This window comes from Emys orbicularis, chromosome 9 (assembly GCF_028017835.1).
Source record: "Emys orbicularis isolate rEmyOrb1 chromosome 9, rEmyOrb1.hap1, whole genome shotgun sequence".
Lineage (NCBI taxonomy): Eukaryota > Metazoa > Chordata > Testudines > Emydidae > Emys > Emys orbicularis.
The window spans coordinates 69148142-69220230 of NC_088691.1; the positions used below are offsets into that span (position 1 = coordinate 69148142).

Here is a 72089-nt window from a genome sequence, read left to right on the forward strand (position 1 = left end):
GTCGACTTCAGCTACGCTATTCTCATAGCTGAAGTTGCGTTTCCTAGATCGATCCCCCACCCCAGTGTGGACCAAGCCTTAGATTCTTGATTCTAATACCTATTTTAACATTACAGGTGAACCAGACTGATTCCAGCTATATATTTGTCAGTGTTCAATCGAGACATGGGGACTTTGGGAAGAGCTGGCACTTGGTCTGCTGGCATAATGCAAACAACCCACTAAAAGTCTTTTTTACTTTTCTCTGTTCACCACTGGGTTCTTGCTAGGACAAAACTCCTAGAAGTCTAAAGGGAAAACTAGTGTTATATTCACAGCATACAGACAGAATTTGGATAAAAACATAAATACTCTGGCTGGAAGGTCACAGTGTAACACTACTTTATTTCTTAGCATTCAGAATGATAAAAACACAAGAACCCCAAAACAGAGAGGAAACAGGCTAAGTCAGCAAGGCCTCACTCACCCAACCTTGCTCTTTCCAGACTGACTGCCTGGACGCTTTGCTACACAGCTCATAGCCTGCAAGTAGGGGCAGGAAAACACCCCATTTTTAAAGTAATAGCTTGCAATTCCAACACAGTCCTCAAGATGTCCTTAAAAGTGGTGTGAGGGGCTCTGAAGCCCCTAGTGAGTCCAAGTGAGTCTCAAAGACATGACTGTGGTGTTATTTCATGAACTCAGTTGTGCTCCCTTCTCTGGTCCTTTGATATCTTTGGTTTAAAAACAAACAGCATTTTAAAGTACTGTTCAGGGCTCAGTTTGCAGTTTTTATTATTTATTTGTATCATGGTACCACCTAGGAGCCCCAGTCATGGACTAGGACCCCATTGTGCTAGGTGTTGTACAAACACAGAATAAAAAATGGTCACTGCCCCCAGGAGCTTGCAAACTAAGTATAAGACAAGCAGAAAGCAGGTCGCTTTTTATGCCTCTCTAGTTATGTGTGTGCTTTTTTCCCTCTGCAAGAGGTGAGTTTATTGTACTCATGTGTGAACCTGAAAAGGTTCATGGGTTTGGGTTTGTTCAGACAAACATCGAAGAATTCAGATTGTGGTCAGGAGCAGTAAAGTCTGCAAAATCCGATCTGGAAATGCCTGAGAATAGCCTGTCTCATGAGATTCCTGGCACTTCTGGCCAGGACCAGAAACAGAAAATACTATGAAAACAGCTTTTCTCATGACACTTTGGTGCCTGCATTTCTGGAACCATGAAGTGTAGAGGCACCTTGGCTATTTGATGGCTATTAATTTTACCTCCAGTGGAATAGCACTTAATTTCTTCTGACACTTTCTGCATACGAGGTGCAAAAACTGTCACTAAACCAAGATCTTATGGCTGGAAAAGGCTGAGAATAAGACACATCTAAAGAATATACTACTTAATTATAATAACTTTATAAGCATAATTTTGGGAGAATTTTCTGTATCAACTCACTTTTCTCAAGAATCTATTTTCTTTTCCTTTCTCAAATGCTGCTCAAAACTCTATTTTATGCTCAGGCATTAACCCTATCCTGCAATAAATGATATTTCCCCTTTTATGTGAACTATGGGATTCAGGAGAAGTCTCAATCAGTACTCATGCATGTGGCATCTGTTGTGGTATACAGTAATATGCATCATTTTCCATAGTGTTGATTTTTATTACAATGTGAATTAAGCGTATGATTGGTGTTTGAAATTTAATCGTGATTAGCCTTTGTGGGATTATTCCTCTATAATTTTTTTAAATGGTTATTTTAAAGGGGTCAGATAGCCAATGTTAGCACCATATGGTGCCATGGGGTAAAATTCTGGCTGCACTAAAGTAGTTTTGCCATTGACTTCAATGGGGCCAGGATTTTACCCTGACTTTTAGCTACTCCTAAATTCCCCAGTTAATTGGAACTAAGACTACAGAAGACGTGCATTCAGGTAGAGGAGAGGGGGCGGGGGAGAGGAGGGGATAGCAGCCTGAGCCAATCTAACCACCCCATTAATCAATCCAGAAACTGTTTCCAGACCTTGTTGCATGTTCTTATTTTTTAACCTCTGTTTCTTTCCCCTGTTGGTGTGACACAAAACACACAGAGTGAGAAGTATAACGTGACAGTGGAATTGACTGCACAGCGCAGTCAAGTGCACAAAATAAACTGGAGGCAAAAGCCAGATATTTTACAATAATCTTAGGTGTTAACCTTAATAATTGTAGGTGTTACTTGCAATCAGACTTAGCGACAGTTCTTCAGACAAGTAGGTGTTTTGCTTTGCTTTCTTTTGTGATGGCATCCTTTCTAAAACGAGGAGTACTGGAGAAGTTTGTGCAATGCCCCTGCAGCTTAGCTCCCACGAAGGGAAAATCCCAGCTGTAGCCTTCACCTGGTAGAGGGTGGCAACACTCTCATTGACTGTCAGATATGGGGACTGAGAGTTCATCAGTATAAATTATCAACCCTAAAAGTGCCATTGGCTAACTGGGCAGAGAAGCATTTAGGATAGGGCAGCTTTTGGCCTGATAGCAGGAAATGACTCTCACATTTGGGTGGATCAGATTCAGAAGTTTTGGATGGCAGCTGATCTAGTTGAAGGTAAACTCTGAATGAAAACCCCTGCAGAGTCATCAAAGTGGGGCAGTGCCAGCAGACTACTTAGCTCCTGGGTTCTCTGTGTATCATGGATTCATTTAAAACAGGCTACCGCTTTTGGGGTAACCTGCACACTGCCTTCCAGGAAAAGACCTGGGAATTGCAGCCATTGCCTCAACCACTAGAAGGAAAAATGAATCTACCATGTCTTCAGGAAACTAGGTGCTGTTGAGGCAAAAGTCAAATCTTTAAAGATGGATTAAAATGTGTTGGTCTGGAGGAAAAAAGAAAGTGACTGGTGTAGCTATGATTGTGAGCCCAGAGATTGCTGAGATTGTCATCAAGATTGAAAGAAGAGGAGACCAATTGATAGTAGCATGGTTGATGATAGGATAGACCTATGGATCAGAAGGAGAGCTTTAGAAATGAGCTGGCAGAGTCGGTGGTTATGGTTAAAAGTAACATCTGGTTAGTGGTCAGTGATGATTTAAACAGCCATGTTGGTGAAGGGAGTCCAGGAGGAGTGGTGGGTTAATTTGGCTTCAGTAAAAGAAATGCAGAGGGAGAGGATTGGGTGAGTGGTGTTTGTTTAATGGGTTTTCAATGGTGAACATGTGGTTTGAGAAAAGAGAATCCCACATGGTAAGACACTACAGTGGAAAAAGTAGAGGCCAGATGGACTATATTTTGATGAGATGTATGAAAATGGTGAAAGACATAAGGTTATACTGAGTGAATATGTGGCAGAATAACATAAGGTATTAATAGCTAAAATCCATCCTGAGAAAATAGGAACAAAAATGAAATTGAGGAAGAAATTGTTTTGGTAATTATGTAAGGGGGGAGGGAAAGGAAGAGTTCTGCCAAAAAGTAAAGAAAGGCTTTCATACCTTGCTGACAACAGTTAAGTCAGTGGAGGAAGAATGGAGGAAGTTTAAAGAATGTTTCATTAAGGCTGTGGAGACAACATTCAGAACAAGTGGGAAAATGGAGTGCTTTCAGAGAACAAGCTGGTGGGGGAAGTCTGCTGTCCAAGAGAAGTTAAAAAGAACAAATTATTGAAAGAGTTTGAGGAAGCAGGTCCCGATAATGAAAAATGCATACGAACAGGCAAAAGAAGTGGTTACTAAGTTAAGAGGAATTATACAAAAAGCTGGAGGAAAATGATGGCAGGAAATTGGGTTTTGGATTGTCAAAAAAAGGAACAAGGAAACACAAGATATGGAAAAAAATCTTTGTGTGAAGGATGGGAATTATGTGGTGACTAACCCTAAAGAAGTGGTAGATATGGAAAAAAATATTTCCAAAGGCTGTTAAATGAGAAGAGAAAGTTGTGAGTGCAAGCACTGCTGATAATCATAGGGAAGTCTCAAAAGGTATCAATCTCTGCAGAGGAGGTAGAAGAAGCACTGAATATGAAGAATGGTAAACAAGCTGGTGAAGATGAGAACTATTGATGTGATCAAGGCAGTTGGAGGTACTGGATGAAGCAACTTCATAGATCACTATGTGGTTTGATGGGATCAAGCGAGGATACCAAATGACTGGAGAACAGGATTGATTTGTGCCTCTTTGGAAGGATAAGTGTGAATGCAAATGATCCCAACACCAAATAGGGGCATCAAGACAGCCTCTTAAGCCCTTGAAGAGTTTTTTGGAGTCACGGTTGAGGTGCAAGGTGTAGGAAAATACTGAAGACAAGAAACATGGTTTTAGGAAGGGAAGGAGTACTACAGATGCAATACTTGCAATGAGATAGAAATTTGACAGAATGATAAATGGAGGGTGTAACTGTGATGTAGCATTTATTGAGCTTGAGAAAGCATATGACATGGTGCTGTGGAAGCTGGTGTTTGGAATATCGAGATGGATGGGAGGGGGACTGCAAGCAGTGGAGACAACAGAGGAGCTTTATTGAGGGCAAGAGCTAAGGTGGTAACAACACATGGAATTTCGGAGAGTTTTGAGGTGACGGTGGGATTGAGACAGCATGCTGAGTCCACTTCCCCTCTACCTTTGTTATGGAGTTAATTAGTAGGAGACCCAAGCTTGTGGGGAGATGGAGAAAATTAATATACATTGATGATATAGTCCTTTTGTCTGACAGCAAAGAGAAATTGGTAAATGTGGTCTTACAGTGGGAATCTGTGTTTGAAGCCCATGTTTGATGGTAACTGCAAAGAAAACTCAACTTATGCAAGCAGAGAAGGTGGAAGACAAACTGTTGACTGAAGTTTCAGGAGAGAAACTGAATCAGAAGAAATAATTTGTGTACTTGGAGTACACTGAGTGCCCTCGGAAGAGAGATCTGGAGAACTGAAAAGAAGAACCCAACGTTCATGGGTGGCAGTGAAAAAAGGTAGCAGGAGTGCTGTGGGATTGGCAATTAAGTAACAAACTGAAAAGAAAAGTGTATGCTACATGTGTCTGTCCCTGCCTGCTCTATGATTTGGAAATGGTGGGTCTTACAGAGGTGGAAGAAAAGAAGATACAACAGTGGAAAATAATATACACTGAGGAGAATGGCAGGAGAGACAGAGTGAGAACAGAAGAAATTAGGGGGAAGATGATAGGCTGGAGAGTGCATGTTTTAGGTGGGCTGGACATGTGATAAGAACGACCAGCAAAGAAAGCATGGGAGGAAGAGGTCAGCAAGAAAGGATGTGGAAACTGAGGATACAATGGAAACACCCTGAAGAGAACAGGACTGAAACTCCAAGACTTCTGAACCCATGCGTGGCCCGGGAGGAGTGGCAAAGAACCATGGGCACCTCTGACCCCATGTAAACACGAAAAGGAGTCAAGAACTGACGTGATGGTATCCTTTTAATATCCCCTAAATATTACCACTGTTTTTAAAGAGGCCTCTAAATATAGAGCAGACCTCTCACAATGAATGTGTTAGGCACAGTGAGCTATCACTCTCCTCACAGTTGCATATGCCTCTGACTGATTTCATTGCATGTTGGTGACTGACAAACTCCCCGTTTTTTGGCTTTTTCCTGCTTTGTACTTCAGTCTGCCTGTCTTGTGGAAGTTTTCCATTATCCTGTTCTCAATATCCTGATGAATTTCTTCACTTTTGAACTGTACAAATCCTGTTCTCTTGCTTGACTTGGCTCCACTGAGCCCTAAATGTAACAGATCAATAATCTCACACCTACAAGTTCTTATGAACAAAACAAACCCGTAGGAAGATGTCTACTGAACAAAAACCTATTGTGACATATTACTGTGACACTCGCCTTTCAACATACTGCTCTCCCCACCCAATGCCTCCCACCGCACCCCTCACCTTGCTCTCCTTTGTCTAATTTAGGTCTCGATGCTGTAAATAGTTCCACCCAAGCACACCCCTGTGGGTTTTTTTTTAAAGTTTAGACCCTCGATTGTAAGGCTCTGATTTGTCTTTCTGAGTTGTTTGTAAAGCACCTTGCATTCCTATGGAACCACAGTAGTAATAATCAGGGGCAGTCCTAGACTAGCTGCTAGCAACTGGCGCCCTAGGAGAACCATGCAATCGACGCCTCCCACCCCCAAACCCCAAGGGCAGATCTATGCTGAGGTTTTTGGTAAACTGGGAAACATTTTGCCCCTTTTTTCCTTTTAATGTTTTTAAGTGTTTTTTTTTAACAGAAGCTTAATTATTCGGTTTGTCCGTCCGTCCGTCTGTCCAACCAATGTTTCTGAGATCAGATAAAATAGAGACACGAAATTTTCAGACACGAAATTTTCAGAATAGATTTGTACATGACAGCTAGATGATATTTCAGTCCGATTTCAAATAAAAATGCGTTAAAAATGTTAATTATAATTTTTATTATTACAAATCCAAAATCATCCATTATGCTATCCTGCTTTAGCTGCCATTCCCACCACATCCAGTATAGAAAGAAATAAGAAAACTCTTCAATGAACTTTAACCTGTATTTACAAAACACTCCAAATAAAAAACACTCTGTGCTCTTAAAACATGACTTTTCTTGCTTTAAGTTTTGAAAATTCAGTCACTAGTTCTTTTAGATCCAGTTTTCCAGCTATTTCATGCTCTATTGACATTATGGCAAGTCCAACAAGTCTCTCTTGCACCATCGTTGAACGCAGATATGTTTTTAACAATTTTAACTTTGAGAAGCTACGTTCCCCACTAGCTACAGAAACTGGCAAAGTTAAAAGAATGCGTAGAGCTATAAAAATGTTTGGAAATCTGTCTGTGAGTTTATTTTCACAAACAAACTTCAATACTTCTTCAGGAGTGGAATGTTTCTTAAGTCATCTTGAAAAAGCCTGAAGTTCACTACACAAATCTGTAGCATCAATGTCTTTTGAATTTTCATGAGTCAATGCCAACTCCAGTTTCATACAAAATTCTCTCATCTGTTTTGCTGTTTTCTTTTGCAAGCTGTGGATATCCTATAGAAAGACAAATACTGACTCTAGCTGCTGCATCTGTTGAAATCTTTCATCAACCGAGTGAATAGCAGTATCAAGGACTGCAAAGTAGAAATTCACTTTGAACCTTTGTTTTGGGTTCTGAATGGGTGTGTCTCGTCCTTCAGACGAACACTGCTGTTTCTTTTGCCGAATTCGAACTGGCTCTGGTTCAAATTCTGTCAGAAAGTCTATTTCTTCAGTAAGCTCAAGAGAATCTACCAGTGTTCTTTCGAACCCTTCATCACTTCTGAATTCCTCCAGAATATGTGTAGTTTGCTGCAGTTTTTACATAACAGAATGTATGTTCAAGTTCTTTTCCTGAAGCTGCTTACTAGTGAGGTTAATCTCAAAAAGGATATTACACTACAAATGAGTGAAGTCAAAAATTTGAACTTGGAAAGGCCATTCGCAAGAGCTTCTGCATCTGAATGTGCCGTATTGCCAGATGATCCAGTAAAGGTAGTATCATCAGAAATTTCAATTAGGGCATCATAAATGTTTCCAAGTTCATAGTGAAGAGGCTTCAAAGCATCAATGCGACTCTCCCATCTTGTCTGACTTAGGCCTTGGCTACACTTGCAGATGTAGAGCGCTGGGAGTTAAACCAGCCTTCGGAGACTGCAGCAGGGAAAATGCTGCTGTGTGTTTACACTGTCAGCTGCAAGCGCACTGGCGTGGCCACATTAGCAGCTCTTGCAATGCCACAATGAGCAGTGCATTGTGGTAGCTATCCCAGTGTGCAAGTGGCTGCAGCGTGCTTTTCAAATGGGGGGTGTGGAGTGTGACAGGGAGTGTGTTGTATGTATGTGGGAGGAGAGACTGTGTTTTGGGGGGCTGAGAGTGTGTCAGCATGCTGTCTTGTAAGTTCAGACAGCAGCAGACTCCCCTTCCCCCCACCTCTCTCTCTGACATACACTCACAGCAACAGCATTCCACAATAATGGTTTGCTTTGTCCCGGAGCAGATAAGCATGCCGGCTGTCAGAAACGGAGCTTTGAAAGGGGATATCCGCATGCCTGTAGCCGAGTTCAAAACAATGACAAGAGTGGCCACTTGATTTCAGGGAATTATGGGACGTTTCCGGAGGCCAATCACAGCGTAGTAATGCAACACATCGTCCACACTGACACCCGGGCATTTCAGCCAGGGCGCAGCAAGCTTTATGCTTCTCATGGAGGTGGATTACCAGGAGCGCTCCAGCTGCAGAGTCCAGGCACTCTGAGTGCCTTGCCAGTGTGGACACCTCAGGAGTTACGGCGCCCGGGGCTGATTTAATGCACTCTTAACTTGCATGTGTAGCCAAGCCCTAGGTGGTTTCACAGTTAGAGAATTCACATGGCGAGTCAGACTCTCCCAACAGCGTGTTGAGCCTGAGAAAAACCCATAAACATGTTGCACCAGATCAAAGAAACTGCTTGCCTCCAAACAGCATCTAGCATCATCATTGACAACCAAATTCAGAGAATGCGCACTGCAAGGAACAAAAAAGGCCCTAGGATTGATTTCCATCATTCTCCTTTGCACACCATTGTCTTTACCCTTCATATTACTCCCATTATCATAGCCTTGGCCACATAAGTTTTCAACAGATAATGACATTGTTTCAAGCTCTTGTAGAATAGTTTCAGTCATAAATGCTCCAGTCATCTCCTTCAGTGGTATGAAACCCAAAAAATGTTCCTTTATGAGCACTTCAAAATTATCTTCATCTGCAGACTTTTCCATATTCACAAAAGGAATGATCATCGTCATTTGGTCAACATGACTTACATCTGGTCCAGTATTATTGAAAAGTATTTTGCAGAATGGGCAGCTTCTACAATTTTCTTTTTAATGGCATTTGCTAGGATTTGAATCAGTTCATTCTGCATATTTTTTCCTAAGTAATGAACCTCTGTTTCATGATTAGTTATTTTACATAGATGCTCCTTCATGACTGGATCAAACAAAGCTAGGTATTCAACAAATTTTAAAAAGTTTCCATTACCTGGAGTGTATAATTTTTCATTTCTACCGCGGCCGCGGAATGCTAAATTTTGCCCACCGAGAACTCTCACTAAAGCAATCAGACACTCTAATATTTGTTGCCAATATTCTTCTTTTTCCTTGACCACAAGTAAATTTTCTTCATTGATAGTTTTTCCTTTTTTGAATTGTAATTCAAGTTCTTTCCAATTTTGAAAACATTCCAAATGTTCTGTACTTCTTTCATGTGAAGAGAGAATTGAAGATATGTTTTTCCAGTCCTTCGAACCATTTTCAGTAAGTGACGTACCAATTGCTTGATTTCTAAACAACTTGCAGCAAAAGCAAAACACAGAGTCCTTCGACACTGAATATTGTAACCAGTTTCGATGAATTTCTTCCCCATTAATGAGTTTCCTCTTGTAATGCTGAGCAGAGAATTTTGTTTTATTTCCATAATTAGGGAAGGGAAATTCATGAACTTGTTTGGGTCCATGTTCCACGAGTATTTGCCACACGCTGTCATCACATCTGGGCCATGAAGCTGGGTCCTCATACTGTAACTTGTTTGTAACTTCCTCATCCTTTCTTCCTTCCTACTTCATTTACTTCAATTTCTGCATATGTCTCTGAAGGTGAATAAATTTTCTCCACTTCCATATCAGTCTGATGCTGTGAGCTGCCTTCATCTAGAAGTAAGTTTCCATCATCTTGAGTTTCCAAACTGCTTTTTTGTGGATGTGAGATACCCTCATCTCGAAGTAATATACCTTCATCTTGATGTTCCAAACTGCTTCCATGAGGATGTGAGCTAACCTCTTCTCCAAGTAAAGTTCCTTCATCTGGATGCTGTGAACTGTTTCCATCTTTATTTGGATTAAAGAGAAGATATTTCAGGAAGGATCCCTGCTGTTTTGCTTGGTCCTTTTCTTTCTCAGCCTTTCGTTTACGATACTCAGCTCCTGAGGGTTTTCTTCTTCCTCTTTTTGCCATGGGGCATTTGAATATTGTTATGTACTAACTGTGCTCCCGACTGCAAGCATTATAGCATTAAGGATGGCTGACACACCACATGGTTGGCTATTTAAACCACATTGCAGCCATCCCAACATGTCTTTTCACTGCTTAAAGGTTCAGTGATTAGTAACATACACTCACTTACCTATTAAAACAGTTAGTTACAGCATTTACATGGAAACAAAATGACCTTTTTCGACTTTATAACCCGACACCGGTTGTTTGGAAAGTAATCCCCTTCCTCATGGTTACCCGCTTGGAGTGTAACATCATCACTTTCGTAGTCTATTAAGCATTAACACTGTTACTTTTCTTTTATGGACCTTATTTATTACATGTGGACCAGTTATAACACAGAAAAGTTCATAATTATATAGCCCGATAATAATGCTAAGGTTTAATAATGCTTAAAGATACTCACATTTTGGATTTATAATGCTGAAATACGTTATTCTTTATTCTTTGGCACCAAGAAACACAATTTTACACAGCATTCACTCGATTCTTAACCATCTACCTGCAACGTGTGTTAAAATGACCATTTGACATGTATCAACTCGCGATATCTCCACTCTACATGAATTTCCAGCTATGCGACCTTGATGTATATTCGAGTTAGGTGTCACTAGCATTGCAGCTCTTGCCACTGGCGGATGTGTTTAATTGTGGCTGAGTTATTGCTTATCAAAATTGTGGAGTGGATCATCTTGACCCTACATCACAAATTGAAACAAAATTTTGCTCAAATATTATTTATTTTTGCAGTAAATAAAAGATTTGACATATTAATAAATTCTCAGAAATGTAGAGAAATAAATTATAATTCATATTTCCTCCGTACGCGCACAAGAGTTGAAATAATGACATCTTGGTTATTTTATTTGTATTTTTTTCATCTTTTTTGTTTTTTTTTCCATTTTATTATTTTTTTATTTGATTTTTTCCCTCGAACTTGGTGCCCCATTTAACTTGGCATCCCAGGCAACCGCCTAGTTCGCCTATATGGATGGGCTGCCCCGGTAATAATGAAGTTGTGATCATTCTACTCTCAGACTGTAGAGATTGCCCATGCTGCCATCAAATGTACTAACAAAATATCAAAACTTCCAAACCATTTAAGGTAATGAAAATGTGCTCCCCAAAAGTGTGTGAATCATAAAACAGCTGCATTACACACTAGCCCCCTTCAGCACCGAGCAGCAGCATCTCCTGGCTGATTTCAGAATATCAAAGCTATCAGCATAAAAATTATACCTGTAATTGAGCAGCTTTGACACTTACATCATGTAGACATGGGGTGCACAGAGCAGGTACATGTTGACAGGATTGCTACCCATGTCTCCAGCGGAGACTGCTGCCTAAACATAGCACCTTAGACTGCTCGGCCATCCTGACCTGCCCACGGCTTGATGTGATTGCTAATGCACAGCTTCTGGGCATGATCCTGCAAATCCTTACTTATTTGAGTAATCCTTATACATATAATCCCATTGAAGGCAGTGGGACCACTCACATGAGCAGACTACTCAAATGGTTAAGGGGTTGTGTGATTGGCCCCAGGGTTAATCATTCAGCAGATGAAAAAGAGTGAAATTAGTTCTTTGAAGACCATTCAGAAAATACAAAACACTTAAAAATTAAGTACGTTTAATAAATAGCTTCATAACAAAGGAAACCAATACACAAATAGAACAGATAGAGAAGCAATCAGTTACAAGGACTCACTCTTGTCCTTGGACCAAAGAAACATGTTTAATAGTTCCCAATTAGGTAAGGGAAAACTATACGTTTTAAAAGTCAGAGATTGAAATCAAATTTAAATTTTCAGAACAGAATGTGATCAATACTCTTATTAATCCCACCTACCTCAAATTCTCTTCTCTATTGAATAAAAAATATTGCAATCATGAGTGACAATCTCAATTTCTTCTGGAAATACATTTTCATTCTTCAGTGTTTTTAATTTGCCAAAGGGAAAATGAGACACTCAGCTAACAAGTTCCTTTAAAGGAAACTCTGCCTGTTGGACTTTGGGGGAAACATTTCAATACAATCTTTGGAGTGGACCAGAACACAGAGATCTGGATTCTATTCCCAGCTCTGCCACTGGCCAGTTGCTTCACTGCTTTGTGTCTCAATTTCCCCATCTGTAACTTGGAGGTAATGATACTGAGCTGCTTTGTAAACTGCTTTGAAATCTATAGATGACAAGTTCTATATGAAAGCTAGGTGATGGTATGATTATTATGGGGAATTAGATGCATGCATTTTACTATTGCAGCAAACAAGAGTTTCATACCCCAGGGGCAAATCCTTATCTCCTTATTCATATGTATGATTGACTTCAATAGAGCTAGTCACGCAAGTAAAATAAATGGGGCTCTGTCAGTCTCCATGAACAGGAATGAAAATCTGCCCCTTTTGCTTTTTAAAGCTATGATTAAGTAGTTACTGTGCGTAAAGTAGCAATAGGTCATCAGTGATATAGGGACTCCCGGATCTTAATTCTTCACGTGCATGGGATGCACTTGCTCACTTTACAAAGCCAAAAGATAAAGTCAAAATGAAAAGAAGGCATTGTTTTGGATATGGGAAAGCCTAACAAATCAGAATCTGCTATTGGCTTGTCACCATTTATTTAAATTAAAAGTTTTTATACTTGAGTAAAAAACCGCTACAAGCAATGTTTTGGATCCTATGGGGAGAAGTGGGGATAACTCCACTCACCTGTATCTGTTCTCCCCTCAGAACATACACACTGAACTCATAACCCCATGCAACCTTTTGTATATGTATGTCTACACTTCTGTTGAAATGTTCCTTGGTTCCATGTTCCTTGGAGTCTGCCATGGTCTTCTCAGTTACAATAGAGATGGGCACACCCTGAAAAATGGGTTCAAGAGCCAAATTTCTGCATACTTCTGAGATGTTTGGATTTGGGATTTTGCTTTTGGCCTAGCTCTAGTTGCAGTGAAGCTCCTTACTGGCTGTTATTCTCCGAGTCAGTACTTGCATTGCTGGCTTGTTCTGTAATTTGTTTTTAGTAATTGGTGACTGGCTTGTTTTCCTGAAAGCTAACAGTGACAACAGTTGCCCTGATACAAAGTGAATTATTTAGGAGGAACAGATTGGAATATGTACTGTACTTTCTTCAGGGACTACTACAGACACTCACTCTGAAAAACAGAGGATTCCAGAACTGGGCAGCTGGAGTCATGTATCTCCCTCTTGTGGCCTGGTGGGATAAATCTCTCTGTAACATGGATGCAGGATGGTTGTCTGGGAGTTCACTGATAGATGAAACTTGAAAAATAAAGTAGTTTACATTTTAAAAATGGTTCTTTACCCTACATCCCCAAATCATTCCTTCTTTATTTAGCTTTCCCTTTTTAAAAGAAGCAAATAAAATCCCCAATTTGAAAAAAACAACAACCATGCTCAGATTTCTCAAACCAAAACACTGAATTAAAACCCCCTTAAGTTTGGGTAGGTTTGAATCTGGATCAGAACTTTGTGAGTATCCCTATATCTATAGTGCACCAAAACCACAGATTCAAATAATTCTTGATTTTAATTAAAATTGGACCTGGATCTCAACTTTATATCCATCTATGTACCAATACCAAAGAGAGACAACTCCTATTCACGCCCATACAGCACTATTTAACTATTCCCCCCATTCCCCATGTGCAATAGTCACTGAAACAAGGAGAGATTATTATAGTGCAAAGGTGAAACTGACTAGATAGAAAATGTCAAATATTCAAAAAAATGCTTGTACTGTACATGCAAGATAAAGTGTTCATATATTACCGAGAGGGGCACTAATATGAAACCCTTTATGTGACATCTTCATGTTTAGTACTAAGCTGTGCTCAGTTAGTGTAGTGAATGTGACAAGTATGTGTATGTGTAATGTAGTGTATGTGACAATTTTTATATTCTCAGCACAAATAACACAATTTGCATAATTTCATCAAGACTCTGATAGAAATACAGAATGTTTCCTTTTCCTTTTTGCTTTCCTTTGTGTCCTCTAAAGTTTATTGCTATGCTTTTTGGATTTCCAAGTATTTAACAATATTTACTATGACCATCTGTTTTTTGTTTTTGTTTTAATTTATTTTTACTCAGAATTTCTCTTTATCCCTATTTCTCCTTTTCAGACCTTGACAGCGGTCTTCAAAAATGGTTCTTTCTGCTTTTGGAGAAGAGGCTGTGATCAACTCTGACCTTCTCACGCTTCTTACAATGGTTATTCTGCTGTAAGTGAGAATCTCTTTTCAGAACTCCGTCATACTTCAGGATAACGAAAGCCACTGGTTCCATTTCTTTATCAGAAGAGCCACTCCATCAATTGAGGACACATTTTTAACTTGATTCTCTTTGAAATTGGCAAAAAAATTCTCTATATTGACCAGTAAGCAACATTCTTTTTTTCAAGATACCTTAAACCAGGGGTCGGCAAGGTTCGGCACGCGGCTCGCCCGGGAAAGCACCCTAGCGGGCCGGGCCAGTTTATTTACCTGCTGACGCGGCAGGTTCGGCCGATCGTGGCCCCCACTCGCCGCGGTTCGCCGTCCCGGGCCAATGGGGGCGGCGGGAAGCGGCGCGGGCCGAGGGATGTGCTGGCTGCGGCTTCCCGCCGCCCCCGTTGGCCCGGGACGGCGAACCGCGGCCAGTGGGGGCCGCGATCGGCCGAACCTGCCGCGTCAGCAGGTAAATAAACTGGTCCGGCCCGCTAGGGTGCTTACCCTGGCGAGCCGCGTGCCGAACCTTGCTGACCCCTGCCTTAAACGTTTCATTTGTTTTGATACATTTGAAATACGGCTCTGATGATGTTGGTTTTATATTTCCTGTTCCAGGAATTTTTCTTGTGGATCATGTCACTTCTCAGGACCTTTCTAAACCCAGATTAGCTTTTGTTATTCACAATAGAGATACCATTGTTTTTTATCTTGTTGTAGAGTTATGTACTTGGGGCCTAATAGCATAGATGTCTATTGAAGTCAAAAGAGAGCCTCTCCTTGATTTCAATGTGTTTGAATCTGGCTTGTAGAGATCCAGAAATGTGAAAGATTCATTTTAATGTGCAATCAGCTACCTGAATGACTGCTTAATAATGTAGTCTTTATTTACATGATCACAAGTTGTGCTGTATAGATGTATCTCTATATCACATGGGGGTATTTGAGAAATAATTTTGTATTAGTAAAGGCTGTATCATAATGCTTGTGGGAATGGGGCAGAGTTGAGTATGAACATGGTATATATTAACAAAGTCTTCTATATATTAAATTCCAAAGTAATAGAGAGATTCCACACAATATATAAATATTTATCTAATCAAATAGGATGTTTCAGGGAAAAGAACTACAGATGTGCAAATAACCAAGTTGGTTTTTTTCTTTGTTCCATGGCTGGCGGGGGGTGTGGGGGAAGGGGAGTGGGGAAACGGGACGGAATTCATTTTGGGACAACACAAAATAAACATTTTTTAAAATGTTTGCAAACCAAAAATCGCTTGACCCCAAAACAAATGTTTTATTTCATTTGAGGTTTTTACCTTTAAAAAAAAATCGGAGAAAAATTCAAAATGAAAAATTGTTTCAAATAAAATGTTTTTTTTCAAAAATATCAAACACAAATATTTCATCATTTTCAGATTTTTTTTTCAACCCCAAAATTTGGTGAATTCAACATGGATTTGCAAAATGTTTTCATTGACCTGAATCTGCATTTTTGGCAAAAATGTTTTAACCAAAAAAAATTTTCCGGCTCTAAAAAGAACACATTAGCCTTTGATATTTTCAGACACATTTATTTTAAAGGTAGATGTAGACTATTATTGTTGGGAAAGTGAGAAGCTTGCAGACCTTAAAGATGCTTGCATGTGCACGTGTCAGTGTGTGCGTGTGTCTCTGTGTGTGTGTGTGTATATCTTAGACCTAAAGATCCTGTCATCCCCCAAAAGATTTGGGTTGGATATTCTGAGTTACGGGGTTGTTGCTGAATGCCTTGTACACTCCATGCTCCCACTGAAGAAACCACATAACCTAAAACTCTAACTGTGATGCTAATAGGATTTGTAGGATCCGGCCCTGGTACAGTATTCAGGTAGTTTATATATTTATATTTTGATTGTGAAAGTCAACGCCACTTCAGTGTAAGCAAGACCTGATTTCTTTATTTGCTTGGCACAAAGAAATACAGAACATGTAATCTGATGACATCTATGTTTTCCCTCACATTTGAAACCAATTTTATTTTAAGACAACTGGATTAAGAACAGCAAGCTGCAACAAATTGCTCTTGCTGTAGCAAGCTTCCCAGGCATATTCCAATAAGCAAAGCCCACATATTTCACAGAGCAAATCTTAGCATTGTTGTTATAAAAAGCCAGGTTGACTCTACTGTATTAATGAGTGCTGACTCAAAGTTTACAGTCTTGCCAGAACTGAGGGCATTTGACTGAAATCTTAATTTCCACACTTGTAGTTTGGGAACCAAATATTTTCACTATGGGTAATGTCAGGAAAATGTCACTTTTCTTCTGTTTTGAAATTCTTTGGTATGCAATGAACAGCATCTCTCCAAATTCCCCCTCTCATTTAATCCACCATTCTGACTCTTGTGCTACAGAGCAACGGATGGTGTTTACTGACCTCCTGCACTTCTAATCCCTTCTCTTGGAGATTGAAATGGCTTTTCCTGATGTCACCATGTGAAGGCTCAGAGTACATGCCTCTCTGAAGTCTGTAGGGTGACCCCAAGCACTAACAGATGAGAAGGCAGTGACTTTCACTTATGAGAGCCTGTTTCAGTATCAGGAGTATCTGAGGATTTGTTACAATAGTCCCTTCATACTGTTTGATTATATTAAACAATTAGGGTCCAATTCCGAATGCCTTTCACATCCAAATCACAAGAAGCACAGGATCTGGCCAACTCTGTGCAGAATGGGAGACTATTTTCCTGCCATTGCATTGTAGCCTGTGCATTTAGTAGTAAGACTTGAGCCATTTCTCCTATTTCCCTCTATTTTTCCAAATGATATGCTAAAGCTGAAAAAAGTGATGGGCTTAATCCATAAATTATTGGGTCTATGGCCTGGATTTTTCAGAAGGTCAGATAAGATTATCATAATGGTACTTCCTGGCTTTTAAATCTATGGATTCAAAATCATGTCAGCTATTACTTACATAGAGGCATTGCACTTTTCCATACACAAGAGCAAGTATATGCTTTTTATCTGACTTTATTAAGTTTATTTTGTTCTTTCCTGTTAACATTTCAGTGTCTTTGGGGGAGAGAGAGCATCCTGTTTGTCTCCATTGTGACCATCTGTTCTGAAGTTAACATACAATGGTTGCATGGACTAGACAACAGAATTCTGAGAGATTTGAAGGTAGAATACACAAAGAAAAAAGTGCAATAGTTGCACGTGGAAAATGCACCACAGGCATCAAAGTAATTATGAAATCAGAAATAATATAAAAATAATCTATGAGTTTCCCCCAAATGTTCAGGCTTCTATAGAACAACTAAGAAATATAGTGTTATATTTTGGTGTTTCTATTGTATAATCCAAATGAGCTCCTCAAACCCCAGAGAACCTATAAAGCAAAATATCTTGGTGCATTTTAAAATCAAGAATCCTAACTAAAATACTTAGTTTTCCACGTAGAATAGATACTTTCCTAATTTGCAAAACTTTTAACAAGAGGGCAGGGGGGTCATCCTGACCTATCGCCTCCAGAGATCAAAATGGCTTTGAACTCTCCCTGCTCCTTTAATTTCTGCAGCGTGTTGGCAGATGTATCACAAGGCCCTGATTTAAGTATGTTCTATTAGAACAACACTGATGGAAGATTTAGTGAATTTGTTGTAATTACTATACTGGCAATTCACTCATGTTGCCAGAAAGAAGGCAACGTTTCATCATGATTCTGGTGAAGGGTCTCTTTAGCGTTGTCTCTAATTGGGTTGTCACAGTTAGGATGGAGAAATCAGCTCATAACCTCAGCTGCTCAGGAAACACGTTTCATTTCCTGAACAATTTTCAAGTGATTGTCCCTTGTATAAAGGGCAAATCATTATTTCATATAGACAGCAGAATAAAGGGATGAAGAAGGGACAAATTCTCCTCTGGAATCTTTAGATAATACAGTGTTCATAAAACTTACCAAATATACTCGTGGCAACTGAGGTTTCAGTTACTCCTGCTACCTTTCTAGCTGCAGGATGCTCACTTAGGTGCATAGGACTCCTGCCTGTGAAAGCATAGCAGGATTGGGTTCTAATTTAGTGGAAGAATATTGTGTACGTTTTAAATTAGAGGAGCCAATTTAAGATAAAGCTACATATAATACTTCCTTTGGGTAGGAGATACAGCACCTGACTTTGAAACAAAAATGGTAGCCCTTTTCCATTCTGTTACTTCAAAAATATAACTAATGTGTGCATTTGAATTAAATGTTCCTTTTTCTTACCCATGTAATCAAAATATTTTAATAAAAGTGTTGTCATTTATGAGCTCCTCTTAAAAAAGGGATGGATAAATCTTTTCAATTATTTTTGGGCTTACAGAACTAATTTAAATGTGTGATTGGATGGACAGGTACCTTAGAATGATATGTTGGCCACACACTGTCATCAAGGAAAAGGATGAAGATTCTCAAAGGTCTGTTGGGAAGAATGAAAATAAATTTAGTCTCATCCTGGGAGCATCCTTGGCTGAGAACAGAGGCAAGGTCTCAGGCTCTTCTGGATGGCTGAGTATGTAGCCCAGCTAAAAGGTCTCAGATGTCCCTCACTTAGAATGAAAGTCAAGTTCAAACTGCGTGAGGTGAAACATACACAATTTTAGAACAAGAGTGAGGTAAAATATCCAGTGAGTTGGGATTAGGGCTGGTGGAAAGTTTTCAAATTCCAGAATTTGGATGATATTTCACTACCTGAAAAAAAAATCTGGAAAAAAAATGGATAGAAATTTTAATGAAAAAATGTTTCATGGTGGTTCCCCCCCCCCACTTTGATCAGCTGTGGAGTTGATTGACAAAAGGGGAAAATTACAAAAATTCACAATTTCCTCCAGCTTTTTTTGAGACCAGCTCTAGTTAGGCTCTTAAGTAAGAAAATAGCTAATGTAACCCAAAAGTATTTAGTTATGCCATTATTTTTACTAGCGTGTTGGTGGCTTTCAGATCTTTGCTTTTTTTTTCATTTGTCTAACTCTATCCCCTACCGCTATTAATGGACTAGTGAAAAAGATCCATCCATTGATAGTGTTAGGCAGAGTTAGAGAAGGAATAGTCTGTCATCATTGTCTTCTAAGCTTGATATTTGATCGTGAAAGAGGAGCCCATGGAGACAACACCTTTTAGCGCTTGGTAACTTAAAATATATAAAATAAAGTTCAAATTGGTGGCAAACAAAACTTATTTTATTCTCATAAAAAGATCCACAATATATTGTATTTTGTGATGGCCTGATTAGATAGGAATTGGGGGTTGGCACAATTTTATCCATCACTACCCCAATGTTATCCCAAATTGGAGTGCTTTTAGGTTTTTCTTGGATGAGTTGAAAATTTAGAGCATGCTTTTTGAGCTTAGGAGAAGTCTGTGCTATCAGGTAGAAGACTCCCTCCTTCCCATCCACCACCACAAACTAGACTGGCAAAAGTGAGTGCTCTCAGAAAGGGCTAATAGACACAAAAGGAAAATTCTATCATCAGACTCAAGGGGAACGCTGATTTTCTGTCACATGTTACTGGGTGGTGATATTACGCATAGTCTTCCAAGTTCTTTTCCTTAGTGTGCGAGCAAATGTTCAGTCTTGACGTATGCTATGTTAATTTTGGATTATGCAAGGTGCCATGTAGCGGCAACAATCTTTGGAGAAAGAGCTGTGCAAAAAGCAGGAGAGTTTGCTCTCTACATTGGTCTCTGATTAGAGAGAACTGTTGAGGCAAACATGCTCTGTTGGAATTGGGCATTGATGTTGGGCTAAAATTCCTGAAAAATTGGATTGCCTTGCAAGCTGTTTGACCACCTCTGTTCTAGGACTGGTGCATGTGTAAATAAAACAAGTCTCACTTAGGGATGCAGACTCTGGGTATTTTCAGATTTCTATTCTACCTAAAAGCTGACCTATACAGCCTTAGACATCCGCAACCATTGGTAGACGAGCAACACTGGTATCAATAAGGGGGAAAATACAGCTGTACTTGGCATGGTATATGATCCCCCAGACTGTTCCATTCTTGCTCAAAGGTTATTAGTCCAATCTGACTTCTCGAAATCCTAAAAAATTCCAGTTAAGTTTTCATTACTCTCTTGCTATTTTGTAATGAGAATAATCTTAGCTCTTTTGCCTTACTGGCTTAGTAGGTGAGATAATGTTTTTTTCCTCAACTGATTCATCCCTTTGAACACATTCTCTTAGTCAGAAACATGAGCAAAATTTCACTGACAGGCCAAATCAAGGCCAGACTTTACAAGTTAGTCTTGTAGCATCGAATGTCCATTCCACCAGCATGCAAACCACTGTGTAAATTAATAGCTAGCTTCTCAAATGCATAAAGCCTCTCTGCTGCCTGAAACTAGCTAGCTTCAAAAGCACTCCCAGCTGCTAATGAGAGTTGGGTTTTATTCTCTAATGACCTCAACTTTTATATACTTTCTGAAAATCTGAAGTTTCACCTAAAGTTCAGTGCAATAGTGTTCAATCAAAAAGTGCTTGGATGATGCCCTGGGCAGTGCTCTGCAGCCCCAAGCAGCATGATTAACCAGATAGAGGGCATGACCAGGCCTTTTGACTCAGTGCATATCTAATGCCATTGAGGGGCAACATACACTGCTCTTTTTTGGAGGAGCAGTAAGGAGCACTGCTTAGTCCTGCTTCCTAGCTCCTCTATGCTATTCTACCCCCACACAGTCATCAAAAAAGCAAAGATCTACTCCTTCTCCCCATTCTACTGTGCCCCTCACTGGAACAAAGAAAAGACTTTTGCTGTTAGTGATAGAAGCTGAACTGGGTTCTGACTTGAAGGGGGGATATAACAAAGCACTATTTACGGCTTCTCCCTGGTTATATCTATATATGAAAGGGTCGCTGAGAGCAAAACACCCAGAAACAACAGGGCGTGAACTCCTACTGTTTCCCCCTCCCTAGAATTTTATGGCAGGTTGTATTTGACAGGAGTTTGGCGCTTTCCTGGAAAAGAGGGAGGCAGACTTACCTGCTGCTGTGAGTATGCCTAGATGTACCATCACTTCTCCTCTCTCTGCCCATTGTATAGGGCCAAATCCTGCCCTTGAATGAATAGCTCCAATATGGCTCTGATTGCTGGCTACCCTTGAGTCTTGCTATTTAATTCTGTAATTTTCACCTCTTTGGTGCTCTACAGTTAAGTTTTGTATTCCATGTTCTAGCAGCCTGGATATTTTTCTATGGGAGAACTGATACACTGTCATGGAATAGCCATCAGTAGTCAGCTGTAAAATTCTTTCCCCTGGAATAACATAGGGTATAGATTTTTCCATATGGCTGGTGAATGCTTAAAGTTCTTTGCCATCTATTTCCTTGCCCTTCATAGAACTACAAGGATTCCCCAATTTAACCCTCACCTTTAAGGCCACAAATTCAGGTTAGTAGCAATCACCAATCGATTAGCTTATGCTATGTGTCTTTGCCTGTCACTGATTTGGATGCTGAATTATAGGCTATGAAAATAGATCTCTGTTCAAGCAGCACAGAAATATACAAATACTGTCATAGGGCTCACTGTTGTTGGTGCAGAGATAAATTCATGCATCTCTCTGTGCCCCAAGGAAGGTTTCTCTAACACATGAATATAACTAAGCAAAGCTGCTACAAGCCACAGTACAATTAAATTACCCTGGAATGAAAATGATAAATCAGTATGTCCTTCTTATAAGCCCCCACGGCTGTTGCACAGGGGAGATATAATTCTGCCACTGCTCAGAGATAATGAAGATGGTGAAGCTCAATGTGCATAGCAAGAAGCTAACAAGACTGACACTGTCCTTCCTACCTCTGAATCTTTCACGTATGGCATGAGATCTTTCCAACACAGAATGATAAATTCAGAAGTAAGGAAGTAGCTCCCATTTGAAGTCACCCACATGAGCTAAAGGCAGGATTTGGACCAGAATTATTGTTATTATTGTTGCAAAATTATTTGTGCTACATCTTTCTCTTCTACACACTAGACTGACAGTCAGGAGAAATGTTATAATTCTTTTAAGCCTTGGTTATCGCAGCTGAACTTAGTTATGTTTATACCTCTCTTGTACATCCCTCATACATAAGTTCCTTCATTTTACCTATTTACCAGTTGTCTCTGAAAAATTCCTAGGTTATGAAAAAGCCAGTATCTGGGTTTTATTGATTTTTTTTAATATCCACATTTGGGCTTTTTTGGGACCTAGCTCCTCACTCAAAGTCCCCACTGAACTTCAGTGTGGCCCCATCAGCTTCCGCTATACAATAGGGGAGTGAGACGAGCTGGAAGCCAGGTCCTGGCAGCTGAAACTGCCCAGCCACAGCAGTGACAGACCCGAAGGAAGCGGAAAGCTGTACCCCATGAGTACTGGCCCATGGGCTGGACAGAGCTGCCTCCTGACCCCAGCCCTTCAGTGCAGCCCCAGTGGTGCTTGTGGGAGTCTTACCAGCTTGGATCTCATCTCCAAAGTGAACAGTCCATCTTTGCCAAAGGACCGGGAATTGGGGGAGGTGGGTTCTATTGCTGGTTCTTCCACAGACTTCTTTTGTGATTTCGGGCCACGTCACTTAGACCCTATCATCAAACATGAGTGCCTCAAGTTAGGCACTTATTGTAAGAGACCAGGGCATATGCAGTCTGGTCTGGTGGTCACAGCTGAGTGAGTGTCCACAAGTCAAGGTAGTAGTCAGTGAGCAGGGATCGGAATAATCACTAGAGTCATTTTCGATAAGCAAGAATCAGGTCCTAGTCAGGTTGATGTCAGAGACTGGAGATCAGAGATAGTTACCAGGCTGGAATCAGGCGATGGGGTCAGAGTTAGGCTGGGGTCGGAGACTGGAGAGGATGAAACAAGATGTGGTCTGCAGTCATAGCAGGCCAGAAGTCTGTGTGGTTGCCCAGACAACTTCCTGGGGCACCCGCCAAGGTTAATTAGTGCACATGGCCCATCAAACAACCACAGAGAGCTGTCACTCTGGACCCGTTTGGCAATGTGGGAATGTCAGCTATCCTAGACCCAGGTTCTAGTCCCATTGATCCTTATACCTGCATCCAGCTTTAGGCATCTAAGGCTAGGGCCTTGTCTACAATTAAGTTTGCTGGTATAGCTATGCTGGCAAACCCTCCTCATGTAGATACAGTTTATATCGGTAAAAATGCCCTTTTTTAAAGTATAATTTATATCTGTTCCCCGAAAGAAATTATCCTGCCAAAGCAACTTTTTTGCCAGTATAACTGCATCTCCATTAGGAATTTTGCTGGCATAGCTATGTCAGCCAAAAATCATATCCCTAACCAACATAGTTATGCTGGCAACGCTATGACAATCTGTGTCTTCCCTGCAAAAGAAAAAGATGTGGTTTGACATCATTAGCTAACCCAAGATCACTATCTTGATGTAAAATCTCAGTTGAAACAAGGCACAGGTAGTTTTTACCTTGATCTAGGAGGTAGTCAAGGTCAATCCTATACCCCTCCACGGGGTTGACCTTGACTAGTTATACTGAGGTAAAGCCACAGTGTTTTGTCTCCACTAAGGCTATGCCTACACTGAGGACCTTACAGCGGCACAGCTGTACTGTGCCACTGTAAGGTCTCCCATGTAGCCACTTTTTGCCAGCAGGAGAGAGCATCTCCCGCTGACATAGTGCTGTTCACACCAGCACCTTTGTCAGTGAAACTTACGCTGGTCAAGGGTGTTTTTTTTTCACACCTCTGACCAACAAAAATTTTACTGACAAAAGTGCAGTGTAGACAAAGCCTAGGATTTTACATCAACAGTTATCCTGATGTTAAAAACATACACATATTAGCAGCGAAGATATAGTCAGAATCAGAAGTGCATGGCATCCACAGTCCCAAATTGAAATCAGTTTAAAATATTAAGCACTAGAGCAGGCTGAACACTTTCAGTTAAATTTTGATAGAAAATTACTTTTGTTGCTTTTGCATCATCATTGGTGATATGTACTTCTAGGCAAATCAGGTCCTCTGTTAAATCTGTGTATTGCCCTCTCACTCAGTGATTTTACACAGGAATAACTCATAAGAACTTACTAACCAGTTCCATGGATGATGCACAAGGAGAAGGACACCCTTAGCTTTGCTAGCTCTGCAGGACAACCAATAAACAAAGTAGTGCAGTCTTAAGTAGCTGAGTCTGTGGAGAAAAAGGTACTTTTTCACATAGTTACTTTTCACAGTAGAACTACATGTTTAATTAATTCATATTTCAAAGATCAGATAGTAACATGAGGAGTATGGTGTTTTGAAGACTGTTGGAATTGCAAGTTTTACTCTTAAGAGTGGCAGTGGGGTTTTCCTGGTTCTGCTTACAGGGTAGGGGGCTCTGTCAGGAAATGTGCAATCAGACAGGGCCGCCCGGGGGGGGGGGGGCAAGTGGGGCAATTTGCCCCAGGCCCCGGGCCCCGCAGGGGCCCCCACGAGAACGTCAGAGGCTCCCCCGCGCCTCCGCCTCCGCCTTCCCCCAGCGCCTCAGCACGCCGCGTCCAGGAGCGACCCTGGACAGCGCTGCAGCCGCGTGGCCTGAGCTCCTCCCTCTTGGAGCGGCGTGGTAAGGGGGCAGGGCTCCGAGCTCCGGGCCAAGCGGCGGGAGCTCAGGTCCTGTGGAGCCACGCCACTGCAGCGCTGTCCAGGGCTGCTCCTGGATGCGGCGCACTGAGGCTCCAGGAGAGGGGGGAGGTGGGAGTAAGCAGCATGGTAAGCCCCTCTGAGCCAGACACCCCCTTGGCCCCCCCCCCAGCCCTGACCCCCAGCTCCAAGCCCAGCCCCTCTGAGCCGGGCACCCCCTGACTCCCCCCACAGCCCTGACCCCCAGCTCCGAGCCCAGCCCCTCTGAGCCGGACACTCCCCTGACCCCACCCCCCTGCAGCCCTGACCCCCAGCTCCGAGCCCAGCCCCTCTGAGCCAGACACCCCCCTGGCCCCATCCCCCCACAGCCCTGACCCCCAGCTCTGAGCCCAGCCCCTCTAAGCCGGGCACCTCTGACCCCACCCCACCCCCAGCCCTGACCCCCAGCTCCGAGCCCAGCCCCTCTGAGCCAGACACACCCCTAGCCCCATCCCCCCACAGCCCTTACCCCCAGCTCCGAGCCCAGCCCCTCTGAGCTGGGCACCCCCCAACCCCATCCCCCCACAGCCCTGACCCCCAGCTCTGAGACCAGCCCCTGTGAGCCGGGCACCCCCCGACCCAGAGCCCAGCTCCCCACCCAGCCCTGGGCAACAGTAGTGCCACCCCCAGGCAGCGACAGCCCATTGGCACCAACCATTACCATCACCCAGCGACAGGCCATTATATAATTGCAAATGTATACATACCATTAAAGCATTTAATGTTTTTAAATAATGTATTTTGTGTATTTTCAAATTATTAAAAATTAATTTTTGAATGTATTTCACTGGTTATTTTTTACATTTCCAAATACATGTTACTATAGTATTGCAACTTTTTTTTATGGAAGGGGCCCCCGAAATTGCTTTGCCCCAGGCCCCCTGAATCCTCTGGGCGGCCCTGCAATCAGACACAGTCTGCAGAAAGCCAGCATAGAGTACAGTCAGAGGAGTTGTGCCCCTCTGTTTTAGGGAGCAACCTGCTTTGTCTGTCTCTGTTCTGGAGTTCTTGTGTTTATTGTTCTGAATTCTAAGAAATAAAGCAGTGTTACATTTCAACCTTCCAGAAAGAGTATTTTGTTTTTATCTAATTTCTTTGTGTGTATGTCGTGAACAGGCGCGGCTCTAGCTTTTTTGCCGCCCCAAGCACGGCAGGCAGAAGTATTGTCCGATGGGTTAAAATGAGGCAATTTCAATGGGGAAATGATGCCTTCCTCAATGGGGAGGTATGCTTAGTTACATTTTTAGTCCCATAAGACAATCATTTCTCAATATATATTGCATTTGTATTAGCTATGGGTGAAATTCAATGCAGGACCTTTGTAACATGAAAGCCTCTGCTGCCCCTGTGTGAATGAGTGGGATGAACACCAAACCCTGCACAAGCCTAATAGACCTGTAATAGGGACAGGCTAGAGAAAGGTCCATGAGAGCTGGTCAGTGCAGTTTCAGTGGCCCTACTACATGATATAAGCTGTAAAGAGTGATTGCATCAGCTATTCCAGCCTGCAAAGTGCTGGTTTACAAGCACCCTAGTCATCACAGGGGTCACAGGTTAGTTGGGTAGCTTTCATTTGACTTATCCTCTCCTTCACAGTAAGAAAGGCTGCGTAATTGGGATTTATTCAGGCTAAATTAATTTCACCTAGTGGGCTTAATCCTGCTCCTACTGGGGTTAAAAATCCTCTTGACTCCAGTGGAAATAGGACCCCTCCCATTTGCAGTAATCCTCCCAATCACAGGTTAATGTATCTTTTGTGTCCTCTAGAAATCACTTGGAACCCAAGAGCAAGAGTTTGTCATTATATACTCAAACACCCATTATGTTCACGACCAGTGGCGGCTCCAGGCACCAGCGCTCCAAGCGCGTGCCTGGGGTAGCAAGGCGCAGGGGGCGCCCTGACGGTCCCTGCGAGGGCGGCAGTCAGGCCACCTTTGGCGGCTTGCCTGCGGGAGGTCCGCTGGTCCCATGGCTTCGGCGTACCCGCCGCCGAATTGCCACCAAAGCTGCAGGACCGGCAGACCTCCTGAGGTCCCTTCTAACTCTGATATTCTATGAAAGCCATGATCTCTCTAGCCATTAATTCTAAAGGCAGCATTTATTTTCTCTAATGACACTGGGGTTGCTATGGAATTCAGCTCTGCTCCACTTGAAGGTCATGCACACAGTTACTTACACACATGCTTAAATGATTTAATGAAATGTATGCAGACTTTTATGGAGGCAGCTTCTGATTTATTGAGTATCTGCAGTGTGCTTGGCACTGTCTAAACATCAGGGAAGAGTCAGTCCCTGTCCCAAGAGAGTTACAATCTGTCTTGGCAGAGCAAGTCAGACAGACCTTTAGTGTTTCTGAGAAGAAATTGCTTTTTATCTTTTTTAAACAGCCAAACACTTTCCTCCCCCCAGCAGTTTGAAGTCTTAGCAGAGTTTGATTTGTGAAGCACAATCTACATTTCAATGGGATTAACATTTTCTGTTGAAAATGGGTTTGGTTACTATACATCAAGCAATAGAAAGGGGAGTATCATGGTTCCAGATCTCTGACTCTGCCACTTCTATACAGTTCTGTTAGACCTAGTGTCATGGGATGGCTGGCCCCTCTAAAGGGATTCAGGGCCCGTCTACTCATGCTGGCCTTCTTTCAGGAGAATGTCTCCATCTTGGTCTACTTGTAAGCAATTAACTGCCTACGTACCTGGCTGGCAGCTAACTGGGAACCTGGACCTGATAAAAGGCTACTAGAGCTCAGTTAGAGGGGAAAGGGTGCTCCTAGAAAGAGGAGGCTTCCAAGGAAAGAAACCTAGGGTGGGACTGCTGAGATAGCTGCAGGAGACCCAGCCTGCCAAGAGCTGTGTGCTGCCTGGGAGCCTGAAGGGACTCTGCATCAGCAGCAAACTGGTAGGAAGTAACACAAGGAGCCAGGACATTTAAGGAGAAAGCACTGGGATGGCTCTGTAAAAAGGGGCCTGGAGTCAGTTGAAGACAGTAAGTGGCCCAGGGAAACAGCAGCAAGTCTGAGGAGCAGATCTTTGCTGTTTAATAAAAGGTCCTTTGGCCAGAACCCAAAGTATAGGGTTCCCCTACCAACCCTCAAGGAAGGGGATGCAAATGCTTCCCTAACACAAGGAGGGGACAAGGACTACTAAGCCCAGAGTGGGGCTGAAGGCGTGAGATAAGGCTATTGGACTTCTGCTTCATTGGACTCTTTATTACCCCGGAAGGGATGCAGCCTATAAGTGAAATGGCCTGAGGGATGAGTCATGAGAAGGGGCAAACCACTGCAGCCATGAAGGGGCTGCCAGAATCTAAGAGGCTGCTGCCCCATGCCTGGCAATGAAGGGGTGCACTGGCTGGTGAATGACCCCTGCACACCTAACCTATACTTAAAAGATTTTCTGGTATAGCTATACGGACAAAACCCTCTGCATGGAGATAGCTTGTTCCAGCCAAAAAGAGCTTTTGCTGGTAGAGTTTGGTGAATGGAATAAGCTACACTGGTGAAGCACTTTTATACTGGTATAAACATATTTAAGTGAGGGAACTTGCTGTTCTAGAAAGGTAACAAAAAGTCACAACCTTCCTCCCTGCCCTCTGAACCAATATAGATATGTCAGCAAAAATGTCTTCTGTTGCCTTGCCTTATTTCTCTTGAATTCTTATAATTGTTTCATTTGAGGTTGGTCAAATTGAAGGTTTGGTCAACCAGTTGGGGATGAAGTAATATGGGGATGATGGAAAAGTGTCTAGAATATATACTGCTGCAACACCATCAGTGGAGTTACTGGAATAAGGCCCCAACTGTCGAGCAAAACCTTACGCACATGCTTCACTTCTACCTTGTGAGTAGTCCCATTGATTTCAGAAGTGTTACGTGTGTGTGTGTGTGTGTGTGTGTGTGTGTGTGTGTGTGTGTGTGTGTGTGTGTGTGTGTGTCTTGGTGGGTTCAGGGCCTAAACCTGGAGTAACATGATGAATAGGAATTTAGTTTTCATGAGAAGTGCCAGATTGACAATCCTTAAGACTAAAGTCTTCTATTTATACAACCTGTGTATGTGTTTATATAACATAACTCGTCCAATGAACTATGCTGGTGACAGGACACAATGTTCTTTCAATAGCTTGCAACAACTGGCATGAGATGTTACAAATCTATATTTTATCAGGGGAATGAGTTTAAGTATATTGTCTGTGATATCCCTCTCTTACATACACACACACAAAAGACTCACCTACAATACCTAGTACAGATGCTGATGCCATAAACATTTATAATCTTCCTGAAAGATTAGTGTTATGTTCTTTAATTAGTTGTGTTCTCAGCACTCCATGCATGCCTTGTTATGACTAATATTTATTGGGGGGCTGCTTCACAATACTCATTGCTATTATGCTGATCCTAATTCCCTGACCTACATTGGACACGCCATCCTGAATCTTTAGGTCTTGCAGAGTGCCTCATTGTTATTGGATATGCCCGCAAATACTAAATCCTACATCAGCAGTTCTCAACCAGAGGTCCGGGTCCGGGGGGACAACGGGGGGGAGCTACCAACAATTTTCAGGGGGTCCTCCAAGCAGGGCTGGCATTAGACTCGAAGGAGCCCAGGGCAGAAAGACAAAGCTGTGTCATGCGGTGCTGAAGCCTGGGGCCCCGAGCCCTGCCACCCAGGGTTGAAGCCTGAGCAACTTAGCTTCACGGGGCACCCTGTGGCATGTGGGACCGCAGGTAACTGCCCTGCTTGCCACCCCCTAATGCTGGCCCTGGCTTTTATACGCAGAAAACCAGTTGTTGTGGCACAGGTGGACCATGGAGTTTTTATAGTATGTTGGGGTGGGCAGGGGAGAGGGGGAGACAGAAAGAAAAAGGTTGAGAACCTCTGTCCTACATCATGCTTTTGAGCCTATCTGGCTGTTTCTACATGGTATTGGGAGGGAATTTATAGAAGCAGCTCTGCTACTTAGCATATGTCACATACTAATTTATCTGCATTAGTGGTGTCAATTATTTGCACTATTGGGGTTTCAATATCTTTATAAAATAACTAAATATAAAATATTTTTGCATAAATTATAAAAGTTTGATAAAGCTAGATCTGCTGGTGGTTACTTATATCTAGATATGGGCCTAAGACACAAACTTCAGTTTGGGATCTGAAATCTCCCTCAAACGTTGGTGTTTGGGTCTAGTTTGTGTATCTTGATTTAGAGTGGGAGGGGCCAGCTCAGAAACTGAGATCTGGCTCTGGGATCAGATTCCTAACACCCTGCTCCCTCACATTACAACCTCTCTCTGAATGTTCTGAGGAGTTTCGATGTAGGGGTTTGGGGTTTTTTTTCTCTCCGAGTCATCCTCCAGATCTTTTCCATTTGTATCATTATCTATATTGCTAGATGATCTCTAGAGCAAGTAACTCCCAAATTTACCACCTTTAAACAGCAATTGCAACATCAGCCATCAGTCTGATTTCTTCAGGGAAGCAGAAAAACTGGAACTGAAGACATGGGTCTATTCAAACATATCTGCAATACAGGGCCCCATCCCTGTTTCCTTTATTTTGATCACTAACTTACCCATTTTCCAGAAATAGCCTGTCGTTACTCAAGATAAGTCTATGCTGCAAAACAACAACAAAAAACCAAACCAAACCAAAAAAATCTAGCAGGAGTCTTGGATCCAGGGCCGGCTCCAGCTTTTTTGCTGCCTCAAGCGGCAAAGCCAAAAAAAAAAAAAAAAAAAAGCCACGATCGGCAGCGGCTCTTCCGCGCCGCTTCATTCTTCGGCGGTGGGCCCTTCCCTCTGAGAGGGAGTGAGGGACCCGCCGCTGAATTGCCGTCGAAGACCCGGATGTGCCGCCCCTTTCCATTGGCTGCCCCAAGCACCTGCTTCCTTTGCTGGTGCCTGGAGCTGGCCCTGCTAGGATCTCCAGGTCAACTGTTTCTGCTCGGACTGGAGCCTGGGCTCTGAGACCCTCTTCACTTCCAGGCTTCTGAGCCCAGGCTCCAGCCCAAGTGGGAACATTGACACTGCTATTTTTAGCCCTGGAGTATGAGCCCAATCAGTTGATCTGGGCTCTGAGACTCTCTGCCTTGGGTTGTGGGGTGGTTTCAGTGTAGACAAACCCTCAGAAGCCCTTGAAATTTATTATTACTGTATTATAGGCTGTAATATTTCCTATTGACACAGTCAACTTCTTCCCACTCGGCCTTTTGTGACATATGCAGGTCAGGTAAAAGGGTCACCCTGGCAGCAAACGGAAAGAATCCATGATACAGATAACCTAACCTAACTATCAAACTTAGGCTTGGTCTACACTTACCCCCCAAGTCGAAGTAAGGTACGCAAATTCAGCTACGTGAATAACGTAGCTGAATTCGACATACCTTACTTCGAACTTACCGTGGTTCAGACGCGGTCCACACGCGGCAGGCAGGCTCCCCGTCGACTCCGCGGTACTCCTCTCATCTAGCTGGAGTACCGCAGTCGACGGCGAGCACTTCCTGGTTCGATTTATCGCGTCCACACCAGACGCGATAAATCGAACACGGAACTTCGATCCCCAGCCGCCGAACTAGCGCGGCAGTGTAGACATACCCTAAGTGAATGATGGATTATAAAACTCTTGTGTTTGTCTAGCCATAGCTCCAGTCAGGTTGCTGTGGTGATGGAGCAGTGAAATGCAGAAACACATTTTCAGAAAACATCACCATGCTCATATTTTACAGAGGTGTCACATCCTATAGCTTGTTCCAAATTCTGCTTTCACTCATGCCCAGGTGATTCTCTTGCCTTCACTAAGGGCCAGACTGTAAAGTGTATATATGGGGGGGGGGGCGAGAATGGAGGGGAGGAGAGGGAGAGGGCAGAGCTGAATATCCCCAATGGAAATCCAGGAGGCACAACTTCTCCCCTAGCTCACCATCCCTTTGCATGGTGCAGCTTAATCTTTCCAGAGTGCCTGAGGAGCACTGGGAGACAAGAAACACTGCATCACCACGTCCCAGTCCCCCACACCCTGCATAGGTTCTGCCACATAGGTTCCTGGTCATTTCACAGATGGCATAAGGTGGGGATGGCTCCATGTGCCTACTCTAAGTCCAGGCACCATCTGGCTCTAATTACACCTCTCAGGCATTCATGTTGGTCCAACTTTAGAAACGCAAAACAGTCATTGTGCTGCTTGTGTGCTCTAATTTATGCTTAAATGTCAGATTAAATAGGAAATAATAATACAAAAATAAGAGAACAGGTGTCTCCCAGCTGTAGTAAGGACAAGACGTCTATCAGAAAGCTGTTAAGGATGTTAACAGCTTGGCACATTTTGACAAAGCTTGCAATAAATTCTAAATGCTGCCTTTAATTCATTTGCATTGACTGATTGCTGCCTGACAGATCTGACTTGCTTTGGTGCTGGCTTAGGTGGAATTGTATAGAGAGGAGTATCTCTTAATAAAAAAGAATGAAGCCATTTCAGAAAAGGCTGTTGACATGAAAAGGCAAATCACTGTTACTGAATTAAATTTACAACAGAAATGCTTGCTTCAGGGGAAACTCTTTCTTGGCCAGGCATAAAACATATTCTGGGTCTGATTCTGCTCTCACACTAGTGAAAAAAACAGTATAACTGGTGACTTCCCTGGAGTTACCCTGGAATGAATCAGACCCTTTGTTTAGTATTTACAGTGTAAAGTATATTGATAGGGAATGGACAGCCATTTTCAAATGCTTGCAAGTTGTGCCATCTGTGGTCATGTGACACTGAATATTACCCAATTTCTGACATGACTTAGTACTAGATATGATGTAACTTGATGCCCTGCTTAAGTGGGAATTTTTTTACCTGCTCAAGACTGCAAGATTTGTCCTTTAATGGAATACAGTTCACTCAGACTTTCAGCTAGAGCAGGACAACTTTTGTTTTGTGAGCCATCTATCCATGTTATCCAGAAACCGATCTCACTGCCCAGGCCCTCTCAGAGGTCTAGAGAGGCCCAGAACACTTCCAGCTTTTGAGGCCCCTAGCCATAATAAAAAAATAAAATGACGACACATGAAAACAAAATAAGGCACCAAAAAAAGAGAAACATAATTAGAATATTTTTTATTTAACAAATGCTTTCCTGGTCCAATAGGGATGTGCATAAAAACAAGCTGAAAAACTTATCAAATGCCAAAAAATTAACAAGTGTCTAAATTTGAGGCCCCCTTTGAGCTTAAGGCCCAGGCCAAATGGCCCTCCTGCCCTCCTCCCCCCCCCCCCCCCCGATTGGCCCTGTCATTGCCTCATGTGACATTTCCAGGGTGGGCCAAAACCTCAGTGGTATTTTTATGAAATGGGGATCTTTTCACCTAAAATGTATTTGGAACTCTTACCCTACTAATGACTTACTGTGAATAGGAAATACTATTTAACTCCTATTGTCCTGCAGTAAAGTGGCAGGTGTTAGAAGTGCTGAGAGATTACCAAGTGTGGTAGGCATTCGACAGGAAACACAAATGAATGGGCCCTTTCCCACTATCCTGTTCTGTACCTTGTAAAATACTCAGCTCACACATCCATTCAAAGCAGATTTCAAATAGAAAATCTGTTTGTTACAGGTGAACTTCAGCAGTTGCAGAGGTTTGCTCTGGATAAATATTCCAAAGTTCAGAGGCTGAGTCACAGCTCTCTTGTCTAGAACTGTGCCAGCAATCTCACAAAAGCAGGTTTGCTTGTGAACTATCTGGTACCTCCTGTTCCATGCAGCTTGGAAATACCACAACAATAGTCTCTTTCATGGTATTTCAGATCTCTGGAGTTCCCCCTTCTGGTCACTGCCAATACAAGGAAGTGCAGGAAAAAGTCAAAACATTATTATTCTATTACTAAAAGGCATTTTCTTATCAAAACTGATTAGTGAACTCTAGAAATTGCTAGTCATCCACAATTCCAATATTAAAAACATTTTAAAAAGACATTAAGCAACAGTAATCTATGTAATGAGCCTAATTAGTTCAGCGTACCATTGTTCTAACATACTGATGGAGTTAAAAGTTAATGATGGATGATCAAAAGGTATGGATTTTAGAGTAAAAAAACCCACTTACCAGTTCCAATGTGGTGTTTATCCTTATAAAGATCAAACCTACTTTTCAGGATGACTTTGATTTCAAATTAAAAAAAAAAGTGCTCTAAATCTGTCAGAGCCCTCTTGAATGGATTCATAGCACTGCAGCCTGGCAGGGGAAATCTTGACCTTTTAAAGGTACAGCAGACAAGAAAGCACATTTATAACATTTCTGCTACCTGCGTGTAGTGTCATACACCACACTGTTAATCTGAAACCTATCCAAACTGTATGAACTTCTTGGGATTGCCGAGATCTCGTGGGGACAGACTTTTGATGCCATTTCTAGTCCATACTGCTTCTAGTTGGGCTGAAAATCATTCAAATGCAGCCTTTCTTTGCATGTTTCTTTAAAAACTTGAACATCTGCCTGATGTAATGTAACAAACCAAACTGGGCAAGGCATACATTTCAAATAAAAGGGTAATGAGTGAAGAGCAGGCTTCCTTGGGTTTTCAAAAAGCTTTTGAAAAGGAAGCTGCTAAATGATTACCCAAATACCTAAATCAGACAAATCTAGATCCAGTTCAGGATTTCATGCAACATGAAGTTGGTTTGGTCCACTGTAACTTTAGCAAAGCTAAATCAACCTAACCTCTGGCCCCCTAGAATAAACAAACCAAAATAATAGAAATGGACACCCAAAAATATAGCTCATGAGCTACCTTTCATGACTCAGACCCATCTTTGTAGGAATCAGAGTACTGCAGTGGGGAAGGGGTGGGTGCTTCTCATGTCATTTTCACAGTACTTCATTAGGAGATTGATTTAGTAGAGGCTGTATGGCTTGTTCTCTCTGCGAAATTCTGTGGTGAAGCACCACGTCACAACCAAAGAAATGGCAATGAGTGCCTGTGGGGAAAAAACATCCAAAATATCACCCACATAACGGTGGCACTGCTGACCTGCTTTGGCAGATACATAGATTGAGTGGGATGAATCTGTCTCTGCAGACCACGGCTTTTTAAATCATGTTCACTCACATGGAATCAGAGGAAGAACAATAACATTAACTTTGCAAAAGTCAAAACAAAATACACCTACTCCGTTTAGGCACATCCACATAGCTAGAGAGTAAAATCATCTAAGATCCACGAGGCTCTTGAATCCCCTATTGTCATGTCCTTTCCTGAATAGAATTCCAACTCATACCCATGGGAGGCCTGCACAAATTAAGAGAGCAAAATACCAGTCACCATTCTCTGTGAAGATGTGAGAGGACAATTTTGCCTACGGTGACTTGATGACAAGTTCAACAATAATTTTAAGGAAGGTTTTTATGATTCCGCCAGGGTTGGTCAGCCGTGAGCTGTCACTTAGGGTTCATTTCACTAGAACTATTAAAATACTTAACTGGATAAGTAAACAGGAAAACATCCCTTGCATGAGGGACTATGATAGCAGAAGCTTAATAATGAAAACATTTATTTTTAATAACTTTTCCTCCACAGAAAATCAATGGGGAGATATTTTCCAAATGAAGAATGAAATTGTACTAGCAGGCAATATAACTTCCCCTACATAAAACCCCAAAGGCCCAGAAATATCCCTCAAATATCCTATTAAGAACATATTAATCACTTTTTAAAAAAAATATTATTTGCTTGGTTTTCAGACAGTTGAAAGGAAGGATTTCTCCAACCTGTTAAATAAAGGACTCTTTTACATGTTTGTACATCCTCTACATAGGATAAAAGAGACACATTGAGAAGCAAAGGATCACAGCCAAGGACAAGTCACCTCTGTTTGGAGGTCCCAAATATCTACTGTGCTTTCCAGCTGAGCCATGTAATGGGTGGAACTCTGCTTCTAATTTCTTTTGATCTCTTATTTATTTTCTGTTTGTCAAGTAAAAAACCCAACCAAATAAACCTTCATCCAATTTATAAACTGGATGCAGATGTATAAGCTAGAATGAATGGAACCCAAAAGGGTACTGGTCTGCTTGATTTTTAAAAAGGGGCTAGTGGTTTTTGGCTGCCCCAATCTTAGCTCCAATATGAAACAACTGAAAAGGGCCTGCTTTTCAGGGGTTGGGTGCTCATCACTCTCAGTAAATCTGTTTTCTTTAAAGTGGCTCAAGTTAAATACCCAAAAATCGCTGATCACTTTTGAAAGCCTAACTCTCCTCTCACGTACATTGGTGTCAATCAGGAATAACCCCACTGAACACCAGTGTAGAACTAATATAAATGAGAGGAGGATCGAGCCAGAGGAGGGAATGCTCTGTCATTCGTCAGTTGAAGAAGGTCAGGTGTACTTAAATTACTCAAATTAAAGGAAAAGATTTCCCAAGGGGCCCGCTGATATTACTGTTGGAATCACTGGTATTGAGAATATATGACCTGTCAGGACATGACCTGAGTGCACATTTCCTTTACTACTTGCAGTCAGGTGTGTTATAGCCATAATAAACTGCACTGTCAAGGCCGTGTCAATGGTAGCTTGTGAATGGTGTAATAAAGAGAAAAATCTTTCTGTACGCTGCCTACTGCTCAGTGCATACAGATCATATAAAATGTCATGTGGGAAGTGGTTACCCTTGTTGAATTCAGAGAGAGAAAAGGAACTAGAAAAGCTCAACAGCAAAGAGAAAAATCCATGCACACAGATGCAATAGATCTAAAAGGTAAATAAATATGCTCCAATCCCTTGAAGGGTAAATAGCAGTTTGCCTCAACAGCAAAGAAAAGATTATCATAACTGATTATCCCCTGTAGTGAGGGCACCAAATTAGAACTGGCTTTGTCTGAATTTCAGCCATATTGACAGAAGCCTCTTTGTTGGTTACAGTAAATATTACTGGGTTGAAGAAACAAAACCAGTTACATGCACTTTAAAGTTTACATTTAGGTAAGGGAGCAGGAAAAACAATGTTTTCTCAGTAAACCCTTATCAAGACTGGAGCTTGGAGAAAAAGAAGCCCTTTCTCTTCTTTAACATAATCTCCTAACCACCTGATTCCTACTGATGTCTTTATAGGAACAGTGGCTTTTTATATGCAATGTGGTCTAGTGGAGAGTGCTCTAGATTAGGGCTTGAGACCTGGATTCCACTCCCAGCTTTGCCACTACCATCCCGGGTGACCTTGGGCAAGTCACTTTCCCTCTCTTTGCTTCAGTTCCCCATGTAATGAGGAAAATTACATTTACTTTTCTTGCAAAGCACTTTGAGATCTACTGATGAAATGTGCCATATTTATATTTGTTATTAAAGTAGAGGTTTCCTAGCATCTGAGAAAAGGTTTTACCTTTTGTGCCACCCTGACCCAGCCCACAGCCTATACTAACATAACTCAAACTTTCCTTAGAGGAGTAATGATATCAAGGCACAATTATCCTTTGCGTGACTGCAAACTTTACTTTCATTTTGCAGTGCTTTTCTTACCCTATATATCCCTTGCTTTCCTCCCCAGCCTAGCAATTACTAAAAATCCATGTAAATGATGTACTCGCTGTTTATGAAGAGCCACAGGGTTGTAATCTAGATAGCACAGTCAATAGCAAAAGGGTGCCAAGAGGTGACGTTAGTGCTGGAAGTGGAGAATAACAGGGAAATGAGCTTCTGGTACAATATGACAGCAAAATGTAATGAAAACATGAAATCAGAACATTTATTATAAATGTTAAATTCTATTATGTCACCCTACCCAGTTCTTGCCCCCAGTATGTCCATGTTACGCAAGTGTTTGTGGATAGAGAATGTTTCCTGTTAAAATGTGCTAGATTTTTGAAAACTAAGTATTTACATGGGGGTTAGCTGTGAGCTTGAGAAGTTGATAGGTTCTATTTTTCTTAGAGGATGGGAGGAGGGGGGAAAGATTGCTTTGGAGGTGCTGAGATATTACAAAGCTGTATAAGTAGCCACCAAGGATTGTGGACAAAAATATGACTTTATGGTTTATTCTAAATGCTAGAAGAGCAAGCAGAAATTTTCTGAAATATTATACAATATTTTTTTCTAAGCAGAAGCTACTAAACGGAATCAAAACTAAGGCCCTTTTTTGCATCTATGTGGAGCCCACTGCAGAACAGGGGCTTAAATGGATTACTATATAACCAAAGTATGTTGGGGAATATTTTTTAAAAGTCCAGACTTACAACGTCCTAGAGATTCTGGGACAGATTTTGATTTCAATTCTGCTGGTGTAGATCTGGAGAAACTGCTGAAATGGTGACTTACACAAGAGTAACTGAGATCAGTTGAATCCTTTATTCTCATTCCTCTTCTACCAGGGCCGGCTCTAGGCACCAGCAAAACAAGCTGGTGCTTGGGGCGGCACATTTTTAGGGGCGGCATGGCCGGCGCCAGAATGCCGCCCCTAAAAATGTGCCCCGGCCGCCCTAGCTCACCTCAGCTGCCGCTCGCGCGCCGCTACTCGCACTCCCTCCCAGGCTTGAGAGCCTGGGAGGGAGGGGGAGAAGCGGCGCCCGCGCCGTGGCCACTCGGAGTCTCCCCCTCCCTCCCAGGCTCTCAAACCTGGGAGGGAGGGGGAGATCCCGAGCAGCCGCGGCGCGCTAAACAGTCGTTTCGCGTGCCGCTGCTCTCCCTCCCAGGCTTGAGAGCCTGGGGGGAGGAGGCAGGGCTGGGGATTTGGGGAAGGGGCGGAGTTGAGGCGGGGCCGGGGGTGGGGGTAATTAAAAAACGGGGGGGGGGGGCGGGGGGACACGGCCAAAATTGTTTTTGCTTTGGGCGGCAAAAATCCTAGAGCCGGCCCTGTCTTCTACACAACAATTCCTCCTTCTTTCTAGATTTCTCTTCTATTTTCTTTCAAGGCCCCTGTTATGTTTACAGTATAAACACAGAAAAATTAGATAAAAACATGAATAATCTTGCTGACAGGTTGCAACCTAACACCACTAATTACTCAGAATTCAGAATGATAACACACAAGAACCCAAATACAGAGAGAGAGAGGGAGGGAGAGAGAGAGAGAGAGAGAGAGGCTGCTCCCTAAAGCAGAAAGGCACAACTGAACACACCTGCTTTAAAATGGCTTTTTCCTTATTGACTCTGGCCCCCACTCTTCACTACAGAGCCTCCTAGCATGAAAGTGGGACCTGGAGCCTTCCCCTCGGCCGCCATCCCACTCTTAAAGTGATAAGCTTGCAATTCCAACACAGTCCTCTCAATACACCACAGTCTCATGGTCTCAGTATCTTATTCATCTGCCGGGGCTCTTTATCTAACAGCTGGCATGGTAAGCTCCTCCTTTGTCTAATCCCAGACCTGTTTCCCTTCTCTTTAATGCCTACCTCACTTCATGTCAGTTTGCTACCAACTCTACTGCCACGTCTCCCTTTGCTTTGTTTTTCAAATCAGTTCCTCTCTCATAAGGCTACATGTGCTGTTGTCACACTCCTTCGGTGGCTGTCAGGCCCCTCTCACTCTGTCTCCAAGCTTCTTGTTCCTCTCTCTCCTTCATGCTCCTTCAGCCTTTCTTTTATAGAATCATAGATGTGTAGGGCTGGATGGGACCTCAAGAAGTCATCTAGTCAATCCTCCCACACCCAGGAAGTATTAAGTATACCTAGATCATCCCTGGCAGATGTTTGGCTAACCTGATCTTAAAAACCATCAGTGATGCGGATTCTACAACCTGCCTAGGTAACCTGTTCCTTTAAAGTTAGAAAGATTTTCCTAATATCTAACCAAATCTCCCTTGCTGAAGAGTAAGCTTATTACATCTTGTCTGACCCTTGATGGACATGGAGAGCAATTGATCACCATCCTCTTTAAAACAACCTTTTACATTTTTTAAGATTGTTATCATGCCTCCCCCCACACACCTTTTCTTCTCAAAACTAAACATGTGCAATTTTCTTAACTTGTCCTCATAGTTCATGGTTTCTAAACCTTTTATCGCTGAGGACTCACCAGAGCCAAATACACTGGAAGAATTATCTCCCATGTCTTATATACAACACTCTTGGTAATACATTCCAGAATGACACTTGCCTCTTTTCACAACTACATTACATAGGGTGACCAGTTGTCCAGTCTTCAACCAGAACAACTGGCTCCAATCAGCACCACTGGCTGGGCCGTTGACTGTCCGGTTGGTGGGGCTATGCCGCAGGGCTGGCAGGCTCCCTGCTAGCTGCTGCGTGGCTCCCGGGAAGCAGCCGGCATGTCCGGCTCCTAGGCTTAGGGGCGCCCAGAGGGATCTGCGTGCTGCCCCGCCCGCAGGCGCAGCTCCCATTGGCCGGATCAGGGCAGGGGACGAACTAGCGTGCCTAGCAGGCGGTTGTTGAGGGGTTGTGGCGTGCGCCTCTTCTACCTCTGCCAGCCCTGTTCTCCTTCTCACATTCCTCCTGTGGCTGGGCTCGAGCTGTGGCAAACCACTGTCTGTTGCCCCATCACCGGCACCCAGGAGTTTGAGGCTGCACCCCCATCCCCCGCACTGCTGGGTGTCTCTGTGTAGACAAGTGTGTGCATACAGGCATTGTATATGTGTAAGAGACTGTGTGTCTTTATGTAGGGAGGTGCGTGTATTGCCACATGTGTGTATACCTGTCTGAATAAAATTTGCAGCCTAACTCTTTGACTTTTACTCCTTTTGCTGACTTGCGCACACAAAAATTGATGACATAAAATATGTGTGTATTTATTTCATAACAAGTTTTTAAAAGAGAAGGGATCTCTAAAAGAAATGTATTATTTCTTAAAAAGTGAATGTTGTTGACTAGTAATTGCAGAAGAGCCGGTGGATCAGACATTTCTCTCCACCTTTGTCTAGCTAAAGTATAAACTCTTTGTTGCAGACTCTCTCTTTTTATGTGTATGTCCAGCATCTACCACCTGGAGCCCTGATCTTAGTTGGGGTCTCTAGGCACTAAACAACAATTATAATAATAAATAATGTGGAAGTATATGTGTTAGTGCATGGTAGACGTGTACACATGAATACACGTGTGTATCTGCATGTAGGTGTGGGAGTCAGTTTCTACAGATTTACTTATATAGGTATATGAACAGGTGGGCATTTCTGTGGTTGTGCTCTATAGATTTGTGTTTGGGCTTCAGGAGTGGGCCTTTAATGGACCCATTGCAGCTATGATAATGTGTGGTCCTAATTCCACACATAAAATTACAATAACTTCAGTGAACAAAAACCATGGAGCTGGTTACCGAAAATGGAAAGAGGGGAGGAAAAGAATCATGAAAACCTTTGTGAAATTTTGTTTTTTTAAAAATTACCCTTTTTGACTCTTTTGCTGCCAGCTCTAGTGTTCTCTAACAAATAAAACCTGAAAATAGCATAATACATCTGTCAAAACAATAAATATGCCTGTTTTGGCCTTGCAGTGAAAATGAGCACATGAGCGAGGGTCAGGGAGAGCAAGCGATGGGGGGGGGGGGGGGGATAGAGGGAAGGGGGCAGAATGGAGGGAGGGGCAGGGCCCCAGGAAGTGGTGGGGCAGTGGGTGGGTCAGTAGGCAGGGCAAGAGTGTTCGGTTTTCTGGAATTAGAAAGTTGGCAACCCTAGCATTACATTGTTGGCTTCTCTTCATTTTGTGATCCACTATAACCCCCAGATCCTTTTCTGCGGTACGGCTACCTAGCAAGTTATTCCCCACTTTGTTCATTTAGATTTCTTTTTTCCTTCCAAAGTGTAATACTTGTCTCTCTCAAATTTAATTTTGTTGATTTCAGACCAAATCTCCAATTTATCCAGGTCATTTGAATTCTAATCCTATTTTTCAAAATGCTACCAACTCCTGCCATCTTGGTGTCATGTGCAAATTTTATAAATGGACTACTCTACTACATCATCCAAGTTATTAATGAAAATACTGGACTCAGGACAGAACCCCTTCTCACAGCTAATCATTCTCTCTCTTCTACCTGATGCATTCTGTCTGCTCTCAACAACCTGTATCATATTATTGCACTACTCACTGTAATGTCTGCTGTGCCAATCTTCCAGGAGCAATTTTCTAATGTAATAGATATAGCAAAGTTATTTCAAGCAGTACAATATTTACTAGGTTCTGTACAGCAAAAATTCACTATAGCCAGGGAGACTTCACAGCCTTCATCAATTTGGCTACTTTAGGGCTTAATCCTAATTCAAGAAGCAAAATCATGTCACTGGGGAGGTATGGGCTGGGGTGTCAGCACAGGCATTGACCCCATTGCCTGCAACTCAGTGCCCGCTCCTGTAACCCACCCCTGACTCTGAATCTGCTCTTCATGGTCCCAGGAATTTTACCCCAGCAGAGCAGAAATCCATGATCCACAAGTAGTTGCAGGCTCTCTGCATATTGCCCCTCACAGTTCCACTGTTGTTCAGGCCCTATGCACGCAGGGAGAGCCGGGGTTGGGCCTATAGGAGAAATGCCATGGATACTGTGCTCAGGGAACCTCATCTGAGGAAAGAATATCAGGGGCTGACAATCCTTCTGCCATAGGGAACACATAGGTCTGCTGATAAGGGTCTGCTATTGCATAGTTCCTAGCGTTAGCCCACTACTGTACAATTTCAGCATTTTCAGCTACAACATTTTAATCCTTGTCCATGAGTGTCAAGACCGAGGTTTGACCCCATACACAGTCCTTAAGCTATGAATGGAATTCCCATTGGCATAAATGGCTGTGTGTGTATAATTGCTCAAAATAAATTCTTCTTTCAATTTCAAAAATATATAGTATTACCGCTGAAAATGGATAGTTAAATGTTACCCTGTAAGAAGTAGACAGACTTGGAGAAGGTAATATTTTTCCTTTGTGCACACTGCGTCTGCCAGCACCTCAGCACTTACACCTCTTTCTTACGTTGTCTAAAATGTGTAGCTCTAACCTAGTATCTTTGGGCTGTCCAAACTCCCCTGCCCTTTACCCCAAGTCATCTCTTGTTTAAAACCATTAAACTTATTCCGGGAAATCCAGAGCAATTGAAAGCTTTCAGCCTCAATATTCTAGATGGAGCAAGCATATCACAAATCGTATTAAATCCTCCCTTGAAAAACACCAAGCATATACCTAATACTGGGAATAAAACGGAAATGAAGGCAATCAATCATATTCAAGTCAGTTAAACAGCCCTCAGATATAAATTTCCCTGTGGTCTCATCTGGATCATGCTAGTGGGCAAATTTGCCTGTTTTATTGTATCCAATATATTATCCTGTCTTATTAGAAGAACATTGGAAGCATTAGAGAAGATGTTGGGGGTGGTGATCTATATGGGCGGGTTAGTTAGGATCTGGTTATTAATGAATGATCATATGGGTGATTGAGTATGGCTGGATTGCTGTTAGTCTAACCTGGGAGTGTGGGTGAGGATTTCATTTTTGTGCATAGCAATCACCCTAGATATTGTGTCTTTGAGCCACCTCTCTGGCACAGTAAATTCCATATTCACATAGATTTACCCGTTCTGATTAGGCCCTGTTCCTGCAAATTGTAAATGCATATAATTTATGTGGTAGAGGGCACTATGGAGGGGATCAGGGACATTTCAACATGCTTGGGGGAGGGAGGGTGCTGGATAGAAAAAGACATAGAGGTGACTGACTACCTGAGCGCATGGCCAGTCAAATGCCTGGAAGGAAGAAGGGGATTTGCCAGGTCCACAGGTGTCATTGAGAGGCTAAGTGATTGGCTGATGGAACAGGTAACCAAACTCTTTTAAGAGGTAAGAGTTGAAGGGAGAAATCTATTTTGCTCTGCATCCACAGCTCAGAAGTTCTTCCCCCAGAGATGCAAGTATTCGGGATGGTGTGTGGAGAATTGCTGCAGGTGCATTAATTTCTAGCAATAACTGAAACTGTATTTGCACATACTCAAACGATAAGCACCCCAATGTGGATATTTATCCAACTCTATCTCATGCCTATTAAGCTCTTGAATAGTTGAGGATGTCTTTGCACAAGGAGGTATCTTATCCTAAAAATGTATCTATTTATAGCCAGGATTTTCTGGCTTTGGGTGTTTTGGAACATTAAGTCAACCTTGTAAACATCCAACTGTACCGCAATACTAGTCTTGGTATATTGATACAAGGAGTCCAGTGAAATGGGAATGGGGTTGGTTTGAAGTATTTGTTACAAATATTATTTGTTACTATGTTAGCCCTTTTTGGGGTAGCAAATTATTCATGAACTGATCCCGCTTTTCTTGAGCTATGTTAGTTATTTGTAAGCATTTGCTGACCATGGATTCATGCTCGTGAACTCTTTGCTTGATTACTATTTGGTAATCATGTGTGGCTGGTCCTTGAGCCACATGGTGGTATTTCTTGCTTCTTAACTGGATAACAGAGAAATCCTCGGTGAGCTTAAACACAAAAAGGAAGCTTACAAGAAGTGGAAACTTGGACAGATGACTAGGGAGGAGTAAAAAAATAGTGCTCGAGCATGCAGGAAGGCCAAAGGACAATTGGAGTTGCAGCTAGCAAGGGATGTGAAGGGTAACAAGAAAGGTTTCTACAGATATGTAAGCAACAAGAAGAAGGTCAGGGAAAGCATGGGACCCTTACTGAATGGGGGAGGCAACACAGTGACAAATGATGTGGGAAAAGCTGAAGTACTCAATGCTTTTTTTGCCTCAGTCTTCACAGACAAGGTCAGCTCCCAGACTGCTGCACTGAGAAGCACAGTATGGGGAGGAGGTAAGCAGCCCTCAGTGGTGAAAGAACAGGTTAAGGATTATTTAGAAAACTGGACATGCACAAGTCCATGAGGCCAGATCTAATGCATCCGAGGGTGCTGAGGGAGTTGGCTGACGTGATTGAGAGGCATTGGCTATTATCTCTGAAAACTTGTGGTGATCGTGGGAGGTCTCGGACGATAGGAAAAAGGCAAATATAGTGCCCATCTTTAAAAAAGGGAAGAAGGAGAAGCCGGGGAACTACAGACTGGTCAGCCTCACCTCAGTCCCTGGAAAAATCATGGAGCAGGTCCTCAAGGAATCCATTTTGAAGCACTTGGAGGAGAGGAAGATGATCAGGAACAGTCAACATTGATTCACTAAGGGCAAGTCATGTCTGACCAACCTGATTGTCTTCTATGATGAGATAACTGGCTCTGAGGATATGGGGAAAGCGGTGGATGTGATATACCTTGACTTTAGCAAAGCTTTCGATACAGTCTCCCACAGTATTCTTGCCAGCAAGTTAAAAAAGTATGGATCGGATGAATGGACTATAAGGTAGATAGAAAGCTGGCTAGATCGTTGGGCTTAATGGGTAGTGATCAATGGCTCAATGTCTAGTTGGCAGCCGGTATCAAGAGGAGTGCCCCAGGGGTCGGTCGTGGGGCTGATTTTATTCAACATCTTCATTAATGATCTGGATGATGGGATGGATTGCACCCTCAGCAAGTTCGCAGATGCCACTAAGCTGCGGGGAGAGATAAATATGCTGGAGGGTAGAGATAGGGTCCAGAGTGACCTAGACAAATTGGAGGATTGGGCCAAAAGAAATCTGATGAGGTTCAACAAGGACAAGTGCAGAGTCCTGCACTTAGGACAGAAGAATACCGTGCACTGCTACAAGCTGGGGACCGACTGGCTAAGTGGCAGTTCTGCAGAAAAGGACCTGGGGATTACAGTGGATGAAAAGCTGGATATGAGTCAACAGTGTGCTCTTGTTGCCAAGAAGGCTAATGGCATATTGGGCTGAATTAGTAGGAGCATTGCCAGCAGATCGAGGGAAGTGATTATTCCCCTCTATTTGGCACTGGTGAGGCCACATATGGAGTATTGCATCTACTTTTTGGCCCCCCACTACAGAAAGGATGTGGACAAATTGGAGAGAGTCCAGTGGAGGGCAATGAAAATGATTAGGGGGCTGGGGCACATGACTTATGACAAGAGGCTGAGGGAACTGGGGTTATTTAGTCTGCAGAAAAGAAGAGTGAGGGGGGATTTGATAGCAACCTTCAACTACCTGACGGGGGGGTTCCAAAGATGATGGAGCTAGGCTGTTCTCAGTGGTGGCAGATGACAGAACAAGGAGCAATGGTCTCAAGTTGCAGTGGGGGAGGTCTAGGCTGGATATTAGGAAAAACTATTTCACTAGGAGGGTGCTGTAGCACTGCAATGGGTTACCTAGGGAGGTGGTGGAATCTCCATCCTTAGAGGTTTTTAAGGCCTGGCTTGACAAAGCCCTGGCTGGGATGATTTAGTAGGGGTTGGTTCTGCTTTGAGCAGGGGGTTGGACTAGATGACCTCCTGAGGTCTCTTCCAACCCTAATCTTCTATGACTGAAGCTTCTTGTAAAAAAAATGAAGAGAAAATAATGACTATTCTATTCTGGCCAGAATGTTTTGATGAATAAGTATTCAGGCTAACATTTGTGAAACTTCTGGGATCTGCAGATATTTTCACAAATACCTGTCAGTTGTTTGAATACTTGTGACTGATTAACATTATAACACTAGGAAACACAGTGACCCAAACTCAGGCCTCTGATGTGTGAACAGGTTATTTTAATATTCAACCAGCTCTAAATGGGTTTGCAGCAATAAGGTTAGGGAAGAGAATTCATTAAACTGAAAGGAAAGAAAAGCATGCAGAAGGCTTATATGAAGACAGCCAGAATTCTCTTCTTCTTAGCCACTGTACTATATTCATGAGTTTAATAAATTTTAAACTTCAGAGAGAATCAAAGGAAAGTATTTTCTGTCACTGAGTCAGAAGTTCAAATAGGCTGATTTCTCTCCCAACCTCTGACCCTTAATTTTCTTCTTGCTCATGGCCAGCTAAGGAAGGCTGCCTAGGTTTATTGGATATATTGGCTCATTTAGTCAGCAGTGGATCTCTCGCCCACGCACAAAGTCACTTTGGATTGCCTCCTGTACCAGAGACGTCAACTATAACAAGTCCCTGTTAATAATTAACAGAATTCCTGTTGGGACTGGCTATACAATTTCCTTTGCTTCTCAATGTCAAAACTCTCCACTGTGATACAGCTAATTTATTTTAATCAGGTGTGTCACAGTCTCTGTCCCTGATGACTGGACCCCACTTCCTTTCAACACCTGCCTTCTGACACACTCTGAAACCTTTAAGGCAGTTGGTATTCAGACCTCAGTGTTTCAGGAGCCAAATTAGCAATCAACATTATCCAAAAGAACCACAGTAGTGTGAATTAATTGTTTCATTATAGTACTATATATTCATATTTAGTTTTTATATATACCGTATATACTCGTTCATAAGCTGAATATTTTTGGTAAAAAAATGACTCATCAAAGAGCGGAGGTTGGCTTATAAACGGGTCTACACCAAAATTCAATGATTTTAAACTCTATGGAATCATTGAATTGAATATCTAATACATTGTCATTTTGCTTACCTGGAGCGTCTGCAGGCATGGAGCCCCTCAGCTCCCATTGGCTGGGAACGGTGAACTGCGGCCACAGGGAGCTGAGGGGCTCCATGCCTGCAGACGCTCCCAAGTAAACAAAATGTCCCGACCTGCCAGCGGCTTACCCTGACGGCCAGGAGCCAAAGTTTGCCAACCCCTGAAATATAGGGTTGGCTTATGAAAGGGTCAAACAGTTTTTGCTATTTTTACCTAACCATCTTGGGGGGTCGGCTTATAAACGAACGGGCTAATGAACAAGTAAATACGGTATGTATATTATTCTCACAGCAAAATGACTGACCAAGTATTATTATTTTATCAATTACAATTGGTTAATAACATAATAAAATCATCCGGATTGGTTAATAACTTAGACTGGTTAACAATTAAATCACACAGTATTTTAATATCATGTGCTACAGAGAGCTGCAGGAGACACATTAAAGAGCCACTTGTGGCTCCCAAGCCTCAGTTTAAGTATCACTGCTTTAAGGAATGCCCGGAGTCATACCCTGGCAATGCAAGTCTCTCATACTTGTCTTAACAAAGGGATCTCTTTAGCACTAGGGTTGCATTTCAGATACACTCTCCTGTATGTTCAGGCTAATGAAGACTAATGGAGCCATCCATAATCAACAAGCTTTGATAACGCACCTTCCTGTGTGCTGAGAGAGTTTATTCTTGAGCCACAGAGAGATTTTAGCTACAGAGTAAACCCCAGAATTTAGAGGGCACAAAGACCTTCCCGCATCCTTCCACTCTGGCACAAAGGTGAGCCTGGGTCCCAATCATTGTGCTGCCTGCACACGAGGACTATGCATGTTTCTCAATGCCTCAAGCCAACCCTATTCTGCATTTCTTCTTCACCTCTTAGCATAGCTGGGAGCTCTGCACTACTGAGTCTCCGTGGGACCTTTGTGGGGAAGGCGGGGTTGGCTTGAGGAGAGCGGTCAATACCAGAGATCCCATTTAAGGGCTTGATGAGCTCATATAATGTCCCTTCCCTAGCTCTGCCCCCTTGATAGCTTTGTGGAGCCCCACCACAGTGCTGCAGGGGAGCTCTTTCATGCTTCTGTTCACATCAGCATGACCCTTGGTGGGAATAGCTAGGTGGGTGTAGAGTCCCATTAAAAAAAATAGCTAGAGCCTTCTGGGCCTCTGATTCCCACGTGTAATCAGAACGAGATTTGACACAATACGTTTAAACAAAACATAAATCTCTGTCCTTGGCTGAGATCTTGTATTCTGCGTTTCATCCTGGGGTGACTGTTTATGGCTAACATTAAAGCCTGTGGCTAACAGTGCAAAGGCTGACAGAGTGCTTGGCAGGAACCAAGTGATTCTAATACCTGGACTTGTCCAGCAGGGCAACACGGTAAAAATAACAAATCCGAATGGAATTCAGTGCTTGCTCCTTTAGGCCCTGCTTTAAAAAAAAAAAAGGCATCAGGTTGGGTGAATAAGTGGTCTGCTCAAACTCAATCAGCAAAAGAGACCTTTGTTATGACTCATTTTTTACAGTTGTTCTTAGTCACAGCCGAGCTCCGGAGTCTCAGAGCTTCACAAAGAATACCCCAATCTATATGAAAAGGAGTGGAGGGGGGAGGTGTTTTATGCTCAGAACCGACCTCAGTTTGTCAAACATTATTTTGTTTTAATAGGGAGATATTTGAAATAATTTTCCTTTTATAAACGAATCAGAATAGTTTATTATTGTGTCACTATTGTGAAATGAGATGTCGGGGGTGGGGGTTGATTGCTTGCTTGCTTAATGGATCAAAGCTCATTTCACTTGCTTGAAGCCTTGACCTTTAGTTTCCAGTAAAATGACTTTGCTGGTTCTAGTGCTGTCCCTTCAATGATGACGGGCACTTTCATTTCTATTTACTCAACTTTGACTTGACTCAAGCTCATGTCTCGAACTAGACCAGAGACTGTGTTCTAAAAGGCACATGACCTTTGCAGCTGAGGATTTTCAGTTACTCCTACTGGTAGGGGTGGGAACGGGATATTCACAATGCATCTCCTTGTACCTGTACAGAGGTTCTGAACAAAGACAGTTCCCACTTTTGTTCTCAGTATGGCTTTAGATTTTGCCATTTTTTTAAGTAGTAATTTGCTATTCTGCAGCTCACCAGGAATCATTTACTTTTTTATTTTTAATTGTTACACCAGAAAGAACAAACATAAGCACTTCGTGAGAGGATAGTGTATGTGTGATTCAGTGACTGCATCCATTTTGTACTGAAATTGCTCTCCACATTGAGGAGACTCTGAACAGGCCAGCAGATTCCTTAGAAATTCAAAGATGCAGTACAGAGAAAACAGGGCTTTGATAGTTACATAGCGACACAGACTGAATTCATCTCTTCAAGATACTGTTAATATTAGAGAGTTGTGATTTTTGCCAACCCAGTTAGGTGTGTTGAATCTGTAATACTAACAGGGGTACAATATACAAGAACTCAGCCTCCAGCCACTCCATGTTGGGCTCTGTGTCAGGTTTTGCATGCTAAGTGGGGTCAGCCTGGTAAGCATTTTGCTATATATGGTATATACAAAAGGGAGAAGCTTTTTTTTTTTAAGGTGATTTAAGTGGTGCTGGTGTCCAACTTAGTAGGTGGCACTGATCCCTCAGCATCAGGATTGAACAAATAGCCCAGTGTTTTTTAAAGATGCATCATTCTGCTTCAGCAGCTGCATTTTGCATGAGATGTACAGTTGAAATCCTGACCATTGGAGCTGGTAAAGGTTCCACGGCATTTTGCATTACAGAAGGGATCTCAGTATTCTAGCCAGATTCCATTTACATTCTGCCTACCCAAAAACAAACCCACCCCCTTACTGTCTCAGCTGGATAGTCTTCTGAAGTCCTATCTCATTAGCATTCCTGGTTGTTTAACAGTTGCTGTGTTTCCCATCGGACAGTTTCCATTTCAGTGGCAGGTGGGCCCAATCCTACTCCCATTGAAGTGCAGTCGTTCTGTCATAAAGTTCAATGGGCCCAGTTCATGGTTGCTCTACAGCTCCTTTGCGCTGCATATGCTGGTGCAAATGGACCACAAAACAGCTTCATGCCTGCCCTGCCCTATTCCCTGGGGAATGACCCTTGTGCAGAAGACCTTCCCCACTAGGCAGAGTCAGCTCTGCTAGTCCTGCATGCTCTGTGAGAGTCCTTGGGGCTCTGGTGCAAGAAACATTGTTGGGCATATACGGAAGTGGCAGAAGGGGATGTTGCTGTGATGGTCCTGTGCCCTGGTTATCCCATGATGGCTGAAAATCCCATAGGGCAACCATGCACAAATTAGCAAACCCCTCAAGACTTCTCAAATCTGCATCAGGGCCAATTTGGCCCCCCAGAACAAAGAGGGACAAAGCTCCTTCTCAGTCTTTGCATGAGGCTCTGCACTGGCACAGGGGTGAATCTGGGGCAACGGGTGCAGAAGCAATTGCATTGTTTGGAAAGCACCACAGTTTCCTTCTGGAGGAAAGATACTATGTACCTGTAAGTCACTGTCACATCTAGGGGTGCTTCATTCTACTGTGTGGTGATTTTATATTTCTAGACTGAAAGCAAGCCTGGCTTTAATAGCCCTCACCAGCATCTTCAGAGGTACGTTTTCAAAATGTGAGAAACAGTAAAAATTGCCTGGCACAAGCTCACAGCAAATGAGTGTAATTTCCACATTCCTGTCACTTTCCAGTTTGTTTAAATGCAGAATTTATCATGGTACCATTGTCTGGTGGATAATTCTACAAGAAAAACAGCAAGAGGTTACTTTCCCTGTTAGCCCTTACCTTAAGCAATGATCTGAACTGGGAGGCCAGGATCCACACTAATAGATACTAAATGGCACCAATGCCTGCCTCTTGTTTACAGGGCTTTTACATAGTTAAAATCGTGCTTTATGTTTTCACCTTAAAGGATCCCACAAACTATATGCCCATAACAGCAATGAAATGCAACTCCTTCTGTGGCAGGGGGTGGCATAAGGACTGTGCAAGAGGATACACTAGAACCTATAAATCCACCTGAAATCAGGATGGGATCCAATTCCAGCCTAGCCTATGAATGCTGGACCAGGTCTAGGAAAGCTCAGCAAATCTGGATTGTGATTTGCACAGCTCTAGTCCTTTCTTCTCCCAACAGAAGCCCCCAAGGCAATGGGAATCCCCAAAACCTAACGTCTTTTTGGGGAAAATGGTGAACCTGAAGCTCCTTCACCATTTTTGGTCCATTGCCCCCCTCCTCTATTTGATTCACAAACAGAGCAGCATACAGGAGCTAGAATATGTTAAGGTATCTTTTACCCAAATGTATACATGTTTGTGTTTTGCTATACGTAAATAATTTCAGAAATCATCTTTTTAAAAACCTAAAACTTTATCATACAGCTGCATAATGCTGAGATTATCATTCCATTTGCTTTCCCCCTATGAATTTCTTATTACAAATTACATTTAAATTTTGAACTTTGCTGTGCAGTTTATTACTTTGAGCAGCATTAAATAGCCATTTTCATGGTTTCTTTGTAATGTCTGAGTCTGTTTGAAATCACAGCTGCAATCTAAAGCGCCTTATTTTGACTGATAAAAGCTTTACATTCCCAGGGATTTGTGTACATTCCATTCTTTTTCTAACAGACATACTATCCTGAGTGAAATCAGAGGTATTTAACTACCTTCTAGGTCTGATCAGTACTTTTCAATTTTTATAATCACTATTCACATTTCATATAAGGAGGGAAGATCTTATGAAAGCACAACCCCTGGACATCTGGGTTCTATTATTGGTTCTCTCACAGACTTCCTGTCTGATTAAAGGCTTGTAATTTAATTTCTTGATGCCTCGGTTTCCTCATCTGCAACATGGCAAATAATGAAATGTTGTAATATGATAACAATGCATGTAAGATCATCGGATATCCTGAGATGGAAGGTCCAAAATACCTTTCGTTATTCTTCCCAGTGATATGTGTAATCACAGGAAAATATAGCCAGTTCTGAAGCATACAATTCCACCCTTCCCAAATTGGCCACCAGTGGGTATCCCAGTTTGGCAAGACTAGTGCGCCCAGAGACAATGGTCAACAAATTCACTTTTGTAAGGAACAAGCCTCCAAAAGTCCTTCTTTAATTTAGGCATAATAGATGATGTGACCATCCTGCTAAGTAGCACTGTTACTCACCAGGCTGCTGCTCTGTAAAGACTGGATGGAACACTGGTTCTTAATACTCTTGAATATACTAATTAAAATAGTGTGTAAATGATGTGCTGATATTTTTCACTTATTGTCTTATTACTCACAGTGAATTGCAGTCTCTGTTTTCAGTTATCACATTATTTTTAATTCTTTTACAGAGAGGACATAAAATGTTGGCCGGAGTGTTCAAAAATGAGTATCTGTAGATAGTCCCTAAGTCCATATTTAGGCCACCTAAATAGTGGCATGATTGTGAACAATGCCAAGCACCAGAAGTTTCCATTGACTTCCTAGGAATAGGTGCTGATTTACATAGGTGTGCGAGCACTATCAGCCCATGAATCATGTAGAGATCGTTTTCTGACAAATGACAACATTGGTATGGTCTGTGATTATCTTGGAACGTCTGTATTATCTCTATCACTGCCCCTGCCTTCATGTACTGAGAGGCCAGAAATATTTGTCCTACTTTTGGCTGTTTCCTGGCAAAGAAAGACACTATATTCTATGCCGGAGATGCAGCGACTCCCACCTACATTAGCTATTCTAGTATCTGCTGTTGCTCTGTGTAGAGAGGGTTCGTTGGGGCTCGTCCCTCTCCGGGGCGGCGGGGAACCACACCGCCTCCCTTAGTCCCTGCACTAGCCCCTGGGGAATCAGTTGGGCCACAGGAGTCCTGGCTCAAGCCGTCCAGCGGGGACTGAGCAAACACAGGTAACAGTTAGCAGTTAACAAGCCCAGGCCCGGGGTCAGGATGGGACAGTAAAGAGAGATCCGCGTCAAGTATCGGCCAGTCAGGCCGATCCCCAGGCCTGCCGCTGGTGGCTGGAGTCTCCCCAGCGGGAGATGGGCCGGAGGCATCTGGCCTCTCCAGCAGCTGCCTCCCGAGTGAGCTCTGGGGTTGGGCTCTTATACTTCTTGTCCGGCACCTGACCCTCTGGGGGTGCAGGCTTGGAGTGTTCTGGCTCCGCCCACTCTGGTGTCCGATGGAGCTTGTCTCTCTCCGGGGCGGCGGGGAGCCACACCACCTCCCTACACCTTGTCATAGGGATTCATCCAGGAGAGGCTGCTATGTCTTCCACTGAAAAGATTTCAGATTGACTGACTGTCTCTAGCATCTACCTCTTTCTTTGGGCAGGAATCATGTTTTTGTATGTATTTGTATTGCTTTTAATGTAGGGGGCCCTGATTCTGATTGTGGGGCCATGAGGCATTACTGTAATGCTAATGTTACCCATCTGCACCAGATCCAACTGAAGCTATTGTGGGGTTTCAGGAATGACTCTGAACCTACCCACAATAACTTAAGAACTGGGGGTGGGGAGAGAGACTGTTATTCCTTCGTCAGCGGTAGCTCACATTCTCCTAATAGAACAGATTGCCGCTGCCAGTAGTCCGGGTTGCTGCCTGTTCTTTCTGGTGTTTTTGTAGAATCAAGGGACAATACAACTTCAGCACAAATCTTCCAGATTGGGAGGCTGCTACTTCTTTGCCCCAGAAGTGGATGAATTATCTATGTATATAGAATATCAAGCACTTTAGGATTCTTCAGGATGAAAGCTGATAAATACTACATTAACAACTTGCATACTTATACTCACACCCTACGATAAGCACCCTCTTTCCATCTCCTTAATAGCTGTAGGTTATAGATGTTTTCATAAACAGAGAAACAGTGCTTCTTAGAAAGCAACTTTTTTTCTTCAAATGGTAGATGATTAATATGGGCAGGTTCTGGCAGAAAACCCTAGGGGAAGAAGAAAATTAATTTCCTTTTATGTACTTATTTGCTTGCGTGTGTGTGTGTGTGAGAGAGAGAGAGAGAGAGGTTTTCACCCCTTCTTGAACAGACAAAAAATAAAAAAGCTCTGGTACCAACACCCTTCTAGTGCCTTTTAAGATCTGTGCAGAACTTGAATCTGCTGGGGACTACAGTTGTGCCAATAACTACTTTTTTTGGTTTGGAGGCAGTTCTTCCTCACCCCCTCCCACAAAAAAAATGGTTCAGGCCAAACTGAATCAGAAATTTTTCAGAACTTTTGGTGAATTGAAAAAGTCCCTTTCAAGTCTGTTCTGGAGCAGGAATTCAAACCTGAGTCTTTCACATTCCAGGTAGGTTCCCTTACCCATTCTGAACTTCATTAGCTGCAGTGGATTGCCATTAACGTCTTTTGTGCCTCGTCAAGCCTTTCGTATTCAATAATACATAATTTCAGTGCCTTTCTAGCCATTGGACCAAAAGGTCTCCTCTGCCTGGTCTGCCAAAAGAGACTTAGGATAAGACTATACTACAAGCAATACAGGAGCAGCTACACTGCTATAAAGTAGACACTTACTTCAGAAACTGAAGGGGTTTTTCTGTTGCTGTAGTAAATCTACCCCCTTGAAAGGCAGTAGCTAGGTCAATGGAAAAAAATCTTCTTCTGTCAACCTAGCAGTGTCCACAGTGGGGTTAGGCTGATCTAATTTTTCATAGCCCTGAGCGATGTAGTGAGGTCAACCTAAATTTTAAGCATAGACTAGGCCTTAGTATCCCTGGGATAGATGTTTCCCCTCATGGCTAATTTCTCCCTAGTTTAGGCCACCAGTCGAAGCGGTGTCCCAGGATATGGCTACTGCTGCATATTAGCAACTATTTGGAGCCACAGGTGAGAGCTAGGTGTGAAGTGAAGACCAATGAAAGAGAACCATTCAGAGTGTAACTGCACTGACTTTCAGAGGTACTACCTCTCCTTTTTCACCCCAGTGCCTTAACCAATGGGCTAATGGTTATAAGGGGGGGGCCCACCTTCTCCCCCTCCACTTCACGTCAAATTCACAAATAGTTTTGGGTCGATCAAAACTACATTTTTTAAAATTGAATAAACTATTTGTCCAAAAATTTTGCCCAGCTCTACTAAGGACCTTATGTACCTGCACTGGCCCTTTGACTCTTTCATTTTCCACCAGATTCCACTTGAACCTGTGTAAGTGTGGGGAAATGGCACACCGCTGTGTAGACAAAGTGGGTTACTTACATCGCTGTTGGCTGTCCGTGCTTGCCAATTTCACAGCTCCAGGCTTGAGCCGGGCTGTCACCAGGGGTAGATGGGGGACTCCAGCTAGAGCTTGGCTGCCCCCGGGGCTCCCTGCTTCAAGACGGGCTATGCCCACCAGGCTCCCCGCTCCAAGCTGGGCTGCGCTTGCCAGGCTTCCCATTCCCAGCTCCCCGCTGGAAGCCCGGCTGCATCCATGCTCCTGGCAGGGAGCCGAGAGCCCTGGCAGCTGCTGTGCTCCCAGCAGGGAGCTGGGAGCCTCCATGTTGATATTTCTGCACCATTTAGAAAGAATCTGGTGGCCAAAATGGCTGCAAGAATGATTTCCCTTCATTATTTTTTAATGTGAATCTTTGAGCTTGCTTCATCATCCAGGGATGTTCTTGTTAAGACTATATGCATCATCTCTGCTCAAAGCAGCTGAGCCAACCCAGCTACGTTGTTTTACTCAGATGTATAGGATTTGACAGGTAGCAGACCGTCCTGTCTCTCAAGGCTGTATTATCTCTCTCTAGCTCTCTAGCTAGTGTAGTGAGCAGCTGATATTGTTATTGTAAGTGGACTGCAGACTGCTTAATGTTCTGCACCAATTGCCTTCCTGATGAATATAATAAGCTCTACTGGCAGATCTCAGGCGAGGCAGCAATTGCTACAAAGCCACAAAGTAATATTAAAAGCTACAAAACAGCAACATATTTTTTTCTGTGCAAATTTCCTTGAAGTCATTGCAATAATACTTTTGTTGATCAAGTGAGAAAACCTTTTTGCTTGCACGTCTTATCTCTGCTAAATTCAAGATTCAGCTTAGAAGGAAACATGCTGCTGTTTGGACTTTTTTAACTTGCTATTGTTACAAGCGATATCTATGATGACTATACCAGAAAGATAAGGGGAGAATATTTGTGTCTTTCATTCTGTTTTCTTTCTGCACTGGAAGGCCGTAAGGGATCAATTTGTTTCGCTCTTTCCTCTGGATAGTGATTTAATTTATTCATTATAATTAATATTTGTATTGTGGTAATGCCCAGCCCAAAAGTGCTAGGAGCAAGCATATAATAAAAAAGAGTAATGTAATGTTGCCCAAAGAGCTTGCAATCTCAGTATGATATAGGAGGTAACAGATGGATACTACAAACAGAGCGCGACAATGATTAACACAACAAATATCAGTCAGGGCACACCAGCTTCCTAGTCATTGTTGAGTGTTTCGTAGCCATCATGGCTGAAATGAGTTTTAATTTCCCTTGTTTTTATGGGCCTTTCACACAGGAATAGGTGAAAGGGAAAAAAATTGTCAGGGGGACTCAAGAGCAGATTATATTACTTGAAACAACATTCAACTGCTTTTTTCCTGCAATTGGCTAGATTTCAAAGTGATCATGGCCCTTTTTAGGGCTTACTCTTTTCCCCAAGTAACTACAATTAGAAATTAAACATTTACAGGCGTGTAAAATAACAGATCTTGACTATTCCTTAATATTCTATATTTGAAAGACATACACAAGTATCTAATTTTTCGGTCAAAACGTTTTCAATGGAAAATTGGGGTTTCAAATAAATGAAATTATTTTGTGAAAGTATCCTCTGTCCATGGAAAATTTTGACGTTACATAAAAAAAATTTTGACACCTAAAAAAAAATTGAGACCCCCTCCCAACCTTTTGATTTAGCAATGATGCAATGATACCTTATAGGACTGGTAGTTTGTGTGCGTATTGGAATTGGAAAAGGTTATATTGGAATTGGAAAAGATTCAGAAAAGGGCAACAAAAATTATTAGGGTATGGAATTGCTTCCATATGAGGAGAGATTAATAAGACTGGGACTTTTCAGCTTGGAAAAGAGACAACTAAGGGGGGATATGATTTGAGGTCTATAAACTCATGACTGGTGTGGAGAAAATAAATAAGGAAGTGTTATTTACTTCTTCTCCTAACACAAGAACTAGGGGTCACCAAATGAAATTAATAGGCAGCAGGTTTAAAACAAACAAAAGGAAGTATTTCTTCACACAACACACAGTCAACCTGTGGGACTCTTTGCCAGAGGATGTTCTGAAGGCCAAGACTATAACAGTGTTCAAAAAAGAACTAGATAAATTCCTGGAGGATAGGTCCATCAATGGCTATTAGCCAGGATGGGCAGGGATGGTGTCCCTAGTCTCTGTTTGCCAGAAGCTGGGAATGAGCGACAGATCTGGTAAGGGAGCCCAACCCATAGAGGTCAATGTGGGCGTGAGGCACCATCATAACATTTTCAGTATTGTAACTTCAGATTTGGGATTTTTTTCCTACCAAAAAGTTGAAAGTTTCCACACGGGGAAAACCCCATTTTTTGACCAGCTCTAACTTATCTTCACATTTCTGTATATTTTTAACTAGCAGATCTTGCACTTTCAATATAAGTTCTCTAGTAAACCTAAACCGAAAAGCACAAAAGGTGAATTCCCTTCCTACTTGAACCTGTACAGCTGTGTTCTCAGAAAATAACCATGAATAGCAATAATAAAAATTAATAACGATACTTGGGGAGGGGGCAACAAAACTGGACTTTTTTTTAAATTAAAAACGTTACAAATCAAATTGAAAATGTCAAATAATTTTATTTTATTTTACAAGTCCCATTTGAACCATTTTCTGGCAAATTAACAACTGGCAAGGCCATGTCCTGAGGTGTTCACAATTATTTATTTTGAATGTTCATATGCTGGGTAGCTGCTTTGTTCACATATCTCATGGGCTCACTCATATTACATTTTAAGGAGAAAAATCTAACCTAAATTTGCATATGCACTATTCATATTTGGTCAACATTTCAATACGTGGCCATCCCTCTTGTATGGATCTGAGAGCATGACTGTTAAAACAGAGACAGACACGACTCAGAGTGTTAAAGTTTTGGTGTTACAGAAGAATATAAAAAAATTGCTAGATAATAGCTAGTCACTTGTGATAGCAAAACTATAAATGATGAGTTGATGAGAAGGGTGAATTTAAAAAGTGCACAATTACTGGAGACACTAGGTGAAAGGATAACATCTTTCTGTGAACACGTTTCTTGCCGATCGCAGAGTAACTCAATTCCAGCACTCATATTGTCAGGAAAGATTGCAGGCAAAGCAGGAAGAGGACGGAGAGCCATCTGTATCAGAAACATCGCCAGATGGACTGGTATCCAAAGGAGAGTGGAAGCTTTATAACTCTGTTGCGACTGTGAAAAATGGAAGCTACTGATCAACAACATCCATATAAAAAATTGCACTTGAAGAAAAGGAGTATTCAATATACAATCATTTTGCACACAATATGATTTTTTTTACTTGCATAGGCAAATAATTGTGCTGGCTGAATTGTATGTGCAAACCCAGAGGCCTGGTTGAGACACCATTGGAAAATATGGCCCATAAATTGTATTTATTTGTGCTGTGTATTTCCCTTATTTACTTTTACATGTATTGATTCAGATAAGTGCCCACCATTCCCCCAAATCAGATATTCATCTGAAGAGCATTGGTGTGGAGCCTCTCATTCTGGTGTAAGCTAAGAAATGCAGGGTTTTGCTAAAATTAAAAGCCAGTCAAAAATCCACAATTTAAAAAAAAAATGAAAAAAATCAGTTTGATTTGGTTTAGAAGACTTCACTTCTAAATATATTTGTTCTTAACTTTCTCTGCTATGATTGACCTTGTTTCTAACGGTCTGATACTGCATTCCTTACTCAAGCAGTGTATTCAGGGGGAATTCTGTATGATTTAGAACTTCTGGATTAGGCCATAACTCCACAGCATGTATTTGCAGAAGCTTTTGGACCATCATTTTGATGATATGACATACCATACCTTTAGCAGCATGATAATGCATCTTTCCCATACCCGCACACAAGCCAGCTGTCTCTTGCAGCCATAGCTTTCCTCTGACTTTACTCAAATGTATGTAACCTTCCAATTTTTTTCAGTAGATGCCTACAGATAGAAAATAAAAAGAGTGAAAGAAAATACAAAACTACTAAAAACTAAGGGGCATGTTCTGTTCTGATTTAGTTCTGTAGCCACACAGCTAAACATCAGTATAGTGGAGAGGGAATTTAAGGGATTTGTGCAGCCATTGCAATGTTTGCTACAGTCTGAAAATAAATAGTGAGCTCAGTCCTGCAACTTACATCACACACCTGTTGAAATCAATGAGGCTTTGTTGTGTGAATAATTGCTGCAGGTTTAGACTAAACGAACCCAATTTTTTCAATCTTTCAACATGGGTCAAGTGTTCTAGACCTTTAATAGTTTTTGTTGCTCTTCTCTGGACTTTCTCCAATTTGTCCACATCTTTCCTGAAATGTGGCACTCAGAACTGGACACACTACTCTGGTTGAGGCCTTATCAGCATGGAGTAGATTAGAAGAACTACTTCGTGTGTCTTGCTTACAGTACTCCTGCTGATACATCCCAGAATGATGTTAGCTTTTTTGCAACAATGTTTCACTGTTGACTCATATTTAGCTTGTGATCCACTATAACCCACAGATCCCTTTCTGCAGTACTCCTTCCTAGACAGTCATTTCCCATTTTGTATGTGTGCAATTGATTGTTCCTTCCTAAGTGTAGTTCTTTGCATTTATCTTTATCAAATTTCATCCTATTTACTTCAGGTCATTTCTCCAGTCTGTCCAAAGCATTTTGAATTTTAATCCTATCCTCCAAAGCACTTGCAACCCCTCCCAGCTTGATATTGTCCACAAACTTTATAAGTGTACTCTGTATGCCATTATCTAAATCCTTGATGATTTATACAGGACTGGAAGTGAAGTCACTATCAAAAAGAGAGGACTTGTGGGAAAACGTTCAGTTTGGTGCACATTGGGAAACATCCATTGCAATCATAGTGTTAAACTGCATGGGAAATCTTTGAATAAATACCAGTACAAGGTCTGTATCACAATCCTACTGGCACTAGAGGACAACATGAGTGGTAGTAAGATGTATAAAGAGGGAATGATTTAAAAAAATTCCAAAATATTCATCTTTTGTCTAAAAACCTTTGCATTTAAGTGATTTTTGTAATAGTGCTTATGAAAGTAGCTGGAGTAACAATCCTGGAAAGTGATGTTTTCTGTTTAGCCACTAGGAAATTACAGCATTGGTCACTACTTGCCTACTCTGCAGAAGATTTAAACTATAAGTAAAAGGCTTTACAAACTATTACCAATTTCCTGAGCTATAGTGTATTTCCTTCAACTGTATAAGGCTGCATTTTAGGAAATAATATACTAGGGGTGGAATTGTCGAAAGCATTAGAGTGACTTAGTCATCTAGGTTCTTTTGAAAAATCTCACCTAAAAAGTCTTCCTTCAGTTACCACAAATGTTACTTTTTATCTTTGCCTATTCTGGGAGGAATAATGGAATAGACATGATGCAAAAAACAATTCGATTTTCTTACATATCACCATGATCTATTGTAAATTTATAGGCTTGATTAGGTAGTTACAGTAATATCAAGCATTTTATGACTGTATATGTGGATACTATAACTTGGCTGAATGTTGTACATTTCAAGGCTGAAAACACAGCAAGTCTTTGCGTGGATTCTGATTTCTGGAATTGCAAATTTGTACTTAATAACAGTTTCCAATTTGCAATTTGTACTAAAATACCTAAAAACGACTCCAGGAAAATGTGATTACTGTCATAAAAGGAACCTAGAAAGCTAGTAAGCTCAACACAGATCAGTCTATTCTCTGAAATAATTCACAATTCTGATAGCAATTCCTCTACAGTTCTGGCACATCAGTAAGGAGAAAAATATAACTTTGCTAATAATAATAACCATCTCTAATACAGAGCTTTATATTTTCAAATGGTTGAAGTAACTTTCATCTGTCTTAATCTAACCAAGAAACTCTCACAGGGGAAAAAACTGTAAAGGATGGTTGTTAATTTTTAGAAATGACTAAAACAAGCAACTGTTGGCATGTTTTTCTTTTACTAAAATACATGAGTTGGTTTTATCTCCTCTAATATTCAGCGACTGAGGACATTCCTTTTGCAGAGGCAGTAAATGAAGGAAATGAAAATGAGACTGAATCAGCACCTTCTAATGTTTCCATGGCTCAAAGCTATAAAAGATGGTGACAAAATTGGGGGTTGAGAAAATCAATGTAAATGTAAACAGTGTTTGACAGAAAGTTAAGAATATCACATCACGCATTTCTGTGTTAGAAAAACAAATCAGTGGAATATAGAACTTTACTAGTGAGCAATAAGCAACAAATGGTAAATTAATGAATACATTATCTAGTTCTTGGGATAAAAATGAGGCTCTGGAAAACAAGTCATATAATAACATTCAGCTGTGTTAGGCTTATCACATGATGTCTCTAATTCATGGAATTTGTTGAACAGTTTAAACTATTTTCCACTGAGTTTAAGGATGTATTATTACCCATTATGCTCTCAGATTCTACAATGATGGGCATTAATACAAAATCCTAAGATACATAGATCAATTACATGCATGAACTGAAATAACTACTGGTAATCATCTCTGAAAAACATGGAGAATCTGGTAACATGAAAGGATTGGGGGGGGGGAAACAGATTTGCTATTGATCTTCATAGAAGGGACATAGGCTGTCAGTCTTCATGCTTCAGGATGTAAACTGACCACCAAGTAGAATTCAGAGAAATTGCCACCACCCCACATCCATCTACTAATAGTATTCAGGTTTTTTTTCTGTCCTCTCATAATGTTTGTGTATTCCTACTTTTACAGGATGACGTACCAAGCTTGCTCAAGAGATCATTTCAACCTGTTACACCTAAATATACAGCACCAGTTTTGGTGCTGACATTTCTAAAGTGTGTGATTGTTGACCTCCAGTGACTGAAGCATACAGAAGATACAGGGCCAGTTCATCAGCTGATTTAAATTGGTGCAATTCCATTGAAGTCTCTGGAGCTACACCCAGTTAGCACCAGATGAAGATCTGGCCCATGAACAGTCACGTAACTGCACAGACTTGAATGTTTCGTAGATTACTCCCAGTTGTATGGTACCTAGGGCTGAGTGAAAACTTTTTTTTAAATAGGAAAAATTGGCTTTTGGATTAAGTTACTCTTTTTGCAGGAAAAAACCCAACCAACCAACAAACCTGCTTTCCATGGAAAATTTAGATGATTTTGCGGGGGATGGGGATGTCCAAAAACCATGAACACCTTGAAGACTGAAGTTTTTTTGTTTTCAGGCAAAAAACAAAATACTTTGATTTGGATATGCTGATGCAATGCTTCATAAGAGCTGTAGTTGGATTGTCTCATGTCCCCATTCTCCTTTATGGCCCAGGTGCCCCTGCAAGACTACATCTCCCATGCTGCCTCCCTCCCCTCTTGAGAGATGTCCAGCCAGAGTTCCTAGCCCATAGAGAAGAATGGGAGTAGAAAATACCTGAACTACAACTCCCACAAGGCACTGCAGCAGCATTTTGGAATTGAAATATTTGTTTTTGCTCAAAATATTTTGGATTCAAGTTTTTCGCCAAAAAGTCATAACTTTTGGGGGAGGGAGGGGAGGCGGGACCTATTTCCAGCTACTTCTAACACAACACAGTTGGGTGCCTTATTTCTAAGAAGCATTAGCCAATGTTGAAGAAAGAAACAGGCTAAATGGGCTATCGGTATACTCCGATGTGACAATTCCAATATTCATCTCAACCTCCAAGTCCTTTACATTATGCCTGCAGAGTAGCATAGGGCTAGGATGACCAGATAGCAAGTTCAAAAAATGTGGACATTTTTTCCCAGGGTGTGTGGGGAGTGGGATAGTTGCGTATATAATACAAAGCCCCTGATATCAGGACGTCTGGTCACCCTAAGTAGGACATTGTCCATAACATCACCCATTAAACTTCATTTGATTCTGTGAAAGATTCAAGGACAAAAACACTTAGCAGGGCTTATCTCATCACTCAGCTGTTATTGAATCCAGTACTAAAATGTTTTAGTTTAGAAACTTTAAAAAATGGTCTATGTTGCACATTTCTTTACCAAAAGTGGGCATTAATAATGAATAGTAGATCAAATCTGAAGAACTACACAAGATGTCATCTGTCTTCTTGCCAGCTATTGTGCTGGATAATAGAAAGCTTTTTTAGGAGAGATGGATTATATGATTTAGAAGAGACAGCTTGATGCTCATTGTTGTCATTCGCACCAATTTTGAAAACTGTGCTGGGGCACAAGGATATTTCGATGATATAAAAATGCAGATGGGGAGAATAATGTAACCAGGGCCGGCTCTAGGATTTTTGCCGCCCAAAGCAAAAACAATTTTGGCCGCCCCCCCCTCGTTTTTTAATTACCCCCACCCCCGGCCCCGCCTCAACTCCGCCCCTTCCCCAAATCCCCAGCCCTGCCTCCTCCCCCGCGGCCGCTCGGGATCTCCCCCTCCCTCCCAGGTTTGAGAGCCTGGGAGGGAGGGGGAGACTCCGAGTGGCCGCGGCGCGGGCGCCGCTTCTCCCCCTCCCTCCCAGGCTCTCAAGCCTGGGAGGGAGGGCGAGTAGCGGCGCGCGAGCGGCAGCGGAGGTGAGCTAGGGCGGCCGGGCACATTTTTAGGGGCGGCATTCTGGCGCCGGCCATGCCGCCCCTAAAAATGTGCCACCCCAAGCACCAGCTTGTTTTGCTGGTGCCTAGAGCCGGCCCTGAATGTAACTTAATATTTGGAGCAAGTGCAAGAATATACACACGGCATGTCTCAACAGGATGAAATAACTTCAGAGCTTGAATTCCAGCCTTGATCCTGCAAATGCTTGTGCAACGGTCAGCAGAGAGTGCAAGATGGATGTGATCCAGTGCAAATACAAGTGAAGGTTACCTGTAGAGAAGCAACTAGCATTGTCTTCTGCACTGAGTGGAAGTAAGACTTAAGACTCTGGCTTCCTCGCTCTCCTCGCTGCAGAGTAAGGAGTGAGGTGTAGGGAGAAAATGGGTATGTCTAAGGAGATGGGTTAATGCAAGTCTTAGGGTAGCCCTGCCTGGAGCACCCTCCAATGGCAGGCTATGGCAGAACAGGCATTCCTGCCTCAATTTCCCTTCTTCATAGTCTCCAGTAACTCCATACAAGCTTTCTTGCCTCAATAACACCCCTCTTTGGGGCCAGTTTATTACAAAACCATAGTGCAAAATAGTCCATAACAGAACTCCGAAAACATAGTCCATTGATCATCCCCAGTGCATGTAGATCCTTAAAATCTCACATCTAGTTCCTCTATGTCCCACGTACCATATTCTGGCATCATCCACCCACCTGGGTTCTATGTTGGTTGACCACCCCAGCCCCTCCAACTAGAACACAGTCCCACTCTTCCCACCTGGAAACCTGCCCCCTTCCCACCTCTACCTCTCTGCAGATAGTTCATCCTGACTAGTGGAGCATCCGTCACTTCCCCTGTTCTGTTAACCTCTGATGTCACAGACAGGCCAACGGGTAGGCCCTTCCGCTCTCCCCTGACTCCAGCTCTCCAGCAGGCTGACATCATTGGGTAAGCCCCTCCACTGCTCTGCTTGTTTCAGCCCTCTCCAGCTCAGGGGCTAGACACTCTGCTGGCTTCCTCACCAGTTCCTCCCTATTGCTAGGGAGTGTCTCCAGACTCTCCACTCTCTGCAATGACCTTAGCTCTTAGCTGCTGCCCCTTTCCTTGCACCTCCCATCTGTGCTGTAACTCCAGGTCTCCAATTTTACCTAGGCCCAGGTGTCCTCTTTTAAGCCCAATTGGGAGGCAGCTGACAAGTTACAGGTACACTGGACACTTCAGGGATTTCCCTTCACCTCCCCCGCCCCCCCGAATTTCCCTAGCACCCCCCACCCCCATTTGACAACTAGTTACAGTTGCAATGTTGACAATTTAGTCAGTTGGAAATTTGAATTGAAATTGAAACATTAATACACACTTTAAAAGCGTATACAGTATATGATAAAATACTAGTACCTAAAAAAGTCTAGCATCCTCATACTGATGGGGTTTTTTATGACAATGTCGATGTATTCGCTTCAGCGATGTAGGCCAACCTAATAATTTCAAATGATGATTTATAAGCAAGGTTTGAATGAGCTTTCCCTGACAGCTAGTGATGATCCAGAGAGTGGTGGGGGAAAGGCTTCAGGTCCAGACTGTATTTACATGAACTCACCTATTTTGCCTAGGTATCCAGCAGACAGAGCTGTGTTGCCCAAGTGATCAATTTTGGCTGGGGTTGGGTTACAAATCACTTTAGCATTGAATACAGTGATAATGAAAAGTTGTTATCTTTATTATATGAATAAAGGGCATCAGAACTTTACTTAGTCTGTCCTGATTAATGGGGGTCACCCGCAGTGCTTAATTTTTGCCAGAACTGCATGCAGAATTCAAGAGGTGAGCTTAGTTTGCCAGACTGATAAGCAAAGCCAGTGCTGACAACCTACATGAAAAAGCTGCAAAACACCAAGCCTCTGGACTGCATCGACATGCAGAAAACCTTATAAGCCAGTCACTGTCAAAGCCAATTTTAGAAGTACTTAATGAGGCTGTTAAGAATGCTGGAGACACAACACAGTTTATGCAAACATGGCTGTCGCATCATTCTTTCTATTTAAGCAAGAGATCCCACGCACTACAAACTGGAGGCCACGATTAAGTGCATTATCACTTGTTAATCCTGAAATTGGACACTGGTTCTGATCGGCAAGTGCTCACTATCTTTCTGCAAGAAACTCAACTGACTGGATTGAAGCATGCAGTGCAAAAGTGAAAGACTCAGCAGTTGAAAAACTGAAGAATTCTCTCACCGCATTCAGAAAATATGCATACATGGTTGATGAATGCACCAATGGAAATGGGCATCAAGTATTAGGCCAGTGGATGTATTTCTAGATGTTCAGATTATAGAAGACACATCGGCTGCATCTGTGCCAACCCACATCTTAGAAGAATTAAATGCTTGTAAATTGAACCCCAAAGAGATGGCTGCTTGTGCATTTAATGGAGCTGCAAACTTCTCTGGAAGACACAGTGGACTCCAATCTTTGCTCAGAGAAAAGCGTAACCCCAATCTCTCCTATACACACTGCAGAAGCCATCTACTCCAACTAGCACTTGTATGAGCTGCAGAATCTTCAAAAGACATTTAAAAAGCCATACATTTAATGGCTTTGTTATACTCTTTTTTTTCATCAAGAGTCCAAAACGACTGAATGTCTTGGAAAACATAGAAGATACACTGGGTCTGAAGTTAAAATTAGTCCAACCTAGGAAAACCCGCTGGCTTTCAATGAGCGATCCGTGGCTTCTATCTTAAAATTACTGCAACCATTATTATTGGCTTTGGAAAGTATTTACTGAGATAGGATGGATCTAAGTAGTGAGGTGGGTGGACTACTTTTGCTATAACATTCAGAGAAGACAATTGCCGTTCTCTCTTTCATAAGTCTACTGTTGAAACCAGTTCGGTCATTAAACAATGCCATCCAGGCATCTGCTACAACAGTAATAGATCTTTGTCCAGCAATAGAAGTTGGATCAATCAGAGAGATATTAATTAAAAATGTACTGAAAGACGCAAAGAGTTCAGAAGTTGACTAATTAAGGCACTTATATTGACTCCTTAAGTGAAGAGGACAAGAAGTGTTTGTTAAGCCAGCTGAAAAAGTACACAGACTTGATTCTTACAAATCTACAACAGCAACTTCTAGATTCTACTCAATCTCTATGTAGGTTTTACAGATGCCTGTCTGATAAAACAATGACAGTTGAGTGGAATGAGGCACTATCAGCAATGGGGCTGCCATGTGATCAGGACAGAATAGAGAATTTGAACACAGAATGGAATATCATACGATGAACAAATGAAGATTTGGCTTCAACTTCTTCTTTATCATCACTAGTGGATCGACCCAATCTTTGTGCTATGTTTCCTGGGATGAAAGAAGTAGGAATTCATCTCTTGCTATTCCCAGCTACAACTGAGCATTTTTTTCCTCATTGAATAAAACGTTGTGTTCTGAAAGAAGTCACCTTCTGCCTCATCATGAGCATATCATGAAGGACTGGAAGTACCAGACACATGAGAAGCCACCAAAGATGAATGCACTGCATTCAAGAAATTCATTAATAAAGTTGTGTAAAATTACAAGAAACCAAGAAGGATGTAGATGTAGTGCTCCATAGAAGGCTTGAGTAGCCAATTTTAATTGTGTGATGATTTTAAAACATGAGTTAAATCTAATAAAATGGTCATGAAACATTTTTTCAGTTTTTACTATAGTGCCATACAGCCCACCTTTGTCCTCACGGTCTCACTGCTTGTTGGCCTTCACCCCCCTGTATATTCAAACACCGCCCCCCTAATTTCAATTCCTCGGGAAAACACTGAGCGACCCTGCTCCTCCTGAAAGGGGCCAGTCACCCTGTGAAAGCATGATCCTACTCATAAATGAGGCACTTAGCTCTAAATAATCCCTTCTTTGGCTTTATTCCAGCCAGTAGGCAGTATTATGTTCCTGGCATACACCCAGAGAGTTAGAAACAAAACAAATACTCTTCCTGAAACGTTGAAATCTAACATTATTTCTAAGAATCCAGAAGTCTAATACAAAACAACCAAGTACTAAGAGAGATGCGAGCTACTATTAAAGGAAACCCACCTTGTTTCAGACTAGCTGTTTTACAGACTGACTGCTGAATACCCAGATTGCATACTTCCTTACAGTACCAACTAGTCTGCAAGCAGGATCAGGAAACCCCTTGCAACTTAATGATAGCTTGTAATTTTAATAGTGTTCAATACACCACAGGTAGGAGTAATTTAGTGCTTTTCTACATGGATATTTAGTTCATGGCAAGCTGGGGTATAAATGTACCCTGCAGTAGCCCACAATGCACTTTGATCTATTCCCATTATAAGTGGGGTAGATTCCCATTCTCAAGGAATGAGTTAGTTTTACTTGTGAGGGTGTTATGAACTCTGTATACTTCCATACTCCAGCAATATGATGTACTTGTAATCTTCTGTCTTTGAATAATCTTTGTTCTAATAAATGTCAGCGTTCATGTTTACTGAGAGAAAAAACGTGAGTTTTATTGCTAAATATCTTTGGTCTGACTTTGGCGAACTGCTTTACTGCTGCAAGACTTGTGTTTTAACCAGAAACCCCAAACAGTCAATCAAGATAAGAGAAACACACAGAAATTGACATTTGCTTCCAGCGCTTATTTTTTTAAAAGGAAAACAATGAATGGTGGTTGAAAGCCACAGTCGATATTTTTAAGACAAGTTTAAAAGATCACTTTAGAGATGCCCACATTTACAGCTTAGTATTGATGGAATTACAGTTTCGGAAAGTACTGTGAAGCTATGCTACATTTAATCTTGAATCTGATCCTAGACTTCCTAGACTATTTTAAACTCCTAAAACCATGGCCTTGAAAAAGAGAAGGAGGAAACACTGTAATTCAAACTAACAGTGTTTATTATTTGGTTTGTTCTAATGAGATTGGTACTGATCAAAGAAATAGTATATACAAATGCCAAATTACATACTTATTGTCATCACATACATTACAAATTTAGGGGAAGAATATCTTTCCAGTGGTATGTGTTAGGACTTCAACTTGTAAGATTGATTCTATCTAGGATAAATTCATATCCAACTGTTTATACAGTCAAAAATTATAAGTAATGTCTCTCTTCACAATACTATCATTAATGATCATTTAGTTTTCTTCCTAAATCTTTTGTTTTATGATAGAAAAAATTATTTCCTAAATTTGATGAAAATCACTTTGGCCATTTTTGTTCCAGAATGTTTTGTGTATCTTCTGCTTTCAGTGAAAGGCTGACTTTGGCATGTGGACTGAAGTCTCATGATAGTGTAAAAATAACTACTATATAAGGTTGAGACATACTCCTCTACAATGTAGCTATTTCAAACATGCAAATTACTTTTTATCATGTAATCGTGTCTCATGTGATGGGTTTCTGCTCTGTTAAATCCTTTACTTTGAAATCACAATTCCCGGCAAACCACACAGTGGAAACTACTGTGCTTATTTTAGAATAGTCTTTTGTGTATTATTGTATTCAGCTGCTATCAAGGCTGAATCCCCACTCTGTCATTCTGAGTGCAGGAAGTGGGGGCCCGCAAGGATTTTTAAAAATTAATACTTGCCACTCCAGGCTCTGGGGAAGAGCTGAGAAAGCCACAGCTAATCTCCTTTGTTTTCTATCAGCTAATTAAACAACACACAAACGCACAAACCTCTTAGGACACCAAAAATCCAATCTTGTTCTTTAAAAAAGTAAATTTTATTAAAACAAAAAGAAAGAAAATAAATCTGGAACTTTAGGCATTTGCTAGATTTTAAAAGAGCAATTCCAAAAATTAAGCATCCAAACTAACTTCTTGGGAGTTCAGTTTAAAAGTTACAAGCAAACAAAAGCATCAGCTTAAAGGTTACAAGCCAAAATAAGAAATAAATCTGATAACGTCTAACTAAACATTCCCTATCCAAATTATTTCTTCTAGGTATGGAAAATACTTTTTCATACCTGGTTCAAACCTTACACAGCATTTCTGCTTATAGCATTGTTGCTCCATGTCCCTGCAGCCCAGAAAACAACAGAGAGACAAAGGGGAAACTTTTTTCCCATTTTAAAAAGTTCTAGCCTTCCCATTGGCTCTTTTGGTCAGGTGCCCACTCCCTTTTCTTTACCTGGGGACTATTTAACTCTTTACAGGTAAAGCAAGTAAAGAACAGCTACCAAGAGGGTTTTTATAGCTAACTGGCTGTCCATCAAAGGGAGCTATCTCCCCTTTATTTATCACAGCTGCAGTAAAGTACAGTAGACATTCCTTATCCTGTGAAAATCTTTTAAACTTATTCAGAACATCACAACACCATCTGCTGCTGTGGAACACCATTTATCTCCATTGATTTCAGCTTGACTTTATTATTCTCTAGCCATCTCCCATCATGGACCACTTAACTAATGGTTTAAGTAGGAATGTATCATGCTGGACATAGACACGTTTGGGGCTCTTGGTAAATTGAAAAATACCACATAAAATGCATTTGATTAAGAGGTAGCAAGATTTGCCAAATAACCACTTAGCTTGGTTCCTTGACTGATCACTTAAGTTACACTTCACTGTATCTCATTCTTACTTCTTAACTTTGCAGCAAAAATTGAAATAAAGTAACAGTCTGGGTACAATCCTGCCCACAGCAAAGGCAAAACTTCTATTGGCTTAAATGGGAACAACTTGATACCTAAATCTGTGATGCATTGGCATGAAAATATTACACTTGAATTCCTTAACATTGGTGGGAAATATTTAGGGAGAGATCCAAAGCCCTTTGAAATCAGAGGAAAATTTCCCCTTGAAAGACCTGAGTCCTGCTGTTGGTAACAGAAAACTCTCTTATTTATTTTTGAACAAAGACTTTTCAGATGTAATTGTTGCTTTTTCCAAGTAAAGTTTAATGATAGTGGAGCATTTTGTCAATGCAGATGTTGTTACTTGCATCTCTTATATCTGTGCGCTTGAAATGTGGTTGTTATAGCAACAGGCTTATCTATTATACAGGTTTTATTCCTAAGCCATACTTTATATCACCTACAAATAATTAGCTATTTGCAACATTTTGTGGGTATGGCAAAAAATAAAAACTACAGAATCAACATCTTTAACCATCATGCTACCTGATAATGGATAGAAAGCTTACCTACTAAACCTAGTACCACTTACATACTCAACCTAGAAGGTACTGTATTGTTGTTGACTCTGTTAGGATTTGAGAAGTTCTCTCTACAAAGTACGCATTATTAATATCTAACTAATTTATAGATGACAATGGCAAAACGATTTCAATTTCCCTCACCAAAAGAGACTCCAGTCTGATTAATGTGCATGCAAATGGTTTGATTCTAAGAGCCTACACTGCTGGTAATTTTAAAAATCTGTTCACAATTGTGGCTGCTAAGAATCTGAAAATCTGGGATTTGTACTTCTTACAGCACTTGAATACCTGTATCCACTATATAGATCACATGTTGCCTTGAGCCTGTTTTGCAGAATTTGTTTCCAGCACAAGTTAGAATTAGAAAAGCAATGTCATGAAACTAATTACTTTTGGTATTTTATGGTGGGTCTGTCTTGTAAAAAAACAAACCAAACAAACCAAACTATTCAGGAATCAAATTGCTCTTCTTTGCTCTATGAATTTCAACAGAAGAATCAATCTCAGCCAAGAACTGGGTTTACAAGCTTCTGATGACAAAATTAACTCCAAAATCAGTTATCCCCTCTTCACAACTCACTTTGTACAGCTAGTGTTGTTGCCTCAGAATGGAAAACATTGGTCTCTCTCTACAAGCAAAGGGTTTGTGAAAACCTGGAACAACCTAGTTATAAAAAAACTTCCAGCCATCAAAAGAGGTAGCTTTGCCATCAATGCTAGTGCATGGCAACCCTTTAACTCTACAGAAAATACACAAGATGGGCTTCATTTCCTCCACCTGGCAAACAGTTGAAATT

General features: G+C 41.8%; 1 pseudogene; it reads right to left on the reverse strand.

The window, feature by feature from the left end:
• Positions 1-6838: 6838 nt before the first annotated feature.
• Positions 6839-55790, reverse strand: LOC135884116 (uncharacterized; annotated as a pseudogene).
• Between the last annotated feature and the right edge of the window lie 16299 nt (positions 55791-72089).